General features: G+C 29.1%; 1 protein-coding gene and 1 long non-coding RNA gene across 2 annotated transcripts; one reads left to right on the top strand and one right to left on the bottom strand.

The window, feature by feature from the left end:
• Positions 1–12418: 12418 nt before the first annotated feature.
• On the bottom strand, positions 12419–24253 carry LOC129959241 (uncharacterized). Its single transcript, XM_056072065.1, has 3 exons — positions 24167–24253; positions 23023–23169; positions 12419–13180 (listed from the first exon to the last, which is right to left on the bottom strand). The coding sequence occupies exons 1-3, from the start codon at positions 24251–24253 to the stop codon at positions 12419–12421; spliced, it is 996 nt and encodes a 331-aa protein (XP_055928040.1).
• LOC129958898 (uncharacterized) lies at positions 14951–18381 on the top strand. Its single transcript, XR_008783345.1, has 4 exons — positions 14951–15224; positions 16189–16869; positions 16976–17131; positions 18115–18381. It is a non-coding gene; the product is annotated as an uncharacterized LOC129958898 (long non-coding RNA).
• Positions 24254–72089: the final 47836 nt, after the last annotated feature.

Here is a 72089-nt window from a genome sequence, read left to right as displayed (position 1 = left end):
AACTCTATTTGGAGTTAGATGACCCTGGTCCTCTAACCTCGACTTGAAAAGTTAGAAGTCATTAATTTCTTTGATTGCATTAACAAGAATAAAATATTAATAAATAGTGATTATGAAAAATGTATTGTCTAAGATAATTATAAATATTAAAAAATAACCTAAGGCCTTCTCCATTCATCAACGAGTTCTTACTTTGAAGATCTTGAAAATACACAAGCATCATCTAAAAAACAACAAAGGGGTGACAGTGGCTTCATTGTACTAATTTTTAACGCCTACTTATGTGGAGTTCTAGAAGCATTTGTATATTTTAAAGTTTGAATGAACCTCAGTTAAGTCTTCCTTTATTTTTCTCTTCTCGTCAACGCGCTCTGATCTCCTTGATATATGCTAGAAACATACTTGCTACATACCCCGTTTATGAAACCTTCCTTATCATTCTATATGTAGGCAGTTGATGAATGATGAATTTCATATTCGTATATTGTATTTGTCCCTTAGCATCTGCCTTTAAGTTGTTATGCTTACATTTCCGAACCCGTCTATGATCCCGATTCCTTTTTAAATACAATAAATCCAGAAATGTTCCCCATTGTAGCTTCTCATACTTTCAAATGAATTCCGATGCCCATTTTTCGGAACATTTTACCTTATTTGAACTTTTAAATATTTTGTTTGTAATACTTTTCTATTTTCCAAATACTATATTATTTTATATGAATATTAAAGTTAAATATTACATATTTAAAACTATTTTCGGCATAATACATAAACACATTACATTATAAGCAACAGTTTAGTTGAAAGACAAATTCTCTCAACATTTTGTGTATTCTCCAAGTTCTATTTATCAGCTCGCGCCAACCCACTCACCCAAAGGGGCTTAGAGTGTTTACTGGTCCATGGAGTGCAATTTATATTGTTGCAGCATAGTAACGGGATTAAAAGCAACTTCCAGTTTACGGAGAGAGGATGCGTTAGGCTAGAGGATGAGTTTCAGCTTTATACCCTGTGGATAGTTGATTCGAATACTTGATTTTATTTGAAATGCCGTGATGTTCGAGGCGTCTCTGGGTATTAAGTTTTAATGGATAAGTTTCTACACTTTTTAAATAGATAATACATTTCATTTTGAGAATTTGCTATTGTTTCTATTCATCTATGAGTGTATAGAGTGAGTTAAGTAAATATGAATCAAACTTGATGGATGCAGTAATTAGTTTATGACTTATGAGATCAGTTAAAATGGTGAATATATCCCTATTTTTGTGAGTGCATAGTTATGTTTTGAAAAGCTAATTAACAATGTCTCTTTTTTCTGAATTAATTTAACTAACTATACGGGAAAGCTTATAATTACCCCTTCGGGAAAATTACCCTAGAAACAATGGGGAATATGAGTTTCGGTTTCTGATCGTAGTATTCGAATTAATTTTTTGATAATATATTTCAAATGAGGAGAAACTGTTGCACATTGCCTCAGAATGTATTTTATAGCATATTTCCATTCATCCCAATGTACCAGTATTTTTTTTAATTATACAGAGCTATTGTTTATTCTATTGAATATCGCATATAAGCTGTCATAACTATTTAATCTGTTCAAATCTGAGTAATTTGTAAACATCCCATCTCCAATTTGAGTGCGAAAATTGTCAAATTAACCTTAAGAAAAAATGATGGTAGAAAGTAGAAATTTCACTTCACGTAGAACATTCAGTATAATATTCAAATAATTTTTATTTTAGATTCATTTTGATACTTAAAGAAATTTATTTCAAAGGTAAGTTTGAGGAGAAACTTTTTTTCTGACTTTCGGAAAATGTATACTGGTCACTAACCAAGAAAACAAGTTTTAATTTAGCCATAATTTTGCTCTCCAAAACATATGTTACATCAGTTCATTATCACCTTCTATGTCGATTCTATTTGAAAATAAATACTTCGCTTTTACTCTGGAAACTTGAACTTTATATATATATATATATATATATATATATATATATATATATATATATATATATATATATATATATATAAATGCATATTCGTCGAAAAATCAGCCTCTAAAATTATTCTAGCTAATTAGTTCTTCAATCTCCACAGCCGCCTCATCTTATTGTAAAATGTAAAAAAAGAAAGGCTCACCCACCGTGACCATGTTTCCTTCTACCATTTCATCAATGTCATCGTTTTCTTCTAGTATAAGTTTGTAGTTAAACAGCTTAAAAACATTATCGACAAACAACTTTCCAATAACAGAAATATATACATTCATTGCATGGTACGTTTCAAAAATATTAGAAATTAATTTAACATAAAATAATGAGCATTATTGGTGGGACGAGCACTATCACGTTCCTATATTTAATACTTCCTATTATAAGATAAATTACACCAATTACATGAAAAATGCAGGTTTTATTACATAATATTACATAGTGAGAATAGTCCGGAATAATTGAGAACATTAAACCGTTTCTCAGGCGAAAAACCCAAAAATGAATTTTCCTCATGAGCGTGACGCAGTCTATAAATTTTTCTTGCATATAAGGAGCGTAGAAAGCGAATAATGAAATTTTTAAAAATGACTCCACTTATTTTGAGCATCTACAATATTAGTAAATATATATTCTAAAGTAAATTGTAAAAAAAAGTATCTTTGTTATTCCTTTAGAGTGTCTTAACAAGGTATAAACTTCCCAGTTTGCTAAGGTCTCAGCAGTGCGTGATCCTGTCATCGTTCCCAATTACACTGTTTGGCTATATATTTATTCAAATGGTTATATATTTGGCTATATATTTATTTAAATGATTGAATATTTGGCTATATATTATTTCAAATGCTTGTATATTTGGCTATATATTTATTCAAATTAATACGTTTATGAACAACTTATATTTAGTTTACGAGCTTAACTATCTAATCAGTTAATAACTAATAAGGAATCTTTCTAAAATGCTGATTTTTTTGATCGCGTGTTTTTACAAAATATGCCAACGTATTCCGTACTAATGTTTGAAAATTCTGTCCATTGTTTTCTTCTAAATCACTTATTCTGTTAGCTTCCCTGCTCCTTGAACGAACCAATTGCTTTTTACCAATTTTGGACCATATTCTTGTAATGCGTATTGCATGTATATCAGTATCTGAAGCAGGTGGTAAAAAGGGATGTGAACACAAAAAAATAACTAGACAGCCAAATTTCAGTTCAAATTAGTCTAGTTAAAAAATATAGTCTGTTGTAGAAGAAAATACAAAACGAAAAATAAGCATTTGAAAATGATAGTTTGATCTGCTAATATCAATATTCTCAGCTGCTTGGAGGTTTAACTCTTTAACATCCAAGCACATTTCAAGCGGCACTCCCTTTAACTTCCAGACTTTCTGAGCGTCTCGCTGGGAGACATGGACTCTTCCAAGTTCGAGGCAGTTACTCTCTGTGAGCCGAAGTAATAAATCCGCCATCGTTCTACTTTGAGTAATTGGCTTGCTTTTTTCCGACAACGAGTTGCCTTTACTAACGGCCTAAGTGTTTCATTCTAATGCATTGATATTTTTTAGCGTGAAGAAAGTTTTATTTTAGATTTCCAAACCATTTAATCATTGAAATAAAAACTGGTCTTAATATCAATCTCAAAAACATCTTTATTTTTCTTCTAATTTTCAACTTTTAGAATATAAATTCAATTTTTTTTTGGAAAAATTAAATAATACTTTTATATTAGCATGTATTTTTTTTTTACATATTGCATGACATACATAGTGTATATATCAATGCAATTAAGATATATTTTACATAGTATCGATGTCAATGCAATTCAGGAATAGGCGAGATAATGTTTTAAATCTTCATTTAAAACCTAAATAAAAATATATGTTGAATAAAAAAAAAATATGAAAACATGCACCTTTTGAAAGACCTTTCGAAAATAATACGTTCCTTTAAAACTCGGGTAAGAATTATTTTTTATTATTATCTTCAGTGTTACATTTTTTTAATATAAACTGTTAAACTGCTCATTTATTAAACTTCTCATTCAGTTTTTGAATATAAAATATTATTTTTAATTTTCGATCTTAATGCAAAGATATTGTTTAGACTTTTAATTAAATTTTTAAAGAAGCTTTCACATTTTGTTTTCAAAAATTTACGCATTGTTGCTTTTATTTAAGTCATCAAGTTTTTATTTAAGTCATTATTAAGTCATTTTACAATGAAATGAGAAAAATAAAAGAAATTTGAGAAAATGTTTCAAATGATCAGCTAAAACATGTTTTCACCAACCATCTTCTTCGTTTGACAGATCTCTGTCGCTTTCACCAGTAGGGTAAAATTTTTTCAATTTCTTCAGTGAATTCAAGTTTAATTTTGCTCATAATGAAGAAATAATAAGCGTTTAAAAACAAGTTATTCTGATAATACAAAAAGATATTCACAGTACGTAAAATAAAGAGTAGAAATTTACGACTGAAGTGAAATTTTCAGAATAGCGTTCGTACAAGGAACTCGGCATTTATATAATTTATCTCACTCTACGAAGGAGGGAAAAACGAAAATGCAAAAACTTTTTGGGGTCTTTTAGTGCTATTTGAAAACCTTAGTTTGTACTCGGCATCAAAAATTCAGACGGTCCTTTGATGATAGAATAAGATGCTGGGAATATAAAACCACTTCCGTCCACAGTAACAAGAGTCTACCCATTTTATGAGCAAATTGCTATGTGAATAGGCCGCAGTATCAATGAAATAGTTTGTCTTTATCATCCCAATAGTCTTTAAATTGAATAGAGCCTCTCATGCTTATCCGAAAAATAATATCCTATATATACGACTATCCGAAAAATAAACAATCCTTATATTTATCCTTAACAAAGAACTTCAGTGGAAAATTCCTTTTATAAATAGGCATAAAATCTTTCCAATTTTGAGAAAACACATGGAAATCCTTTCAAAAATTAATTAATCCTTTCAAAAAACAAAATATGGGCAAACAACGTATTGAGTGAATCTCTCCCCAACCTTTCCGCCTTAGGCACAGGGGAATCCTCTGTGAAAAAGCCGCAATCGTTAGAGATTGCACTGACCTCCTGGAGTGCGTAACACAGTAGCCACTTTTAATACCCATCTCTCCTGTAACGGAAACAGGTGCCCGAAAGCGACCCACTTGGAAGTTAAAGGAAAATGCCCAAAGCGTCCCAAAACGCCCGGCTGGAAGCGAGAGGGTTTTAAAAAGCGTGCCAGTCCTGTATTCAATTTTGAATCCTTCGGCGTACCAAAGTCGCCGTCTCTCTATGCTGCATTGTCAAGGGAAGCCGGAGTAATGGTTGCATCGTACGATTGTATACTGGGCATGCTGCAAACTTACTCGTTTTCTGATTAATGGTCCGTAATGTGGTTGTACGGCTTTGACGGGTCTACCACACAACACGTCTGTCCTCTCAGGTGTTAATCATGGAAGGCATTGAGATCCTGAATGCCTTTCAGTATGACTCAACAACTCATTGATTCCATATTCCCATGACAATAGTTCTGAATTTCGACCAGTGTGACTGTCGGTATCATGGAGCGATAATCCATACTGTCGATAGCAAACGATCCTGCTTTTACCGAATTTCTACTTACTAGTAAGAATTTATTATTATTATTATTATTCAATGCATAACACGATATTCTGAGCAAACTCTATCCTTACAAAGCGCTTTCGAAATGAGTATTCCCCTTCACAATTTTTCTTTTATGAAGTGCTTCAGATGTCGTTTCTCCCTCGCGTCTTCTAAATGCACTGAAATGCTAATAATTCGCATATCCCAACCTCTTATTTCTTTTATATGATTTTGACGTTAGTCAGATCATTCCTTCCTGGTATTGCAATTTTAATGGTCAGCAGTGTACATAACCCTCTATTTGGAGTACTAAAGAAGCTATACCGGAGTATTTCAGCAAGAATTAGCTCAGATTCGGAGCCAAACAATGTCATGGTGTTCCTTCATTGATTCCTATGCTAATGCGTCATAATGTTTTTGATGCTCCTTAAACGAAAATCCCGCTAATAACATATAAAGTAACAACCTATAATTGCAGATTGAATGAATGATTGGGCCTCTTTGTTTCACCTTATCCTAATTTTCTACGAAAGACGACAGATTTATTTTTAAATTCATCGGGATATTGTTTTTTATTTAAATAATTTTTATATTTATTGAGTATACTTCTTTCGGGTTCGATCGAAGCACTTTTGAATCCTTTTCAAAAAATGATCAACTTTTAGGAAATATCTCGTACTCCACTTCGTACGCGCTAACTGAGCAGCCACCTCGCAGAATCTTTGGAAGAAGAGGACGCTTTATAAGAAATTTCTAGATCCCTATAAACTGATAAAAACTCAAAGAATTGATCGGTTTTCATTTTATTGTTGCGTGCGTTTTAAGGAAGAATCTGTTTAACAAATCTTATAAAATGGTTCTGTAATCCGTTAAACTGGATGCATTGTGTAAAATATTAATGCCTCTTCTGAGACTGAATAAAAGTGGCATATTCGAAGAAATAAAAAAAATATCCATTTCTTTTTCCAGAACTGCTTATTGCTCGTACTGAATTAAATAATGGGTAAGTTACTTAATTGTTTTGAGTTAGCATAAATATAAAAATGAGCTATAATTTTTTTTTTTTTTATGTATCGAAGAATTGTTCTGCTGAAATATTCGTTCATAATGTTTTTTTTGGAAATAAGTTGCTTTAATTATTTTCAAATTTTTAGAAAATCGAGTATGTAGCAAAATTTATGCAATTATTGAATAAACCATTCCTATATAAATGACGCTATCATTCACTAGATGAATGAACTAATTTTAAATGTCAAAGCTTGATTATTAGTTTTATGTAAATGGCTTGCTGTAAAATATAGTAGTATCATATAGCTCAACTTTTGTGAAATTCAGTCATCAAATTCATTTTTCGACAAATTTATTAGGAATTTCAGTTGGAAAAACCGCGATATTTTATTGTGACAAAAGCAGTCTAAAAATTCAGTTCTTGTAAGTCAGACTTCATTCCTAAGAAAATCTCGCCAAAAATGAATTGTTCATGATACATTTTACAAATATATTACGTAAAATGGCACATTTGAAAAAGCTCAACTTCGTCGTTCGACTAAGATCCTGTTAGTTTTAATGCTCGATTCAGTATTTCTGTTAGTGTTAAAAAGTACCTTTTTAGTGTTGCAGATATTCGGTAGTTTGACTTCTAAACTTCTATTACTTACTCATTTGAGCGAATGTACGTATGATTGTAGCTCAATTTAAGTGTAAAATAGGGGCATTGTAAAATCCTCCGGAACTTAGCTAAAGCTTATTTCAAGTCTTTTGAACTTCGAAAACATTTCTTTTTTTGAGAAAAAAATGCACGTTTTTCGCGCAATAAAACAATCAATAAATTCTTTTATTAGGGATTTGATTCATCCAAAAATTCAAATTTGCTTGTTAATTTCTGCATCTTTACTAATAAAGATGAATGTGTGTGTTGGCATTCTACATGATGGATAATTTGACCTAATGCTACCGAATTTAGCACATGATTTTAAGGGTGGTAATGTAACTTCTCGGGCATTTTTTGGAATGTTAACTAGAATTTTTATTAAAATGCTGAATTTCGTGAGTTTTGTGATAACTTTTTAAAATACTGTGATAAAAAAAAATTCTAATGCCAATTTAATAATCAGGGGAATTTTTTCCAAATTTTGGTAATTTTATTTCTTAATATTCAACAATAGATTATATTCAGAAACCTCTTCGTTATTTCATCAAATATTTAATCGAGTGACTCAAAACATTCTTGAAAGCTAAAGATTGTTTTCTATCGGAATAGAAATAAGTTACAGTGTAGTGTAAGTTAGAAAGACCATCCGTGAAGTTACACATGACTTTATTAGGATGTATTTTATGCGCAATGAAGAAATGGATTAAAAAATTGTTAAAAATAATAGGGCAAATTTACATCTCGTAATAGTATGGTATTTTAAGCTTGAATCGTCCGTCTACCCTCACTTCATTAGTCAACGCATTCTACTGGAAGTATTTTAGTCGTTTGATTTGCATAATAAATGGCAGTTTAATTCTGTTAGAAGTGAAAGTTAGGCCTTGGAATTAATGAAATTGAACTTTTTAAATAATATACTTACATTGGCTAAAGCATGCGACTGAAATATGTAACTAAACAAATTTTTGAATTTTTACAGCGTATAGGCAGTTACCATTTTTTAAAAATTTGTATAAATTAAATGCACACAGATAAAACTAACTGAATAGTTAATTTTTAAATTTCTGTAAAGTTAGTTTTTCATCATAATTTCTGGATTTGTCAAGGAAAATTTTCTATTGCTAGAAATGAATTTTGGTAGGAATTTAATTTTTAAAAATCAAATTTTGTAAAAGTCGAGTGATGCCATTTCTCGAAAATCGCTATTTGCCAAAGTTAACAGCTTCAGGTCCAAATCTTTGTCTAAAGAGCATTATATTTTGTGCGTAATGCCCCTCGCGATTCATGGAAAGTTTGTCTTGAAAGGACAATTTCTTAGTGGTGTCAAAGTGAGGCATATAAATTTCGACAGTTCAAGCTTCTAATAAGTCGAAATAATGAAATGAATGTCATAAGGGTTACTGAGAACAGGTGCCTGAACATGGCTTTGGCGCCGTGGGGCCACCAATGACCAGAGCTCCAAGATTTCTTGAAATGCATAATTTGAACAAATGCCAATACTTATAAATTCTTCATTCGCATTGTTACTACAAAGGGCTAAACAATGAATGCTGCATAAGAAATATAAAAGTAGGTTTATTTATACTTAAAATATAAGCTCGCAGCTTTTGCCTCCCTAGTTGATTTGAATTTTAGTAGCACATCTTGCAAAATTGTCGCACAGTTTTAATTTCATATTTTTCTTAAATCTTTCATGTCCTGAAATGTAAAATTAAATTTCATTATCATAACTCTTGTGAACACGCTTAAAGTCTCGGACATCACAGGCGATTAATTAAAATCAAAATTAAATTTAATCGATTAAATAAAATCATTAATTTATGATTATAAATGGTTTCTTAGTTGTAGGTACTACTTCAGCTTTATTTTTCTCATAATAAACTTATTGCACTACCACGGGAAAAATCCTGAAACTTGCAAGGCTTTCAGCGTTTTACGAAACATTTAAAACGTATTTGTACGGCAATCTTTATATTGTAACATTAATAAAAGCTTCATAAGGTATGTTCCTTCATTTTACCCAAAATAATAAAAGCATAAAGCTGTAATGTTAAGACAAGCTCATGTGCTATGTAATGAGGGGCTCACGTATTTTAATGATATTCTATTACGTATGTAGCTTAGATGGTGCATCACTGTTTGACGCAGTTTATCTAATTCAGGTCCTTTTGCCATAAAAAATCATTTTTGTGATTATAAAGCGACTTAAGGATAGAATTTTTGTTACTGTCAATTCTATCAATATTTTTGGCTGCCTATATTAATGAAAATTAGAACCTTGCTGAACGACCATAATTCTCTCAAATCTTATTCGGATGTGAAATATTCATTAAGCATAATTTTCCATAGAAATCGATATTGAGTAGGACAATGCATCCCATTTCGTAAAAAGAAATCTTATATTATCATAACTTCCGCCACTGTAATCACAATTTCTCTTTCAGGTCATTTCACAACAGACCATTTCGTCTACGATCCGGAAGCGACACCTGCATCTTCATACCCGACTATCCTTATGTGAAGGACTGTATTTTGAAGCTATTGCCATTGAAAGCGTCATTCTTCCAACTTTTCGACTCAAAATTTACTAGTTCTAAGGTGGTGTAAGAAACACCATTACTATAGTGTTGCGCTGTTTTTGGATGGAGAGACATTTTGTCCTGAATTTCCTGCTGTCGCATCGCATTGGACTAACCAGGTATGTCTACATAATTGTGGTACCCTAGCTACTTGGAGGTTACTTGCGTCGAATATTCGGATATTATGAATTCTTCCCTATTCCTTCAGAGTACTAGAGGTTTGGATTTTAGTGTGTTCCACGAACTTGCGAGGTGTCGAAAGCATTTCAAAGGAACACAGTGTAGAATATAGAAATCGAATACCCACTCAAAAACGAATAAATCTCAAACCAATAATAACCTGGCAATAAGTACATCCTGTCAAACTAAAAACGGAAGTTGGATATTTTTGATACAATAATTTATTAAAAAGTTTAAAATTTTCCAAATTGAATCTCTCAAACTACAGTTTGGTTTCATTAATTTTCGCGATTGTTAATTTAGAGATCAGCTCGTCCTCTAAATTTTGATTAACTTTGTCAAGTAATTCAATTAAGTTCCGGTGTTGCTTTATTTCGTGGTATTTCGAAGTTATAAGGACTACTTAATCGAACTCGTTGGCGATTCTTGAAATTTCTTTCTAATAGCGTTTACTTATTTCGGTCGGTATACTCTAAAGTAATCAAGTTTCTGATTTCAGACTGTTATTCAAACTTCTGTTTATGAATTGATATGGCAAATTTTGTATTGCGAATTACAAAACAAATTCTTGAAGTAGGGAAGTTCGTCAAAATATCTTCAACTACTCAAGAGGCGCACCTGCTTTCGAATTAAAATTAGTTTTGCAGTTAATTCTTGATGTTCGAGTTATTGAACGTAAGATGAACCAAAATAAGTAATAAACTGTTAGTTCAGGCACTAAAAATAAAAGCTTCACCTACTAATTTTTTTACACTAGATCGAGGAATTTCCTTAATATTTAGAGAAATTGTGTGCTAAATGCAAACATTTCGGAGATCGAAGTTAAAATATCAATTATATAAACGAAATTTGGATGAAGTTGGAATGACGAAATTTTTTGAAGTGATTAGTTCTTAATGATAGTGATAATGGAAAATCGAATCAAGCGAGGACAGGATATAATAAAATTAATTCTAATTTTACTATCCATTTCAAAGGATGTTAAACGTCCTTTTTTAAGCCTGAAGTACTCCTCGCTAATTCGCATTTGGAAACTATTTCATACTGAAATTGCCGATTAGGACCATAAGCATTCTCTTGCTCTTTGAAATAATTCTGTCTCTGTTTAGGTTTTTAATGTCATAAAAAAGTTTGATGTAAAAATTCTTTTGCTTTTCTATATTTGTCAGTCATTATTCTTAATCTTCGTTTATTTTAACGTCCTTCGTGTAATCTACATTAATGGAATAAATCAATTAATTGTTATTTCTATATTTTAATTGTATACTTTAAGGAGTGCCATTTAAGTAGGCATTATCTAGCTTCATTGCTTAGTATTGTTTCTTTACTTACTTAAATCGCAAATTCTTGCATAACTTATTACATAAACTATCTGAACATTTCAATCGAGATGTATTTTAACTATTTCCGGCCAGAAAAGAGGCATGTTAATTTAACATTTTAAAATTTATTAACTGGAATTTAGAAAATTAGTTTCGTATCCAACCGATATGAGCGCAAAGAAATCTGGAATGTTGACATTGAAAATTTGAAGCGGTTAATTAAATGTCAAGGAAGAAATTAGCGATATTACCGTATGCTTTTAGACAGAATTGTACATCCAAGTATCTATTCTTAAATTTGAGAATCGTATCAGTCTTGCGTTATTCGATACAAATAGCGCTTCAACCAAAACTTGATTTCTTCGCAATATATAATCGTCATGAATCGAATTGTTCAGAAACACGATAGATAATTTTTAGATGTCGGGTTTAGGCAATTTGGCACCCAACTCTGAGGAAATTTAATATTTAAATTAATAAATTGACCGAGGAAGCGGTACAGAATACTGGTAATATTTGTATGCAACTAAAAAAAATTTGAATAAATCGCATGCTATTTCTATTCTGCTTCAACTCAACGTGTTAATCATAACTAGCATAAAAACCGCTGGATTCGGTATTTTTAAATTCCGTTTTTAATTTTAGTGTAAAATATTTGGTCTTAGTGGAGCAATGAGGATACTGACATGCATTCTAGTATCGGGCTGAGATGCATTATGCGAATCAGAAAATTCCCTAGTGATGTGCATCACGAAAGACCTTATCTTATGTACGAGCATGATACACGAAATGAAATTAATGTACTTTGTTTTGGGAGTTGGAGTGGGTGTGGAGTCTAATTTGTACAAAGTTTCATTAGGCAGTGAGTGGAGTGACAGCTTTAGGAATTTGAAAATAGTCAATGTGTGATGAAGTATGCAAGCTACTTCACCATACGTTATGGACAAGACACGATAGTCTTAACTAGTCGTGATATCGGATATTGTACGTAATATTGAGTATCGAGAGTTAGTACTGGTCGGGTAGTGTTTATAGGTGTGAGAATTATGGGCTGTGGATGGGGTTGGCTGTGTGGACATCTACGAGAACCATAGATTGGAGGTAGAGCAGATGGTGTGGGTAATGAGCGCTTGAGCTGTGGTTTCGGGGGTAAGCGTTGGAGACTTGGCCAATGCCTGTGTGCGAGTTGTGGTGTTTGAGGTTGGCGTTGCAGGCGTGGGCAATGCCTGTGTGCGAGTTGTGGTGTTTGAGGTTGGCGTTGCAGGCGTGGGCAATGACTGTGTGAGAGTTGTGGTGTTTGAGGTTGGCGTTGCAGGCGTGGGCAATGACTGTGTGAGAGTTGTGGTGTTTGAGGTTGGCGTTGCAGGCGTGGGCAATGACTGTGTGAGAGTTGTGGTGTTTGAGGTTGGCGTTGCAGGCGTGGGCAATGACTGTGTGAGAGTTGTGGTGTTTGAGGTTGGCGTTGCAGGCGTGGGCAATGACTGTGTGAGAGTTGTGGTGTTTGAGGTTGGCGTTGCAGGCGTGGGCAATGACTGTGTGAGAGTTGTGGTGTTTGAGGTTGGCGTTGCAGGCGTGGGCAATGACTGTGTGAGAGTTGTGGTGTTTGAGGTTGGCGTTGCAGGCGTGGGCAATGACTGTGTGAGAGTTGTGGTGTTTGAGGTTGGCGTTGCAGGCGTGGGCAATGACTGTGTGAGAGTTGTGGTGTTTGAGGTTGGCGTTGCAGGCGTGGGCAATGACTGTGTGAGAGTTGTGGTGTTTGAGGTTGGCGTTGCAGGCGTGGGCAATGACTGTGTGAGAGTTGTGGTGTTTGAGGTTGGCGTTGCAGGCGTGGGCAATGACTGTGTGTGTGTGTGTGTGTGTGTGTGTGTGTGTGCATACATTGAGGAAATGGAAAATGGGACCACATTTGTGTGTTGTACAAGGATTTGCTCATTCTAAATATTTTCATCTCTAATTTCACGTTGACGACCATTATTTACTAGAAAAGGGGGATATATAGGCGGCAGTGAGCGTGAAACGTTGCTTTGAAGTAGGAAAACCAGGGAAGAATGCTTAACAGAATTGATTTCCAGAGTCTTTGGTTTACTGCGTTTTTTAAGACTGAGCTCGGTATTAAAAAAATAAATTGGCTCGTTAAAAAATTCAACTCCTTGAAATGCCTAATATAAACTTTAGATATTTTTCGAATAACATTTATTCGGAGAGTGCCAGTAAAAATTGTTCGTGTACTGAAAATTAAACAATTTATTTCAAAATTTCTACATCTCGTTTAAAAGCTGCCTTTTTATTTTTTAAATTTCAACTCGCGGTTCTTCCTATTTTAGACAGTATTAATTCTGTATACGTAATTTTAAATTATGAAGCATTTCGTTCTTCTAACCACCCTTCCCCTCCCCTCCTCAATCTTCAAGTTAAAATCGCCAACCTCTAATATGAACAGTAATAGTGTAAATGCCGTTCTTAGTTTCTAATATATGAATTTAATCCCCTAGTTGACGTTATAACATCGCACCTCGTACGGAACAATTCGTTCAATTCGTGCTCGCGTATCAATTAATCCTAAAGTGACTAGATATTTTTGATGTAATAAAGTATAATTTTTACTGTATAAAGTAGCCGAGTCTATTTGAACAACAGGTCCAGAGATAATTTAGTTTGTTCCATATCAAAATTCGAAAACAGAAGTTTGAATGATCTCGTGTTTTGAATGCGGATGAATTCTAATTACCTTTTGAATGGAATGAAAGGAAGTAATCAGCTAGATCAGGGATAGGAAAAGGTTTAGAAATCCAACTAAGCATTGGAGATATTAAATAATTATATATGCAGCTAATTATAATTAAATAATTATGTATATTATGCTAATATTTAAATGCAGGTATTTTGAACGTATATGAATGTAGGCAAACTTCGTATTGCATTTCTCTATTTGATGCGTACATCTTCAAGGCAAAGGAGGTTGTTCTCTTCGAGAGCAATTTTTTATTAAAAAGTAAGGGCGGGATAATCTTTGTAATTCAACATCTTCGAAAATTTAAAATTAATCGCTAAACTGCTTGCAGCCCATTCATATTTTTAAGATTTAGGAAACTTCGAAAATTCATTGAAATCGGAACATTTGGTGTTTTGATTGAATACGGAAGAAATAATCTCTGGATATTCTACAAAGTGGCTTTCAAGTGACGAAAGTGCCATAATTATGTGGATTTTACTTGGTATAGTCTAATGACATAGGAAATAGCCATACAGATTGTTTTCTTGTGCCGTTTCTGAAAATATGTAGAGTGAATATTTAATTTGATAAGTTTTGTGGGGTTAAAATAACCTTAGAGATCATTAAACTGCCTCGCTCATGCCAGGAAGTTTCTTTTGGATTCATCAGATTCTTTACTTATTTAAAAGGAATGCAATCTCGCAGAAATTATCAACGAAACAAATCCTGCAGTTATTGGAGCAGCTCTCTGTAAACTCTTGAGTTGTTTGTTGGAGCAATGAAACAACGCCTTTCCCCATATGTGGAATGACTGCCTTCTCAGCTCTTGACAAAAATTGTATCGATAGCATCAATCTGAATGCCCAGGAGACTTTCTCTCGGTTCCGTACAGAAGTAATATCGGTAAGTTATGCTGTTTATAATTGTAATATTGAAATGAAGATTGGATGCAATAATTTATCAATGGCAATTGGCTATAAAAATGTGCTTTATTTCTTTAGTTTTTCATAGGGTGGACAACATTCCGGTGCCCATGCTGCTTTGTTTGGCAAAGGCATGACGTCAATCACCAGTACTGTTTCCTCAGTTCCATGTATATGCTATCGCTCTGCGCCAATGCGGGAAAATATTCTCTTAAGATGACATCAAAGTACAAGTAATTCAAGGACACAGTAAGTTTGCAAATTATAATAATAAAACTGACAAAGCGCTATGGCGTTTAGCAACCAATTGTATTCGATTCGTATCGAAAGTAAGCTTTCTGGAAGCTGCAAACAGAAGTGAAACATAATTTGTGGGAAACATTTATTGAAATATCTAACCTTTTGAACTACCTTCAACACAAGAACTACCAGTATTGAAATCCATATTATACTATGATGGTTATTTGCATTTCATCACTTGGGTAGTACCGGGTCAGTAACTCTCATTTATTCCAACACGCACATGTAACAGGACAAAAAATGATTAAAGATAATTGTTTTGTGTCTATATGGACTGAGGAAAACTTACTTTTCTAGAATGAATAAATGTATTACTATTTAAAGGATCGAAAATCATTGTTTTTATTAGTTGTAGTTAATAAAAATGGCTCTTGGTAAGATCCTCAAATTCGTTTTTTGTTTTTCAAGCATCGAAATGACATTCCATAAAATTTGAAATGCAACCGTCCAAAATTAAAATTGACTGTTCCTTAAATTAAATTTCATATAATTTACCACTAAGCATCTTGTGGGTTGCTTTAAAGAATATTCTAGCGTTTGGTGAATAAACATATTGTTATATTAAGTATAATCAGCAATTATGCTTAACGAGCAATTAACAAATTAGATGCTTTCCTATATACGCTTATGGTTCTCGGAAAAGATTTGGAAGTATTTTTTTAAACCAAGTATTTAGATGAATATTTTAACAAATGCATTTAAAATATTGTTAATAGTTTAATTTTTTAAAAGGAACAAAATGAACTAATGTGAGCGTTACGATTCCCTACATTTCATTTCTGTCTATGAAGTTGCTAGCTAATTATCAGATTTTAGAATTTTCGATGCAGATAATTAAGCAAAAGTAAAATGCATATATTCTTGCATTTTTTTTGTATTCTTGATAATTTCATATATAATCGTTTCTTTTCAGATGTTGAAAGGTTTTGAAGCAAGTTATCACGGCACAACAGATAATATGGATCTTCAACAAGCACATATTAGAATTCGGATCCTATGGAATCCGAATAACAGACAAAAGATTTATTTAATGATTTATAAAGCCTGAAGTATTAGACTAAGCTCAATGCATCAACTTTGTACAAAAAAAATTAACGTCATTTTAAAAATGACCTTCACATTGGATTGAAAGAAATGTTTACAATTTCTGCATATTCCAGGAAAGTGGCTTCTGAGTGAGGAGTCTAAATTACGTTGATTTCTCATGGTCTAAGGTAGGGGGAAAACCACGGCCATTACTACTTACGCTGTTTTCAAGAGATGAACAGAAAAAATGAATGAGAATTTCAGTTTTTAGAGTAATAGCAAGAACTTTGGAGATAATATCAATTTAAATTACTTGTACCTGAAAGTATTCTGATAGACTTCTTCGTGTTTATTCATGATTGGACGTCTTATGAATAGAAAGAGGCAGAATCTCCTGCAATTGATATTGGAACAGCGCAATCTGCAAAGAATACATTAGTGGCAATTTAATTGAACAACGGCTTAATAAAACTCATCTATGCAATGAATAGCATTTCGGCTCCAGCCGCGAATTCTAAATATGGGAGATGTCTGGATTGGCAGATAAAATGGAACTGAAGTGATATCGGTAAGTTAGACGAATTATGATAACCGTTCAAATCGAATTGAAAATCGTATCCTAACACTTTTGATAATAAAATAATTGACCTATAAAAATTTTCTTATTTCATTAGGTATACATAGGTCAGACAACTTACGACCATTATGGATGCATTTTTTCTTGGATAAGTGTGCCGTCACCATCAGTAATACAGCTTTCTCGGTTCCATATACAAGACATCAATACTCACCAATTTCCTTAAGATGATTTGAAGAATCAAATTTTCATGGTAAGTTCTTGAATCATTATAATAACTATCAGAAAAGCATGATATTTGGAAGCTATTTTATTCGGACCCTCTAGAAAGTATCCCGAAGGCACTAAAAAAATACATAAACGATAGTTCCTGGAAACCTTGAAGCTTTAGCTGCCTCTGAACAGAATTGCCGTGTTCTACTGGGAGATCAATTTCTGTAAATAAATGTCGATGTAATTCATTGCCCAAGAATAGTTGGCCTATGTGTGCGCTTTCTTGTCAATAGAGAAATGTATGGTCAAACATTTTCAGAAATATGCCTATGAAAATAAGCAAAACTGTTTCTACGTAATATTGTCATTTCTCCTCTAAAGTTATTTTTAGGGCCAAACCAAACGTATTGCAGTTGATACTTGAAATTTTCATCCTTCATTAATCGCAGTTACCAGCATATAATAATCAGTAAGGTGAACTCATTTGATTTTCAAGGGTATAAACGACAATCTAGGAAATTCATTTGCAATCTCTACGAAAGGAATCGTGCTCATTCTCAACATCGGGCCTTTTCGTTTTTTACTAGGCAAGGATGCGTTCGTTTTCTGCGTTTTTAAGGGGTCCTGTGAAAGTTTCGAGAACCTGGCAAAATCTACCGTATACTAAAATCTAAACAATGACTATTGGAGCATTCCTTATTTGCCATTTCTGACTTTCATGGAGAATAAAAATGCATATGGAATATCTCGGAAGACATGCGTATGCGTATGTCTCGGAAGATTCTGGAATAATTAAAAATGCTTCATTATTTTAAATTTGTATTTAAATGGCTACATTTTCATAATGCGAACTGTGGGTGGTAAAATCTTAGATGTAGATTCAGCTTCTATTGCTAGCAATTAAACAATTTTTTTCAGATAATTGACTTATTGGAGTGGATTTTAAGATGAAAATTTAGTCTTTTATATTCTGTCATTTAATGGCATTCTTGATAGTTTGATTTAATCTATTAATCTTCTCAGATGTCTACATATTTTAACCCAAGTGATCACGGCACAAGATACCATCTGGAGCCTTCAACCTTGCCATTCGGAGCCTTTTCAATGGAACTATGAATGGAGATCCAATAGATGCAGTTGAGTTAGTAAAATTCATTTTGGCTTCACCTAAATTTATATTGTTACCAAAAAAAATACATAAATGGTCTGCACAATGGAAATGTGATTATATATGTAGTTAATATTATTTGAGGTTATTGATACTTATATGAAATGTTTTATTCTTTTCTACAAGATAGTAAATATTTTTTTCGCATTTCGCAAAGATTGAAGTGTGCAAAATATCCGATTCAAAACAAGTGTTTACCAATTCAACCAATGTTTCATCTTAAAATTGTCTGGAAACTTATACGAACTTAAAAATATTGGTATTCATTCCCTTCAAATGTAATGCTTGTTTTTTAAACTTTGGTGAAATAAGTATTTTAAAAACAATGTAGATAGAGAAATGTTTTTTAATATGGATAACTTAAAATTTGGTAGCGTATTTAATTTTGCTAGTAATCTAAACCAACTTTCCAACAAGACTAATGTTTAATTTAGATTTCAGATAAAATTAGTTTTAAAATTTCTCTATTGTTATTAAAATGGTTATGGTTATTGTTCTTTACGGTTATTACAAGTTGACAAGCTGAGGTCTCATCGACCCAGCAATATAGACAAGAATCGCAATTGCTATTATGAAATAAATAAAAAAAAAAAAATTTCATTTGCATAGTGCATTACCTCATCATTGTGAGGAGAAAATGAATCTACTCGTCATTGTTTTGACTTGTTAAGATTATTTTTAATCGCTGATTACCATAGCAAAATCTAAAAAAATGTAAATATTTCTTGTAAACTGATCTGTTTTTCATTTTACCTATACATTTTTCAAATGAGTCTTTTGATATCGTTTTGTATTGCATGTGAATTCTCGTGAAAACAATTTCGTGATCTGGTCCATTTCGCTTTGTGATTATAAAATGAGTTATCCAATAATTATATGTTCTTTGGCCATATGTATACGATTCTAGTGTATTAAGGAATTTTGCATTTCTTAATGATCCTGAGACTCGCCTTTCAAATATGTGTTTTCAATATTCAAAATGATTTTATGCTTGATATGATATGTATATTGTATTATGCTTAATTTCGGTTATGTTTTACAAATTTAAAGAATTTTAGTCTCGAAGTAAAATTTGAAATCTGCTATAATAACCATCATATGCATGTTCGGCTAATTTAAAATATACGAATAGTAACTCTTGTCAAGAAAAATGTCTTTTGTGTATGGAGGATAAATCAAAACGCACTGTTAGCATACATGTTCGTCTTCTTACATTGTTTGAAATTTCGAAAATATTTTCAATAAATATTAATCAATCATAAGTCGCGTATTTACACACATGAAACAGTTTTGTATCTTTGTAGAGAAGTTTTATGGTAATACTATAAATTTGATAATGCTCGACTTTTGAAACTATAAATATTCTAAAATTGTTTGCAAAATAAACTTTCAGTTTCTTTACATTACCTTTCTTATGTGAATTTCATAATGCATCGCATTAATTATTTCTGAATCAAAATTTAATCATGTCATTGGTTATTAATTTAAATCTCTAACATTTCAGATTTTTATTATCGCTGTATGTAGGTATATTAAATCTGTTCATTGCATCCATTTGCAATTATTTTTAAACACTTTATTTAACTTTAATTTTAACAAATAGTGATAGTTACAGTAAGATTAATAGTAAATTTAAAATTCTCAACATCTCGCTACTTCGACTTTTATTTATGTAAAATCTGCATCCGCGGATAAAGTATACTTTGATTGGCTCGGCCGGCCAGCCAATCAAAATATCCTTTGATTCTCTGAAAGCATTTGATCATCGTGCTTGATCACCACGGTGATCAGTATGCTTTTAGAGAAAATACGATGTTCTTTAATGATCAGAATAAAATATGCATAAAATCGTACTCGAATGTCTTTTGTTGAAGGGAAAAGTGAATGGATGCGATGAATGTTAAATAATCTAAATGTAGGGCAGGTCACTTTTTTCCAATAACACGAGAAAGTCTAGGGTTTTGAAGTAACCGCTTTTCAGTAATAAATTTGCTAACATTCTTCTCTTAATTTAATAGGATATTAAACTTTCGTATATTGTGTTACATCACGCATTGAAATAAAAATTTTATAATGAATTTTCTGCAAAATGCATTAATTTATATAAATGCGTTTTTATCCTACTTACAGCAATTCATGCTGCATAAAATATTCCAACTCAAGTATGTTAATTTAATGTTAAACGAATGCTTTACTTATGAAACTGAATTCTTAAGCCAATTTAATTTATGTAATAAGCCTTTGCTGTTTTGATATCTGTACTGGATTCTCCATACATTTATATTGTACTTTTTATGTTGTAATCTTGTAAATGACCTATTCACGTATATCGAACATGCAAATAAAATTTTATATACTTTGAATTGAATTTTGTATTTAATTTCTGAATATTATTCCTGGTAGAAAAAATATTAGATGGAAGACGTCTCACTGAAATTATAAATTCAGTTTATGAATTTGTTAGTTGAAGACGATGCATACATCTCAGTAGTTAGAAAAATGTTGAATTGATTGAAATGAAAAGTAGAAGATGGATTAAATCATTTGTTTATACCCTTTACCTAAAATCCTCTTATTAATTTTAATTATTCGAATTTGTTAGTTTATTGATAAGTGTAGATATGATAGATTAGAAAGCTGGTTATGCTTTAGAAATATAGAATTCGGTGAATTGCAGTCTTTCTCTGGTTCTTTTTAACATTGTTTATCATTGAAATTTCCATGTCTTTAATTGGGATGTAATTTCATCCGAATTTAAAGTCAAAAATTAACTTTATTCCTCCCGCTCGCAAGTGGATAAATTTGGGAGGGTCCTTATTCGGGAAATAGTTTTGTGAATAAAACAAAACATTTTGAGAAAAATGGTGAATGAATGTTGCAATAACCAAGTATTGATTGCTTTTCCGATAATGAGAATGAAACCTCTTAGCAGCTGATTATTCTAAATTCTTGGGTATTAAATTTGGAAAATTTTCTTAAATACAGTATTTAATTTCCATTCATTCTGAATTGTATTATACAACTGAAAACAATCTTTGAAATTATAATTAAAATTTCGCTATATAAGTTATTATGCAGTAATTTATTTAAATGTATGCTACTCTTGAATTCATTAATAGAATGCGGAGTTGAAGAGTCGGTTGATTTTAAAATGCAATGAATGAATTCTTGTTGAGCATTTTGCATAAAATTGCAAAACTCGATTTACTTTGATACTCGTTATGATTTATTTCAAATGCTTTCATATTCTACTTTTTATATTGTAACAATGTTGTAAACCATCCGTTTTTGTATATCAAACTTGCAAATAAAATCTATGTATTTGTAATTCAATTTTTTTTTAAATTACCAAATATTTTCTAGAAACTACATTGTTAACATATTCGTAGTCTAAATTTAAGATGGTACATACATCTACATCGTCTGAGAACTATTGAATTGATATAAAATAAAAGTGAAAATTAAGATGAATTACTAATTTCTATCCATTACTTAAATTTTTAGTTTATTTTTAGTTTCAGCTCATATAAATCAATAGCCAATGCAGCTTAAATGTAAACCAATCTTTACTTATGATTTAGATTAATAAATATTTTTTAGAATTTACTTGCTAGTTTATTGATCGAGTATATACGTGACAAATTAGAAATGTTGATTCATTTCACTGTTCTAATGATAGTATATATATGAGAAATTAGCTGAACTGTTCATGCTCTAGAAATGCAGTAAAATTTAGGGAATTCGAATTTTTCTTTATCATTTTCGAAATTTCTCTATTAAATTTTAAAATATCCAATTCGAATTCAAAGTTTATAATTTACTATTTTACCTTTCTTTCTATACTTCGTGATCGCAAGTGAGTAAATTTTTTGAGGCCGTTTACTTAAGAAAATTACTATTTTTAAAACTTTTGAATGAGTTGGATGCGAATTGTACAGTTGAAGTTTCGTTGTCCTATTTCCCCATTTTCGCTTTAAAATTTTATCTGAAAATAAGTTAATATTGTTTTTTACTACTACTTTATTAAAATGTCTTATTAAATATATACAGATGTATTGCCATTTTGATTTAAAATCGTATTGTAACTGGCTATGTTGATTTTTATACTATTTTTCTTAGATTTATATATTGCGGATGATTAGAATTTTTCAATAAAAATTAGTCTCTCTTCTCTGAGCTGCAAATTTTACTATATGAAGGTGTTCTACTCTTCATTACCAAATTTTATAATGTATTTAAATCTTAATCTAAATATTTAACAAATATTTGAATTTTCCTTCTTAAAGTAAAATATCATGACTTTAACCAGGAATCGAAATGCTATCTCCAAGTTTATATCCACATTTAAATAGCCATAAAATGTCGTCGTAAAATAAATTTATCCTCTATTTTTGAGTGTTGATTTATACTGCAAATATTGCAAAATATCAAAAGAATTTCTTTCATGCGCCAACATGCTTCAAAAATATTACTGTAAATTTAAAGAACAGGGAGGAAAGCGAAGAGCATCCAGATTCTAAATCGTGATTATATGACGTAAGCGTAACTTTACGTAAATGCGCATGCTAAAAGGCATTTTACGCATGCGCAGCTTTAACAGTGTACATAACGGGAGTTTCTATTTAAAGAGGAAAATGAACATTGATATCTAATACTAAGAATTTTCTGGTTTGTATATGTATACTTAATATCTTTCTATAAAAAAATTTTTCATTTTCATTAGTAATAATTACTAAAACGCCTTTATCTTAAAAAAAAATTACTAAAATTTTAGAAGCACTTGAAATTGTGTTAATTATTGTCATAAAGTCTAATAGAAAAAATTCGAAAAGGGAATTAGATTTCATAACCAAAATTCTGAACATGGTACCTACTTTTATAAATTCTAATTTATTCATGTTTAACAAATGCTTAAATAAGCTTTTTTAGTGTATTTAAAAATCTACAGTATCGCATTTATTTTTTCATTAATCGCAGTTGATATTTTATTAGTAAAATGGTAATCTAAAATTAATTTTAAAAACCCTGGTATTTTACTATTAAATAAACCTAATGTACAGTCGCGGAAAAAACTGCTACCTAGATTTATTTTTTAATCAATAGTTCTATGTGAAAAAGAAACGGTTTTAACGGTAGAAATGAATGGTAAAATATTCCTTGCCTAAGATTTTCGCAGGGGCTTATCTACATATTTAAAATTGTACAAGCAATCTATACATTTAAAATAGGGGAAAAAATAAACCAGTCACCCAGCCCGAACCACTGGTTCGATTTCGCCAGCTTCCATTTCACATGAAAAGTCATGATCTCTAGATAAGTAATCAATAATGCTCCTTTCCCCCAACTACTCCCATTTCAAAAGTTATCGAGTAATAAAACTAGAACGCAGCCCACCGATTATGTCAAGTTTCAACTTGATAAACCTGACCGATTAATGTCGGGTTTCATTCGACAAATAATTTCGCCACTTCGAATGCATGTATAGATAATAAATTAATATTCTCTGTTTATTGTGCAGGAATGCTTTAAAATAGTCTATTTTATCATAAATCAACAACTGACTTGGCTGAATTATTTGTTTGGTGCGTGGGAGCACTCTGTTCACTTAAGGGATAATGCAAATTACTTTGATAAAATTCTACTCTTCAAGTACCTTTATTTGAATATGGGAACTTAAAAGTGGGTGCAATTCAATCCTAAAGTTGCATGTCATTGTAGTGTGGTTGGCGATCTTTTGGTGTTCGACAGTTATAGATTCATGTCTGATGAAAAATATCTTAAACCTTTTACGCCTTCCATGCTTGGCTGCAGTGGCTCTATGGCAAGGTCTCGGCATTGGAACTGAAATGTTTTAGGTTCCAGAACCGATTCCTCCGAAGAACCGTCATGTTAGCGGGTCTGGTGCACGTTAAATCCGTCGGGGCAAAAGTCCTCTCGCTGGTGTTGTATAGAAGCTTGTAAAGGGGGTACCAGCTCGGGTGTCGTCCTCGCCATCCGACTGGTTCAAAATTACGAGGCCTGTCTCAAAATAGCCGTAATGTTGCTTTAAAAGGGGATGTTAATTAAACTAAACTAAACGAAACTTGTATGGTGTGTGAACGGCTGCCACCGAAAGCGGCTATTAACTTAAAAAAAAAAATATTGATTAGTCTTTTGTTTAACTGAAATGGATTCATTTTGAGTAGTATCATTGACATTAACTATCGAATTCTGGGGCTACAGTCCTATATATATATATTTTTTTTTATTGCTAGAATCGGAACCGCCAGTATTAAGTAGGCTGTCTTTTGTTTTTCCAAACGAGTCATCGTTGCTCAAACCGGGCACGTCCCTTTTAGTGCTGAGTACTTCCATTACGCTCATTCATTTAACGTCAGATCCCTTCAATTAGTGAGAATAAACAGAATTTTTTAATTAGGGAAACGATCTAAATGCAGTAAGATACAAATGGCAAATTTAATATTTAAGTAATAAATGTCTTTAATTGCTCCTTGTTTAGTTTCCTCCAAATTTAAATCTAGGGAAAAGCCATTTGTAGGTTTAATTTAGTTTAACTAAACTAAACTATTTGTAGGTTTAGTTTGATAACGTTCCGTTCAAAGCAACACTATGGTTATTTTGGGATGGATCTCGTAATTTTGAACCACGGTCAGATAGCGAGGACGACATCTGAACTGGCACCCCCTCTCCAAACTTCAACACCACACCAGTCTAGTTTATCGACAGTCGGTAAACTGGACAGACATAAAATAACCCCAGTAAACCGTGAGAGGGGGTCAAGGGGGGGTAAGTGTGCCCCGTGTGAAGATTCACGGGTGATTGGTACCCCGCTTATTGCATTCACATTAGTTAGAGTGAAACTTTTCGTTCATCGACTTTTTAGGGTATTTTTTTATTACTAAATATTTGAAATTTGTTTTATAATTTTAAAATAATAGTTTTAAAGTTTTACTTTAGATTTCCAAACCATTTAAATCCTTAAAATATAAACTGGCATTGATATCGGTTTTAAAACCTCTTTAGATAAAAAAAATTTTTAATAAACGTTTAGAATATTGATTCAATTTTTTTGGCAAAATTGAATAATACGTCATGTATTAGTATGTATTTTTTTTACATAGTAATATGACATACATGGTGCAATTAAGATATATTTTGCAATGCAATTAAGATATATTTTGTCTAATATAGATGTCAATTCAAATTCAGGAATAGACGAGATAATATTTTAAATCTTTAATACCGAAATAAAAATATCCGTTAAATAAAAAAAATTAAGACAGCAGACACCTTTTGAAAGACGCTTCGAAAATAATACGTTCTTTTAACACTTGGATAAGAATTTTTTTTAATTATCTTCAGTATTACTTTTTTTATATATAAACTGTTATGCTCATTGAATTTTTGAATATAAAATATAATTTTTGAATTTTTGATCATAATGCAAAGAGATTTTTTAGACATTTTAATTAAATTTTCAAAGAAGTTTTAACATTTTGTTTTCAAAAAGTTAAGATTCTTGTTTTTACATTAATTGTAAAAGAATGCAATATAAATATACATTCGAAAAATATATTTATTTTGCAACTCATTTTTTACTTATCTTTAAAAAATTTTAATATCTTTAAAGAGTCAGAGAAATATATTTCGCAAATACATTCCTTCAGTTTTCAGCCTAAACATTTTACTTTAGTTCATCATAAATATTTCATTTTTTAGTAATAAACCGTCATGCTAAATTTTTAAAGCTGAATTTCTGATTTTATTTTGTTATTTTAAGGTGTTTTTTTGTCGTGTGACTATTTTAAGCCAAATTTTTGCGCAGTAGCTTCTGAGAGTAAAGACCCCTGAGCACCCGAGGGCCGAAGTCTGACTTCAAGCTCATATGAAGATAGCACACACACTCGCACAACCCCTTTTAACAGGGGGCTCATTCACGCACCTCACACGGGACAAGAGAACCATGCCCGAACCAGGACTCGAACCTGGAACGCCTAGATCACGGTGAAGACGCACTACCTCTAGGCCAGGACGCCGGATAAGTTTTCTTTGTAATAAGATCTTGTCTTAATAATACTAAAGAAATAAACGGAAATGTTGAACTCCAGTTCCATATTAAGTTTTCACAAATTTACGCATGAGTGAATAACGCGTAAATTTTTAGTAAATAATTTTTCAACCATTGAAATAAAATGAAAGTTGGAACAAATATCTACATGAAAAAATCCTTATTTTTATTAAATTTTTAAAATGTTATTAAAACAATCGTTTGTCAATCGTAGACAATACGCCATATATTAGTGCGTAATATTGTGTACATTAAAATGATTCAGAAAGTACACGAGATGGTTTTAAAATTTAATTTTACAATGAACTAAAAAAAAAAAAAGAAATTTGAGAAAATGTTTCAATCGATCAGCTAAAACATGTCTTCACCAACCACCATCTTCGTTTGACAGATCTCTGTCGCTTTCATCAGTAGGGTAAAATTGTTTCAATTTCTTCAGTGAATTCAAGTTTACTTTTACTCATAATGAAGAACTAATAAGCGTTTAAAAACAAGTTATTCTGATAATAAAGAAACATATTCACAGTACGTAAAATAAAGAGTAGAAATTTACAACTGAGGGGAAATTTTCAGAATAGCGTCCGTACAAGGTACTCGGCATTTATATAACTTATCTCACGTTACGAAGGAGGGAAAAAGGAAAACGCCCAAACTTTTAGGGGTCTTTTAGTGCTATTTGAAAGCCTTAGTTTGTACTCGGCATCAAAAATTCAGACGGTCGTTTGATGATAGAATAAGATGCTGGGAATATAAAACCACTTTCCTCCACAGTAACAAGAGTCTACGCATTTTATGAGGAAATTGCTATGTGAATAGGTCGCAGTATCAGTGCAATAGCTTGTCTTTATCATTACAATAGTCTTTATATTGAATAGAGCCTCTCATGCTTATCCGAAAAATAATATCCTATATATACGATAATCCGAAAAATAAACAATCCTTATATTCATGTAGTAACAAGTAACTTAGTAACAAGAGTCTACCCATTTTGTGACAAAAATGCAATACGAATAGTCCGTAGTATCAGTGCAATAGTTTAACTTTATATTATTACAATAGCCTTAATATTGAATAGAGCCTCTCGTGCTTATCCTATATATATAATATATGACTATCCGAAAAATAAACAATCCTTATATTCATCCTTAAGAAAGAACTTCAGAGGAAAATTTCTTTACTGATAATGAAGATTAATAATGAATGTTTACTTTTACTCATAATGAAGAAATAATCAGCCTTTAAGTTAAAAAAAATATCACTCTGATAATACGAAAATCGATTCACAGTACGTAAAATAAAGAGTAAAAATTCACAGAAGAGAATTTTTCAGAATAGCATTCGTACAAGGAACTCGGCATTTATATAACTTATCTCACTCTGTAAAGGTGGGAAAACTCTACCATTCTTTTTGAAGTCTTTAAATGCTATTTGAAAGCCATAGTTTGTACTCGGCATAAAAAAATTCCGACTGTCCTTTTATGATAGAATAAGATGCTGGGGATATATAACAACTTCCCTCCACAGTAACAAGAGTCGCTACCCATTTTGTGAGAAAATTGCAACGTGAATCGGCCGTAGTGTCAATGCAATAATTTGTCTTTATATCATTGCAATAGTCTTAATACTGAAAAGAGCTTCTGATGCTTATCCGAAAAATAAACAACTTGTCGGTATCCTTATATATCATGCATCGTTAAAAAAGAACTTCAGTGGAAAATTTCTTTTATAAATAGTTATCGCAAATTTGGAAAGATTTTATAACAAAATGTGGAAATAGAATCGACAAATCAAAACACTAGAAATCGAAACTACAAAATAAAATCAAAACACAAAATATGTGCAATCAACCTATTTATTGAATCACCCCTCCCCAACTCTACCACCTTAAGGCACAGGGGAATCTTCTGTGAAAATGCTGCGATCGTTAGAGATAACTCTAACCTCCTGGAGTGCTTAAAACAGTAGCCGATTTTAATACCTATCTCCCCTATAACAGAATCAGGCGCCCGAAATCGACATACTTGGAAATTAAATGAAAATTCCCGAAACGCCTCAAACCACCCCGCTGGAAGTTGTTCGGTTAAAAATGCAATAATTTGAGACTCAAAAGATGCTACGGCAAATCAAGGGACTTGATACATCTTTGAGGGCTGAGATATTTTCACAAAGCTGTGTAGATTTCCTTTTAAATGTTCCAATTTAAAACTCTTTTCCTAAAATGATATGATTTGAGTATTATATAAAATTAAGTAGAAAGCAGTTAAATAAACCACAATAGAAAAGGGGTTATAACATTTAGTCAATGATCCTTTGACAAATAATGCCACTGTAATACAATATGTTAATGGAAAAATATTAATTTTTGTCAACCGCATTTTTTTTTTATTGAAAAGCAATTTTCTATAGTCTTAATCTGTTTTTCACCATGAACAATCAGTTCTTATTTCAATTCTTGTCAGAAACTAAACATCTGAAGGTCGAATTTCAACGCGCATTTAAGACGGGAACTCTAGACTTTATTTTCAAGGATACAATTGGCAATTTTTTTTTCTTCATAAAGATAATGCATAACGATGCCATTGTTTGTTAAAAGTCAAGAAATTCTAAAAATATTTTACTGAGATTTTCAACGACAAGTAAAATGTCAAAGTGACTTATATATTTTTATGTAAACAATTTTTAATAGGATATATCATTGCTTTTATCTAAAATTTCAGTTTCATTCCCAGCTTGAATGCCCGCATACTTTCGAATGTCAGATATGTCGGTCATTACAATAAGAAAACTAAGAATTGATTGCTTATGGTCAAGAACAAATTGAGACTGCAGGAAATTGCTCTCCATGTCAATAAACTACGTTCGACGTTAATTATCGTCTGTTTATTTAAACACCGTAGCTCACGGATTTGAAGGACAAATCAGAGGGGCATAATTTTAACGAACGTTATATATTCGCTTAAGAATTCAGTGCAATTTTAACTTAATTTATTTGTGTTATATAATTTCGTTGTCCCTTTCACCTAAGTAATATGTACATTTTATTTGTTTAGCTAATACATACGATTTGGTTTACTTTTTGTTAAACTATTTAAGCAATTAATTCAATTGATAATAAAGATTACATCATATATGAAATTTTATAAACAGCATATGCATGAGCATTTTTAAGACAAATAACCAATAATTGTGTTTCTACTAAATTTATTTTTGGAGATAAAGGTGAATTTGGAGTTTTCCTATTATGAAGTTAATAAGTAGTAAATAAGATTAATTTTTGTCTCTTTATTTAAGATATACCTAGAGTAAAGATTATAGTATGAATAAATTAAATATGAATTATTATTTCTTCTTCATTCTTATCAGAGGACAGTTTGTAGCAGAATAAGAGGCAAATGCACCCCTTTTGAGAATTTGTCTCTTTTTTGAATTTGCATAAGAAAAAAAAACTCTTTTGTTGGCATTTAAGTTAATTATTATCAGATTCGTTGATGTAAACTGCATGTTTTGAAATACCATTGACAAAGTACGTTAAAATTTGTATTTGAAAACATACAACACATCTTTATCTTTACTTATAATAAAATTCAATGTATGTTTGCGAGTGTGTTTGTATTGGGCTATACGGCTTGGCCGTTTAATTTAGAGCTATCAAACTTAGGTACATAATTTTAAACTCTAATACATGTACTATGTACAATTTATTTTTAAAAATTAAATGTAATTTTGACCAAAAATTAAAATAGAATTGACATTTTTTAGTTTATAGATTCTAAAAATATTACAGTAAATAAATGATTTTTGTATCATCTTAAAATTTAAAAATACTTTCAATTATATTTATTATTTTACTCTAAAATTTATTTTTAATTTTTAATTAATACTTTTAAAGTATTCTAAGCATAATTCCTAACAATATATATATAATGCAAAATAAAAGAAAAATTTAACCTGTGCGAGCACGCCATGTTTACATAAAAATATTAGCTTTTATTACCACGTTTTCATTATACGAGGAAAACTCAAATTAAAAGATTTAGAAGTTAATTCTCACTGAAAATTAAACCTAGAAAAGTTAATTTTTAGTACATATATGTATGAAATAAAATAAATACGAAACGATATTTTCTAAAAGAAAGTAAATGTAAGGAAAATGTTCCCTTGACTTTTAAAATATATACATTATAATTCAATATTATTTTAGGCAAATATAATTTAATAATACAGGATATCCACATTAAATAATGCTGGATAAATTATTTCTGAGCACTTAATAATAGGGATGCATATCAAGTAAGAAAAATGGTCTAAATGGAGAAACTAATTATAGTTTATGTAGTTTGATTCAATAAATATTTTGATGAGTTACAGAATTAAAATTTTTTATACGGACTCTCAGTCTCATGAAAATTTGTAACAAAATATTCTTGAGACTCTAATAAAAAAGTTTCATTCTTTTGTGGTAAAAACTGATTAGAATTATGGAATATCAGTATTTTATAAAAACGTGATATTTTAAACTACTCCATTAACAGTCTTGAAGACGATGCTCATAACAGTCAGATTCGATGACAGAAGATTGAAATATTTTTCTGAATTTTATTTTTGTTTATTTAAAATTTTGAGTGTCAACAGCACCTTACTGAATATGATTCGTAGAACCTACGGAATTTATAAAATTTGACCTGCATAGTTTTATAAGTTGTATATTTATTACCTGAAACAAAATAAATAATTATTATTTACGTTCATTTAAATCCTCTTTAAAGTAAAACAGAAAATCTATTTGTGCTATAATTCGGAGAAATTTATAATTAATCGCACGGAAAACATATATGTTTGAGAACATGCATATATTTTAATAAATATTCTGCAGTTCAAATAATGCTTCAGTTCTGACGATTTTATTTTCTGCACTCAAAATTAAAAAAAAAACAAAAAAACATTTCAACCAAAATAAATGTATTAGTTGAAATTTGATCACTTTTGTTTCCAATTTCAGTTAAAATTGTAGTGTAGATGACGAAAATCTAGGGAAATGTACAGTAACATGAGAGGCTTCTAAAATATCATATGAATGTCAAAATTTGAAGCTTAAAAATATATCGCTTTACTGACCAGTAATTCTGGCGAATCAGTTGGTCGTCAAATTTGGCTAGTACACAGAAAATTAGAGAACACAACAACTATTTTTATGATTATGTTTAAAGCTTGATTTCTATATGAGTTGTCAGAATTCCATTTTATGATGAAGATTTGTCTTTTAGATGATTGCATATTGAATGAAGTCGGCTTTGAAAGTTTCTGTTCATCCTGTAAACAAAAAAACATGTGTTTCTACTTATAGGGCTTAAAAATGTAGAAAAGCTTCATTATTTAATCTAATGAGATCAAATTCAAGAAATTCAAATTATGTTTAAATGCTTCTTTTTCCATCCTTTTATTAAACTTGTTTTTACTTTGTAAAGCTGGAATTTTGTAATTGCATTTTTACTCATTTCCTTACTTTGTCCAAGTTTAAAATTTCATACGCATGTATTAATTTAAAAATGTATGAAAAATTATCGATGAATCACTTAATTTAATTTAATTTTGATTTCATACACATGGCGCCACCTTGTGAATTTACGAAAATATAATTCCAAGATTCCAACATATTTGTAATGATGAATTATAAATTAAAGATTAAAAGTGGAAAATAATTAAACTAAAAATCTTCCCATTTTAGTCTCCTATAAAAATGAATTTTCGAAAATTGTTTTTATTAAATTTAATTTTAGATCGATGTTGCCCTCAAGGGTTGTGCTTATTTTTAATAATAAAATAGCCATTAGAAAAGTACCCAATCTTTTGTAGCTTTGCAGTGTAGAAAACGATGAAAATTAAACCACCTATTCAGACTAATTACTGGAAATAAACATTTTATTTAAATGCTCATTTTATCATGCGGATTTAAAATACCTAATGAGCACAATTTGTCTTTAGTGACTTTTTCTCCAACGCTGCTAATATGTTTACCACCTTGAAAGGGTTTAATCTGAATTAAGATGGTATATAAATTAACAGGAATGTTACAAAGGTAATTATATAAACGTTCAGAGAAAATTAAATATAAAGCATACAGATACCAGTTTAAAAATTGAAAGTTTTGAAACAAAAATTTTAAAACCAAATAAACAGCCTTTAAAAAGTTTTAGGACAAAGTAAATGTGTCAAAATTTTGAGTTTGTCCTAGAAAAGAAAATAGAAATGCACAAATATAAAAATTTCAAAATCTTGCTTCCATACATTCTTCGTGCATGGATATTATGCATACAGTTCAGATCCAAATGATTCATATTTTGACAACAAAACAAATTCTACTGTTGTCATTCTGTCATCAGAAGAAAACGTGAGAAAGAAAGGCATTGAATTCACGTTTGAAATAACTGAATTACTTATTGGAGAAGTCCGAACGGTGATGCGAATTTTATTGACACCCAGAACGTTGGACACGAAAGTAGAAAACCTTATTCAGATACAGGTTGGAGTCAAACTCGCATTTGATAAGGTTATATTTTAAGGAAATTTTCCAGCGAAAGAGGATTTTGTTTGCATTTTCTCTGAATTAGATTAACGTGGATTTTCTATGGTGTGAAAGTATAGAATGTGATAAAAAGGAAATCATAAATTATAATTTATATTCTGTGCATCCTGAAATGGTGATTTTATATCGAATTATTAGTATCAAGAATATGGAAGTTAAAACAAAATCATAAAAGAATGGAGCGCTGGTAGAAATGCTCTAACCAGATTGGAATTTCAATTATTTTAACATATCATTCGGAATAATAATAATTTTTTGGTAATAAATGTTGAGAATTTTTCTTTTTTTATATTCATTATGAATGATTTTTCTTTTCTCTATAGATTTTACCGTCTGAAGCGTTTTCAGTTTTGTCTTCACATGCCCATATTTCAGAAAATCATTATTTAATACCTTTTAATATGCTGATAAATGTGAAAGGTTTTTGTCTTTATTATTTTCTACTATTTATTTTTAATATATTTGACAATTCATTGTTGTTATAAACTTTGAATATTAGATTTTTCAATTTGTTTCCAGGAAATTCCATTGATAAAAAATTAAATATTAATTAAAATTTATCAAGTAGTTCTTAACCCTTAAAATAATATATTGTTTTCTAGGACACGTGAAACAATACAAAAATTCAGAACTATAGTGCATCAAGAAATGACCAAAAAAACTGGCTATAAATTTTTATTTTTAATTTGAAAGAAGTTAAGTTAAGAAAAAAAGTGTAAAGGGAAATGAGAGCTTTCCCATATGTTAGTATAGAGATGATAAGGAGAGATAAGCAATGTAGAAAGTTTTGCCTATTTTAAACTATTTTCTAGAATTATTTACAAATAAATAGAAGGAGGGGTACAAAACCCATAATTTTAGCCTTTTTGTAGTGAGAGATGCTTCTTTAATTCCAGAAGGAGGACGCATTGGTTATCCTATGTAGAACAAATAAATCATTGTCAAATTGTAAGCCTCATACTTATGTTATTCAAATAAAACATTCGATGGACGGAACATTTGGAAATGAATTAGAGCATATATTTTTAATAATAATTCTTATATGCATTTTCATTCTAACATGAATATTTATGAGGTGATCTAAATTAAATAGTGAGTGTTTAGGTACCTCCTATGCAATAAATTAGATCAAATCCGAATTGTGTACATTACTTCAGTATGTGGTTTCGATTTCAGAAGAAATATTGTTCACATTTTCTTCGATAAGGAAAATATATCTCTGTAGTATTAAATTTACATACAAATGAAAAAAAAAAAATCTGAAATTCTTCCGCCTTTGTAACGAGCGCCTGAAGCTGATTTTCATTATATTAGAATTTTACTGACAGTACTACTAAATTTAACAGATCGAACATCATTCGTCGAATTCTTTTTCCAGAAAAATAACAATGAATCTTACAAGTACAATCGCATAATGGATGTAAAGGTAGAAAATCTTTCTCTAGTTCTTCTTACTATCGTAGCAGATCTCGACGGGATCGCAAAGCAAGTGGAATTCAAAAAGCGGAAGTAATAGCTACTCCAGTTCTTGAAAACACAGAACAAAGGCGCATAATAGCAGAAGTGCCCGTGCCGCTGAATAAATTCACAGTATCAATTAAAAGAAAAGCTGCTGCAGATATTTTACCAAAAATAAACATTACATTTACACCTAAGTGGCATCCCCTTCCACTTCCATCGGTCAAATAACAGCATTTTTACTGTAATCGATACCACATACTTTAAAGAATATGTGCACAAATTTGGTTTTGATGCATCTTACAGTTTGTGCGTAGGTAGTGTCTAAGCACTTTCCTTTTAAATCGGATCACAATTCTATAAACAGTTTTTGAGTAAGAACAAGCAACATTTTAAAGTGTATGTGCCTTATACTGCTTATGAATACTGTTCACTGAATTTCAATGCAGTGATTTGGTTAAAGTTTGTCTGTTAAAATAATTTAGCATATTTCTTCGAAAACAGTAGCATTTGATTTTGAAAATAGCAGATTTAAAATAAATGTCTTACACGAAATAGATAAATAATAAACAGTTCGTGACATTTTAGAAATAGAAATATAGCATGAATTCATTTTTGTCATTGTATTCTTAAGTGACAACAAATGTTTTATAACTCTTAGTTCTCTCAATGATTTCTGCATTTTTAAATTTATATGTTTAGTAGTATAAAAAAATTGTAGTACTAATATTAATTTTAATCTTTTTTTTTTTTGTAATAATGTGCATCTATCTTTTGATACCGTGCAATAAAAGCTGCTGGTATTCGAGTACCAAATTTGACTTTAATATTTTGTGAAGAATGCTTCTGATGGTGAAAACAAGCAGCATAAAACAATTGTTTTAAACCTTTATTTTAATTTTAAATAGCTAAATTTTCAAGCGAAAGTTTGGTGATAGCTTATGGAAATAAAACCGCACAAAATTATATCTACATTTTAATCATGTTTAATCATTAATCTGAAAATCATATTTCTATAATTATCCACTCACTTAATTATAAATAATCTGCATAATGTTTTAAATAATGCTATGTAGGCTAATTTTTTGGGAAAAAAAACTTATCACGTCAAATAATGCTTTATTTAACTCTATTTTAGCATTTTGTTACTCAATAAGGTTCCCTCTTGTTGGTTAAAAGTAAAACCTTTATTTGCTGAAGTGCGAAGTGACGTTAAATCTTACTAGCAAACAAGACGACTTTTATTTTTTTTTATTTGCTAAGAAATTAAAATAGATGGCTTTCTAGGATAATTATTTTTTATTTTGGCATAGAAGAACAAGCCTCTATTTTCCAAAAATTGAGAAAACACCTGCATGTAAGAGGTCTTTCACTAACGTTTGTTCCCATGGAATGACATCTTATTGACTTAATTTTTTTTCTTAAAATTTTCCTACCATGTGTGATTATTTCCGATTGTTCATGATAACATTCAAATTAAAAGAAGTTTTAGGGGCCGATATCAACAAATAACGCATTATATAAAACTACAAAAAAAAACCTGTGCAATTATTTATTTGAAAATATTTGAAGAGATTACTTTATTTAAGGATTAGAAATGCTGCTTTGTTCTTTGAGACCGAATATAATTGGCTTTCCAGAAAGCTAACAGATGCATAGTATAGATAACATAGAAAGTTAATAGATACATAACATAAATACCTGGAAAGCTAATTATATTCTTCGCAAAATAATTGTATAACAATTATCTCATCAAAATAACAATGATTTAATGTGTCTGTCTTTTTTTTAAAGTAAGCAACAAATAAGAAATTTATATAAATTCTGCAATATATAAATAATTTAAGGATCAAATTTAAATAGTTTACCCTTCGTGCTCATGAAACAACTAAATTTTTTTCTCTTTATATGTTTTATTGTTTGCTTTATTATTGAAAAGATATAATTTTACAAACAATTTTTCTCTTACTGGAATTTTTATTTAATTTTATATACTTGTGTAATCTTGTTTATATAATTTATTTTAATAATTTTTTTGCTTAATGACCTGTAAATATAAGGATTTAATTAACTTTTACTTCTTTAGAAAATGTTCAGCCAGTATTCCGCCAGTAAATTTGAGAATTGATTTCAAAATTGCATGATATTTATAATAATAAATTGAGAGCTGAAGATTTATAAGTATAAATAAAAGTGTATACTTTGCAAAAAGATTACATATTTAAAAAATACAATATTGTGAGCAAACATTTAGATGACGAACTATTAATATAAAATAATTCTTTAACAAATTTTTATGTTTGAATCTAAAAATTAGAATTTTTTTATTTTAATTATTTTCTCATGGTTAGCTCTTTAATTATAATTTATCATTATAAATATTATGATGACATCTTAAAATTATTTTTTTTTCAAATTCATTTCCAAGTTGTCCCACACATATGAAATTATAACGCAATATTTAAACTAAATTATGATTTTATTTAGATATATTATCACCATCAATGAACTTAAATAAGTTAACTAATAATTTAGTTCTAAAAAGTTATGAATGATTTATTGTAATGCAGAATACAACAACGTAAAAAATTCAAAACTCTAGTATAAAGTGAATGAAAAATTAATTGCAAAATCCCATCTTTACAAACATGAAACAAATCATATTTAACAAAAATATAAATGCATAAAAACTCATTTCAACATTGTTTTTTGAACTGATTACCTCAAAAATTATTTAAATTTAGAATTCATAGTAGGTTTCAGGACAGGGGAGAATAAAAGGGAATTATTTCCACAACATGATCATCTGATGTCAAATGATAGACATGGAAATACGTAAAAATGATCATCAAGTTTGCAATTCTTCATGGAATTCAGAATATGTGACTGTAATAATGAAATAAATAAATATGTGATCAGAATATAATAATGAAATAAGTAAATATGTGACCTTTAATAAGGAATAATATGCTTTATTGCAATAACAAATTACTTTTAATCACCTTCACTGTTACTCATTAGTTCAAAATTAAATCTCCTTGTTCCTCCTAGTACTAAAGAGTTTTCTAAAATCTTTAAGGACCTTATTTTAGTGACTGAAAGTCTTTAAAACCACTCCAAGCTGCGTGACTTAAACGAGCAGTTATTTTATTTTTATTGTCCAATTAGCTTCATCAACGCAAGAATAATGTTGGAAAAAGGAATTGAAGTAACTTCTCTATTTTATTTAAAATAGTTCCTAGAGGAAAATATTTTTAATGATGTCTTTCAAAAATTTCGTTTAATTGTTCTTTGATTTAAGAACGGTGGAAAAGGGGCTCCTTTATTTTATGGAAATATCTCTTTAATTTTTTTTTTCTTTTTCTTGAGAGCCCTGCGTACCAAATGACCGTTAAATTTCGAAAAATGCCTAATTAAGGAACTTTTCTTGATTTTGGAATATATTCTTTTCCGGTGGTAAGTTCTGCATTTCTACTAGTGATTTCTGGAGAAATTGAGTTAAATTGCGTAAATCATTTTTAAATTACTTTGATTGAGTTATTCCTTACTGAAAATTTTCAGAGATTCAGCAAAAGGAATAAAATTCAATAAGGTAATATATTCATCTAAATGCATAACAGTAAAATCAAATTAGTAAAATAGATGAGTCAATCAAGGTTTAAATCATACTCTTTCGATGCTAATTTAATTCCGCCATCTTCCAAGACAAATGCAATTGCTTTTTAAATTAAATGAGCAGATAGGTATATTAAATGACTGCATCGCCATGTGATTTGATTTCTTATGCTAAAAATATACTTTTTAAAAATAATTCAATATTACATGGAATTTCCTTTAAGAAAGTAATTTATTTTAGCAAGTGGATAGAGATTAGTAGAGCAAGAGTCAAGTCTTTACTGAGTGAATTCTTTTCTGCGTGGAACTTGAAAATTGATATAAATAATAAATATAATTATATAATGATAAATATAAATATTGAAAAAATGTTGAAGTACATAAGATAAAAACTTCTAAACGCTTAAATAAAGGATTTTAAAACTTCGGTTCACCAATGCCTATGTTTGAATAATTTATATATACAAAGTGTACAAATTAATTTAAAAATAAGTAAAATAAATGTATTGAAAGAAATAATGATACAGGCTAAAACTTTGATGTGTGTGTGTGTGTGTGTGTGTGTGTGATTTATCTTGTAAGTAAATATTTTTTCTGCTTTGTACGGAGCCTCACTTTTTTGTTGAGGCCCATAAATCTAAAGTTTCTAAGCCACTATTAAATTGTCTATATAATATTTTTATGCATAAAAATATTAAAACCATATAGCACTTTTAAAGAATCGGGGATTTTAAAATCCTGATCCAACTATGCACATATTTAAAAAAATTGGAATCTTTAAACAATGCAGAAAATAAATTTGAATACGAGCAAAATGCATGTATTGAAAGAATTAATGGGATAGACAAAAATTTTGATACTAATTTTTATGGCTTATTCTGTAAATATTGTTTTCTATTTTATAGAAAGTTTCTTTTTTTGTCGAAATCCTTAAATCTCTTAAGCTTCAAACCCTTATTAAATTATGAATACAATATCCTGAATAATTAAATGGCGCATAAATGCTTCAATTAGTGACATCCATTTTGAGGCTTGGATTCGTTTAAGTATTAATTGTTTCTAAAAAGAAATTAATAATAATAGATATATAATAAGGTAATATAATAAAGAAATATAATATAAGTTCTGCCGAGAAATCCTTTTTTCAAAATCAATGAAATGCTAAAAGAAAATTTTCAATACATGGTTGAAAAACGTTTTTTACCTTCATTTTTTTACTTTTTTTTTTCAGGAGCAGACTACAGTGGTTCATGCATGAAATAAACTTAATAATGGAGACTGAACAAAAGGAGAAAACTACAAATCACCTATAATGGAATATTTCAACATGCATTATATTTAAATAGTCAAATATCAATTGGGTGATTTCCGTTAAACTTAATACAAAAAGCAAGGTAATAAAAAGGGAAAAATCAAATTTGTAGACTGATAAAACAGTATTGTAAGTATTACACTTATATCCTTAATCATTGTGCCCTTGTATCATACGGGTATTGAATTATCACTTCTAAAACTAATAAATTAACCCTTTCTAGGGCCGTGGGAAGTATGCTTCCCACCAAATTTATCAATCTTTGTATGAATTTATGCTGGTTGGCATAAGTTCTGACACATTTTTTTAGAAAGACAGAAACTTAGATGCTTTAGTTCTTTATTTTACACAAAATGATGTGTCTTGATTTGATACTTAATTATTAATTAACGAAATCAATTAATTAATCAAATTAAATTTATCTAATAATCTAAATGAATCCCTTTTCTTATTCTAATTTCAAGCCTAAAAATATTTTAACATAATATGACTAGAAAAAAATGGCACTCAATGGCAAATCACTCAAAGACGCTATAATTCGATACAAAAATTGTTCACAATCCACACACATTATGGAAGTGCCATATAATTGTATTAAGAAACAAATAGTTCGGAGAGTGATAAGGTTATTGCAGTTTATTGAATTCTACAGGAGACAAATGTCTCTAATTCAGGAATAGTAATCGAGGTGTTTTTTTCCTCATTGAAGTACTCTACTCGACTTTTATGATACGCCAAATTTTGTAAAGTTTTCAGCGGATTGGTAGCTGTAGTTTTCTTCCGGGAATGAAATATTGTATGTTAAATGAGAAAGATATATACTATTTATGTGCATTTGGTCCAAAGTAAAGTTGGAATCACATCTTCGTATGGATTAAATATCCATATGAAAGTGCTATTTGAATATTTCAAGACAAATAAAAACCCTATCTCCAACCTAAGGGAGTTCGAAATTATGAGGCATATTCACTGTAAACTACCTTGTTACCAGAAGGATTATAATTCCGTATGATATATTCTTAGAATTAAAATTTAGCTATCAATATGTAAATTTTGGTTTCAATACAATTGATAGCTCAAGAAATCATGCAAATCATATCCTTCCTAGTTTCTAATTTTTTTTAAATTTATGTTATTTAGCAATATGTTTTTTGTGTTTGTCATGGTTTTACAGGAGTACCAGGAAGTCTCATATGCAATGACAAACATAAGAATCATGTGACATGCATTTAAATTTTTTTTATTCATCAGCAAATAAGTTACTTATTGAATATATTAAAATTGCAAATTCCCTGAATATATTGAAATCGTAAATTCACGGATATGATTTTAAACTATTTACAGCTTAATTTAAAACCTTTCAAAGTATCTAACTTTGTTCAATTTATACAATAAAAACGATCTAATTTCCATCATAAAGGAATGGAAATCAATTTCATCCTTTTAGAATCTTCCATCAGAATTTTTAGAAAACAACTGGTAGGAAAGATTTACGCAATTTTTGAGCACTGCTTGAGCTTCTTGTTGTTTTCGAAAACAATATAGACAGCTTCCAGCTTCTTGTTTTCTTTCCACATTGGAGTTAAAATGGTGAAAAATTTTATCGAAAGAACAAGACATTATTCGGATCAAAAAACAGTTCTTTGTTTCCGTTTCACAGAATACTTGCTTAAAAACAGCAGTGAAGCCATAAATTTTCTGAGCAAAATCCCATTGCGATTTCAAGCAATTTCAACGGTCTCCTCCTAGAATACTATTGATTCCACCCTTATCCAGTATTTCTTTCCCTGGGCAATATTTTTTACAGATGATTCTCAGGAAACAAGAGATTTAATCTTTTTTTTTATTCGGAAGCCTCTACATTTCTGAAATTGTGCACAGAATTTTTGTTCGTTTACTTTATTTACTATGTCAGTTTCGGTCAAGTCTCACAATGGAACCTCTATAAATAAATGGCAAACATATCCTTTTAAAAAAAGCAAAGAATTCATAAAAATTTTGATGAAAGACGATTCTTTTAGGAAAACAAATGCCTACTGTTTTGGAAGCCCTTTACATTTAATAATTTTGTCTAGAATTAATGTCAAATCTCTGAGCTTTCTAAGACAATTTGGGTTTTTTTTTGTTTTTGTTTACAAAAAAGAAGATAATTCATTAAAAGAACTTGGCTGATTTGAATTGTAGATGTATATAGTGTTTTTTTGTTGGGTAAAAAATAATAAATTTAATAAATTTAAAATAAATTAACTTAAATAAAACTCCTTTTTACGAAAGTAAAAGGTAAATAAATAATACAACGAATTTTAATGCAAATGTTTAATAACAGTTGAACTTGTTTCTTTAATGATCTTTAAATATTAGTGAATGCTTTGAAAGATAAGCTTTAGAACAATTCATAGCACCTGCAGATTTACTTTTGAAGTCATTGTTACCAAAAGTTACCAGTTTGGGCATAATGATCATCTTCATACCTTTGGCTTTTCTTACTGGTTTTAATTTTTTAACGACTGTGCGAAAAAAGACAGATTGTATCTAAGTGCAATAATAATAAAGATGCTTATTCAGTTGTTAATAACTCCAACTTGCCATCAGATGGCGTTGTATAAATCATCAAAAAAATTACAAGCCCTTTGAAAATGTAGTTATATCGAAAGCAACAAGAACGGATTCATTTTGATTAAATGTTTCATTCTATGTAATTATTTTATTACTACAATGTCATGGTTTTAAAAATCAGCTTTCTTCTCTAGAAATAATAAAATCACAAATAAAGGCATGGAATTTACATTTCCTCAATGTTTGTCTCAAAAAAGTGCGTGTTGAATCTGATGATCTTGTACTTTTAAATATCTGCATATGGCCAGGGACATGAAAATTCAAACTTTAGAATATTTCTTGATGATAATCTGCTATAGATAATTTTTTTAGATATTTAGTTTTTGTTGCTTATAAATAAAATTAATACCTAAATTACAATATTCAGAAACACTTATTTTCAGGTTATAAGTTTATACATGAATACAATGAAAGTGCAAATTTTAAAGCATGAGAAAATTCCTTATTTGACTCTGATTCTCGTTCTATTTTCAATTTCCACCATTTGTATCATTCAAAAAATTTAAGAACAATTTATGAGTCATATTTATTTTGATAATTAAAATTCATATCGATGAGTTTTTTTTTTTTTTTAAGTCTGTCAAATCAAAAAGAATAACGTCTGAAAAAACTGGTCTGATGCTTAAATCTTTGTCACTATATAGTGTTTCCATAGACACCGACTGTTTATATTTACTAAAACGCTATTTATTTTAATGAAAAATACAAAAACATATTCTATCTATTTCGCCAATTTTATTGCAGTGAGTAAATGGGAATGAAGAATGAGTAAGGAATGGTGTGAATGGGTGAGGAAGTATAGGATGAAATTGTTTTTCTAAAGAATTCACGTAGTAAAAAAGAAACGCATACCTATCCAAGGCCTTCAAAACACAAATAAAAAGCCATAATAACACAGAGAGTGATGAAATATATAGAGTCAGTAGACTTTATAGTCAGTAGATATATAGAGACATCAGTAAATGCTTCATGTCTTGTATCAAAATTATTAAAAATATTTTATTCTATTATAGCTGATTGTTGATTAAATGAGAATCATTCAGACGGCGTCCTGGCATAGGGGTAGGGCATCTTCCCCGTGATCTGAACGTCCCGCGTTCGAGTCCCGGTTTGGGCATGGTTGTTCTATCTGTGAGATGTGTGAATGTGACCTACTGTAAAAAGGGGTTATGCAAGCGAATGAGTGATGCGTAAGTAGTCAAGGCGTACTCTTGGTCCAAGTTGGCTCTACGATAAAAACAAGAGGCGCTCCCCCTTAGGCCTAAATCGGCTATCTTTGAACAGCGGGCTTGTCCGTAGCAAGTGCCATAAGAAATAACAACGTGATAATCATTCATGATTGTTAAAATAGTTATCGAATATTGATTCAGTGCCAAATTGCATCATATCTTACCCTTAACAAATTAGTGACTGACGTGTGATTTTTCATCGCACATGATAAGTAATACCCCTGGAAAAATATTAATTCATTTCTACTTTGACTATCATCTCACGAGGGAAACTTTAAAAATGGGAATGCGGAGGTTTCCATATGGTGATTGGTTCTCACCCCCCGGTAGGTATAGTAACAGTGTGGCATGGAGTCACCTTCTGTTGATGATTGAATTGATCTCCGACAGGTGGGATTGTACGAGTGCCGGTGATGGCCATTAGGATTCAAATATAGTTCCCGCCTATTGCTGTCGCCACGCCCTGGTCATTTAATATAACCATATGCTTTCGAGTGGGGAAGGCTGGCTCAAATATGCCAGAATGCTGTTAGGAGGCGTTTTATAACAAAGTATAATAGATCATCTTTATATTTGCATATACATTTATAAAGCATTGGATAATTCAAATATGAAATATATGTAGGGAAAGGGACATTTTTTGAACTGACTTCTTGCCATCTCTGTGTACTCTGTCCTGTGGATTCTTATATTTCTGTAGTCCGTATAAAATTACTAAAAGATAAACTGAATTGAAAATATAATAATTATTCTCTGTTTTCAAAAATTTCAAGTTGAGTATCACTTGTTGAATTGGAAAATACATAAAATCTAACGTAATATTATTTTCCTATGCTTTAGTCTGATGACCAGAATATCACCAACAGAGTCTTTTAACCCATTCTAAAAAGGCGAAGTATATTATTACTTATACAGTGCTATATTGCTTCATATCGTACTAAAAAAGTTACGTTTCATTCCCTTTCATATTGTTATATTTTATAAACTGATTTTTATTTCTGAAAGGCACATGCTCTATTAAAATTCAAATTAGGTTGTATTAAATTTTCTTGATAGGATTCAGTGACAGTAGCTGAAATGCTGGTGGAGGTGAAATGCAGAAATAGCAGAAACGACACGTACTTTCATGGTATTTTTATATGTTACAAATTTTATCCTGAATTTAAGAGTTTATTTATTTTTGAGATTTATGTGAAAAATTATAATTAACTAATCATTATTATTATTTAGGTGAAAACAATTATAAAAAGGTTGTTAAAAGTAATAATAGCGGCTTTTAAAATAGAATTTAAAAAAGTGCATTTTTAATTTAATTAGTTTTTACTTTTCAGTTTTAATCTATAACTTAATGAATAATATCAAATTTTTTTTTCAAACACACCTGCAGGTGGTCCCAATAGAATGTAACAAATATTAAATAAAATTATTATCTGATTATCTGATAGGTAATTACACAAATAGTAAAATAATGTATTGCCATCTAGAACACACAAATGCACAGAATTTTAAAATTATTACATATAGGAAGTTATTTAAAAATTGATGAAACACGAAACAAAGTGAATAAAATTGTGTAATAAGAGTTAGAAAATATATTAATATTACGCCATGTAGTCGTAAAAATGTTATATGAAGATGTAAGGCATTTAATATTATATGCATCAATCAACTAAAATGTCTTAAAATTCTGTATTAAATGTTCTTGTTGTTATGTCTGTCGAAAAATGACAATTGACGAGAATATCATTGTGAAATTATCTCGTAAACTAAATGTTATTAGTAAATAAATCTTATTAGCTTATAGAACTTCACAGAACAAATGGAGGTTCTAATAGATCTAGATGCATTTTATAAACCTATCATGAGTAGAAGCGCAAAACATACCAACAATTTAATTTTATATGCGAAATGTATAGAAAATTCTTTATTTACAATATGTAAGTCAATATAATACAGAGATACGTAACTTAATGTGCCATTCATCAACATACCTATACTTAAAAAAGAAAAGGGGGAGGAAAACCCGCTTTTTTTAGATTTTTTTTTTTTTTTTTGTAGTGAGAAAAGGATTTAACACATTCCTAAATCCTTACAAATTCACTGATTTATATTTTAATTTTCGTCTTTCGTAGTAGTTTTTCTATTTTGCCTCAATATCGAATAATTAAAAATGGAGACAAATCTAAATTTTATTTATGCAAATATCATACGACTTTAGACTTTCATTTCAAAATACCGCATTTGCATTTTACTCCCTTTACTGTTTCAATTACGAATTGATCGAAATAGTTTAATTCCACTAATGAGATGTTTACACCGTTTGAAGTAGAATTTATGCTATCGCATATTGCAAAATATATTTTAGTTTTACTCATAAATATAATATTGCTTTGAATGGAAACTTGCTGCAGTGTGATATAACATTTTATGAAAAATTCTGTATTTAGCTCAGCAAGATATTCATGTTTTCATGCAGAGATTAAGAAGTCATTGTTTCTGCATGGGATAAAATATTCTATCGGAATTTCTCACTTGATTCAAACGCGAGAAATTATCGAACGCTGTTTCTGAATACATTGTTGATTATATTCTAACCACAGAAGTTTCTTATCACATGGTCTGTAAACATTCATTTGAATGAAAATACCCTTTCTAAATCTGGGAGAGGGGTATATAGGACGCATATCAAACATCTTTTTGCAAATTGAATGCTTTGTATGAGGCAGCTTCAAATCTAAATAGACTTCTTCGTTTGCGATGAAATGTCTTTTGCTGTCCCAAAAGAATATATTAGAATATTGGACTTAAGTCGAAATAGGCACTGGATGTGGAAATAAAGATGAAAATACATAGCTTTTCCGCGAAGACAAACGATTTTATCTAGCATCGATTTCTTAATGTAGTGCAAAATAAATTGTAAAAGAAGATAAGATTGCTTCTAAAGGAAGAAAAAATATGTCTAACAAAGTTTTTTTTAAGTACTTTGCTTTTAACTTTTCATGTTTGTAAAGATAAAACTTTTAGTCGATTTTTCATTCGAATTTAAAACCGCTAGAGTTGCTTGATTTTTTTGTTATTGATTAGGGTGACGATTACTTAAAGCCAAATAATTTGGTTGGATTGACAGAGACCATACTCTATTGACTAACGTTAACACTTCTTATATGGTCGGATTGTTTAACTATTGCTAATTTGCTGTGCGTTCAGTTACGAAATAGGTTCATGTAAACAAATGAGTCAATATAAACTTGATCAATAAAAATTCAGTTGCAATCAAAATAAAAAATGCGCAATAAAAATTCATTTGCAATTTTTACATTTTTATTTTTATATGTTGTATGCCAGTAGTAGATGATAGAATTTTGTAATAATATTTCATTCGAATCAAATATGACAGAGCTTAGAAATTTTATACAGTTGGTGTTTTAAATGTCAGTATTTTATTATGTTATGAATTTAATAATAAATAATTGTTTCAGTTAATTAAATTTCGATTACATGCTTGTGGCTACATCTAGCAGTGAGCATCAGAAAAGCTCATTTCCAAGGTTTGTAATATTTATAACACTAAATTATAAATAAAAAGACTAAAAGTAAGAAATAGTTTAAATAAAATAATTTTCTTTTTAGTTTACTTATAAAAGTTTGCTTTTTCTAAAATATTTTTAAATATAGTTAACCGTGTAAATATTTGTTCACAATAATACCTTTTCACATTTTTTTTTTTTTTTTTTTTTACTTTTACCATTTTCGTAATAAAGCATTATAAATGTAACAATTTTAAAGCTGCATTTTTATTAGAGTTAGTAATTTTCAACCCTTTAACTTTTTCAACTTAATCTTTTTGCATCATATATATGTTTATAATAAGTTCTTTTTTATTAAATCGTTTGAATTTGCTATTTTGCTGTCAAAATATATAAAAATTCATAGCTAACAAAAGATGTTATTTTTCTTAATGAAATGGCTTTAATTTTCAATCTCTTTGATTTCATGTATAATAACTATCAACGGAATAACGTGTTCTTCAAATCAATATCGTTGCTAAGAGCGAAGTCTGAGTAGAAACAGTAACGTTAGGTTTCCTGGGTTATGGCGGAATTTTATTCCAGAAGTTTTCTCTTACCTCCAGCCTTAAATAGATGGGAATAGGACCGAAATAATATCTTCCAGACCACAACAAAAATACCCTGTGACATTGTCAGATTACACAAATCTAGTTTGGGTGAAAAATAAATCAGTTGCGAGATTTTTCTTGCTGCTGAATTCAATTTCCTTTCAGCCGACTCCAGCCTATCTTTTTACAAGATATTATCATATTCGCCTTACTTATTTTAATACTATTGGAAACTGAGAAAACAGGAGAAAATAAGTTTAAGAGAGTTTTAACTAAAAATAAATCTTCATGCTTTGTGTGTTTCTAATACAAGCATTATAAGGTAAATATCATTTAATTTTAAATTAAATATAAATGTAAGTTAATTTTTGAAGATATTATCATATTCACCTTACTTATTTTAAAACTGTCGGAAATTCTGAGAAGAGGAAAAGATAAATTTTAAGAGAGTTTTAAATAAAAATAAATATCCACGCTTTGTGTATATTTAATACAATCATTATAAGATACACTTAAGCAAATTTTACACTAAAATTGAATTTCAATTAATTTTTAAAGATATTTTCATATTCGCCTTACTTATTTTAAAACTGTCGGAAATTCTGAAAAGAGGAGAAGATAAGGTGTAAGAGATTTTAAATTAAAAATAAATCTCCACTCTTTATGCATTTTTGATACGATCGTTATAAAGTAAATATAAGTCAAATTTAAATTAAGATTAAATTTAAATTAATTTTTACAAGATATTATCATATTCACTTTACTTATTTTAATGCTGATGGAAATTGAGAAAAGATGAAAAGATAAATTTTAAGAGAGATTTAACTAAAAATAAATTGTTATGCTTTATGTATTTTAATGCAATCTTTATAAGGTAAATAGCATTTAATTTTAAATTAAAATTAATTAATTTAGTTTTAAATAAAATATAAATTTAAATTAATTTTTACAAGATATTATCCCATTCGCCTTATTTATTTTAATGCTGTTGGAAATTGAGAAAGGAGGAGAAGATAAATTTTAAGAGAGTTTTAACTAGAAATAAATCTCTACGCCTTATGTAATCTTTATACAATCATTATAAAGTAAATATCATTTAAGTTTAAATTTAAATTAAATGGAAATTTACATTTAAAAAAAGATTTGTATTAGCCTATAAAAAGTGTTAAAATAGTAGAAATTTTATTAAAATAAAATAGCAAATGTTTATAATAATAAAGTAATCTGTTTAGATAAATAAGCATTCTATTTTGTAGCTGTGTGAAGGCTACTTTGAAACCGGCTTCAAAATTTCGAACAGATAAGGCAGACGACACCTAATCGTAATTTGATCTCAAGACAAAGATGGCACTTTGATCAGCACTCTCTCTCTAAACCTCAACACATCACCAACAATAGGATGCCTGACTCCGAAGTATTTAACTTGCCGTAAGCCCGTGTACAAGGTGAATCTTCGAGGAAATAGAATTTCGAACCAATTATGTTCAAATCACAAAAGGAAATATCTGCTAATAGATTACAGCGAACTTTGCAGAAACGAATTTAATTCCGTAGTTATATTCAACATGTCATCGTTATGAATGCCTCAGTGCGTTTGTGTTTTATTAAATAAGCCTTAAATCAAAGGGCAACATTATATATCATCACTATTATATATTTGAATTATATTTAAGGAATTTTCAATGCTTATTATATATTTGAATTATATTTAAGGAATTTTCAATGCTTATTATATATTTGAATTATATTTAAGGAATTTTCAATGCTTATTATATATTTGAATTATATTTAAGGAATTTTCAATGCTTATTATATATTTGAATTATATTTAAGGAATTTTCAATGCTCATTACATATTTGAATTATATTTAAGGAATTTTCAATGCTTATTACATATTTGAATTATATTTAAGGAATTTTCAATGCTTATTACATATTTGAATTATATTTAAGGAATTTTCAATGCTTATTAATTCAGAAAAATTAACCACAAATTTTCATTCGTGTGTACAGCATAATTTAATCAATTTTCACAGTTTAATCCTTTAGAAATATTAAACTGACATTCTAATTCATTGTAATCGCTTCCATTTACAAATGGCATTTCCTTGTGAAACAAATTCTTAATTTAGTGTATACTTTAGAAAATATAAGACTTTTTTTATATTTAATTTGAAGGAAAAAGGGATTCATCTGAAACTTGTAAAGCGTTTTATGATGTCGAAAATGCAAAACTGGAGATTTTAAACAATAACTGGATATTGACTAATTGTTTCTTTAATCAGCTGTAGGAAAAGACAGAGAAAATAAATTTGCTTTTCACATTTTGAGAAATGTTTGTTCTTGTAAATTTAAATTTCAAAATTGTTGAGACTCTTATAGAGTAGAATTCTCTATTCCATTCTCTATACAAAATTAAAAAAAAAAAACAGTGTTGATTATGGGAATGAAAATTCATGACGCACGTGTAGATAAATAACCTAATTGATTGTCTACAGTTGAAGCAGTTAGAAATATTTTATTTCCTCAGATATCTTTCTTTAACATATGTTGAAGAAAAAACCGTAAAGGAAAAAAATAACTAAAATACAATAAAAGTTATTTTATTTACAAATCAATAAAGTATTTTGTGTTTATAGGGTGGGTATCGAAACTTTATAAAAAAGTGTGAAAGAGAGTTTCCACATAACGTCTATACGCTTTATCTCTGCAATAAATGGTTGAAGTGACACTTACCTAGTGAAACTTTTCAGTCAGAGTTTACTTGAAAAGTTAAGAAACGTATACAAAATACAAGCATCCATTCAAATTTTATTTTCTGCTGTGTTTTTTTCTAGAATTATATTACCAGATACGTCAAAGAATTAATAGGATATACTACGGAAACTAACTGTAGGTTCTGATATTATTTGAACGATTTTAAATAAACTCTAATTTTTCTAAAAGCTTATATCATCCTTTATGGGGGGCATAGTAGTTTTAATGGTTGTTTTAATTAATTCGCGCCATATGAACAGTGAAGACTGTTGTTGTTTCTAATGGCACCTGGCATAGACAAGCCCACAGATTTTAGAAGTCAATGGTTTTTAGCCAAGGTTAGTTTTTACATGCCTCTTGTTTTTACAGTAGCGTCATCTAGGGTCAAGAGTATGACTTAACTAAACACACGTCACAACCCTTTTTACGGGGCGGACTTCATTCATGCATTTCATTCACTCTCTCACAGATCGTAATTTAGACCTGAATCAAAGAACGATCACCCCTAATCCAGTAACCCCAATGGTATTACTCTTGACATGGAGGACTTTGTGACCACGACAGACTTATACATGCGCCAGCCACCACGCACACGGAGAGTATTCGGCCGGCGGAGTTTGAACTCGCAACCCAAGGGACGCGAATCTTACGCCCTTCCAACCTGGTTATCCCGGCCCACAGTGAATACTTATCTTTTGTTCTTCGATTTTATTTAAGAAAATTTTTATTTAAAATTTCATTCAAAATTAAAACTTTAAAAGAATATTCATAAAGTATCCATTAGGTGACAGACGCTTTAATAAATTGGTACAATATAAATCATTAGACATATTTCAGGACCTCTTGAGTAAATTTCAAAATCTTTCCGATTCTCTATATCCTCAATCGTAAATAATCCATTAAAATAGTGGTAAAGTATTTATACGCAAGAAAAATAATTTTGAAACCAGAACTGTGTCCACAAACAGCGATAATGAATCAAAGGATTAAATCCAAGAAAAATAACTCCTCATTAAGAATACCGTCTTTGTAAACAGCGATATTAAATTAAAGGATTAAACTATATGCACACATAAAATTTAGCAAACCGCATACATTTAATGTGATAATCGAAGAATTAGGAAGCAGTTCGCCTCCAAGAGTTGTTTACTTCTCAATAAAAAGAATAAATGAATTGTGAAATCAGTGGTGAAGAACAATTACATAGTTACTGAATTTAATAAGCTGCAGATATATTTTAATTACAAATATGATTTTTCTAAGATCTGAATCTGTATATAGAAATTTTCACGTCTGTAATTCTTGCATGACTGGTAGGACATTCTTGACCTTGTGATTCTTAGGATGAGCCTTAGACTTCGGGGAGTAGAGACTAAGATTCTGAATACAGTTAAGGAATCATTCTACATTGGGCAATTCTAAAATATCTACTGACAATTTACAGTCAAAGTCAAAATAAGAAATCTAGTACCAAAGTCAAAATAAGAAAAATTTATTAGCGGTTAGAAATGGCGCACTGAAATTGTACAGGTTATTACTATAGATACGTTTGCACGTTTGGAGATATTTTACATCAATAATCTTCTTTTTTAAACTCATGAAAATTTAGTAAAATGAAATCATGTCTACAAGAAACGATTTTCTGTTATTTTTTGGATTTTACATGTTGCATAACTATTTAATATGGTATAACATTCACTAAAAAATAATTCAGAATATATAATTTTTCTTTGTATATATATATATAGTGTTGTCTTGAATTTGTATATTGTTCGAAATCTGCATGTTTTTGAAGTGAAAATTTACATTAGCAGAAGAACTCTGCAAAAATTTATAGCAGTACTCTCTACCACATCAACTTACCATTTCCCTCCATCCATTATTTTGGTTCCCTATACCAGTCTTTTAAGTTGGGCCAAGTATCTTAAAGACACCCTGCATATTGCGTTTATCATCGAAGACACTTAGAATGAGTCTAAATGGTTGGCAACAAAATTAGAATGAATGTTCAAAAACATGTAAAACATGTAAAAATACCGTCCTCCTGCCTCACATATTGTTTAAAATTACAAAATTCAACCAAATTGATCATCTTTAACTTTCAAAATGGAAGGTTAAACTGATTTATATTACTATATATGCGAATGAATACTGAGATATAAGAGAAGCACTTATAATACTTCTGACTTAAACCATTGGAGCCATAATTATATACCACAATATTAATGCCAATATCGTAAATTAGCATTTCACTTTAGAATGTATACAGCTTTCGGCTTAGAACTGGGAATGGAACTGCATGAATTTGTGCAAAGCAATGCAGTATTATGCCCTGAGGTCACCACGTGATTTGTATGGAACGATGGTTATTGGTTATCGGATGACGATCGCTTAGCGTCAACTAATTTGAATGAGTTAAGAGTGAATATGACATTGACTAACATTTACTCACCTCAGACAATTGGATTGCTTCAACTATTAATGATTTGTTGCCTCTATAAATGCAAATTGTTTCATTCCGAAAGATGGATAAATATGAATTTAATAGAAAAATAAGCAATAACTAATCATATATGTATATTTTACAGAGTTTTATTTAATTTGATCTATTTTATGTTTGTAATGATCGAATTTTGTAATTCATTCTTCTCTAGCTTCCAAATGTGCTAGAATTTTATAATTTTGCACCCAAATATAGTCTCAATGAAAGCGTAATACTTTAATATTTTTAGAATTTAGTTATCCGTTAAAATATTGATCTACTTAATTTTTTTTTATAAATGGCATCCCTGATTGAAAATTTGTGAAACATTTCAAGATTCCGTATTATTTTTAAAACTGGATTATACATTAAAGACTACAAAGTAGAAAATAATTTAAACGAAAATCTACCATTAGTGCACAAACTAACGTGTATGAAACACTGTATTTATAATTTTCTTTGACACAGTTCAAAAAGACAGCTCTTGTTTACTGATTCTTAAGATGCAGAATTTATGCACATACAGAATGAATAATAAATACTGTAAAGCAAATGAATTAAGAAAATTACTTTAGGTAATATTACAACGGAAAAATGTTCTAATTATTTAGATGGGTAAAACAATTATTGAACCGTTTGATCTCTAGTTGCTATACAAACTGGCGCAGGATATTGTTTTTTAATAGAGAAACATGTTCAAAATTCAGCGCATTCAAATTAAAATCAGCATCGTGAAGGACATTAAATAATTAGCCGGTGCTTTAGCCCCGCGTTTATGATAGTCGCGTGGCTTCTGTGATTACTAGACATTGCGATGCTACAAAATGCGTTGATAATTTACCAAATGAACCTAAATATGCAAATTTATTGATACTTTTAATCTTTTATATATCATTTATGCGTGAGTTTGCATTTTATGTACGTAAAACACATTGTTATTCATCCAATTTTGATCAAGAATTTTCTTTTTTCTTATTTATTTTAAAAGTTAACAATTAGATAAAATATTATTCTCTTTTAATGTGTTTATTATGCGAAAATGCATGTTATTAGCAATTATATTTTGTAGTGAAATAATTTTAAATCTATTTTAATTATTTTATAAAATATTTTCTAAACAATATGAAACAACGATTTCTGTAGATTTCTTTTCTTATCTCTAAAACTCTAAAGAAATATATATCTAAATTACTCCTCTTGCTTTATACTTAGATCAAATTAAAGATTTATTAATGTGTCAGAAAATTTTATATTCTTGCTGTGGAAACATCTACGTGCAGTTGATCCAATTATTTAAAAAAGACGTCAATTGTTTTGTAATTTATATAAAACGGATGCATTTTAATGAAAAGTGTTTTCCGCTGATGAAACTTATTTTAATAATTTTCTTTGTTTCGGTAGACAAAAAACTAGTACAAATTAATAAGAAAAGATTTCTTTAAAGCTTTGATTAGTTATCCAAAGTAAAACTTTTTGGCTAAAATAAAATAAATTACCCCACATTCTTTATGAATCTGTTTTAACAAATTGTATAGTTAATGCCGTTACAAAGTTTGAAGGGGATTGTCAACATTATTCTCAAAGATTATGCTTAAGCTGGCGAATTCTCTAATTCTATTTTTATATTTTCTTTTAACTAACGCAATGTTTCATTCCAGTTTTTTTTATAAATCTGGGAAGTCAAGACACATTCGAGATATAAAACCGTATTTATCTCTTTTTAGTACTTTTTGTTAAAGACAGATTAATTACATTCAGGAATAAATAAATATCCTATATAAGGACGTCAACGTTAAAATATTACTCGCCAGCTACTTTTTTAACTGAAACAATTCAGTCTGAAATAAAATAAACGTGAGCCCATCAAAGCCCACACCCAAAAGAGAATAAAAAGTTCCTAGCAATTTGTTTAGAAAATTCTGCTTTTTATTCTTGAGAGAGCAATTTAATGAGCATTCATTAAACTCGAGGGCCGCTTGTAATTCTGACCGAAGACTAAAGCTGAAGAATTATTGGAGCTTACCGGAGGAGCGACTTATGAGTATTTAAGTCAGATCGAGAAAAACAGAAAGTATTCTCACGTTCAACCTAGTTTTTCAGCCATTAAAGATTATTGAGCTGATTGCAGCGATATTTCAGGAAGTAAGATTTTTCTTCTGCATTTTTTCGGAGGCACCTGTCCTGGGGAGCTATCTGAGGAAAAATGAAGTAAGTGAGTATTCTTTATTTTTGACTTAAATATATATAAAAAAATGTAGCGAAACCAACTTCTTTTTATCAGAATAATAGTATTGATTTTTAAATGGTTTTTATTTACAAGGTTATAATAAAGTTACATGGAATTCTCATTTATTCAGAGTCAATAAACATGTATCTATTAATAAGCACTATGGATAAAGATTCTGTTATCACTGATTGTCTTGTTGAAAGGTGTTGGAACTTCATTTAAGAATATTTAGGGACTTTTTCGAAATATTCACGAGATCTTCTCGACATTGCAATTCAAGCAATCAGAATACCAAACAACATCATAGAAATACCGTATAATGTGAGTCGAACGTTCCTTGATATCTTCAGTTATCGCTCGAAGTCAGCCAACTTGTCAGGTTTAAATTCAACTGGTCATGCACTGGCTATTTCAAAATAGAGTATTTCAGCTCTTCAATAGATTTATCGAAACTTCCAAGAACAACAAAAAGTACTTTCAAACGAGCTTTATCCATTTCCGTAATACTTTGCAAAGAATATTATGATCGAAAATATACAGGAATATTTATTATTTCCCATTCTATTTCAAGGAGATATCATCTAACCATGGTTCAAAATTATGATGTTAACCTAAAACCGTTTTCGCGTTGCTTCAAAATAGGACTTAAATACAATTAAACTTATCTAAACCAAAGCCAACTATTTCAATCGTACTTGCAATCGCAGTTTGGCTTAAAATGGGTAATTAGAAAAATCTTTAAAGTCATCCTTTTAGTCTAGTTATTATAAAAGAGAGTTCTAAACTATAAAAATTAGAGAAGGTAATAAATAGCTAATTTATATTTACAATCGAATATCAAGTTAGAGAATGGAATAAATAGCTAATTTATATTTACAATCGAATATCAAGTTAGAGAATGGAATAAAGAGCTAATTTGTATTTACAATCGAATATCAAGTGAAAGAGCATCTTTGATTTTCCATATTCCATCCAATCTGGCATTATATTATATATTTTTAAAGCTCTGAATTTAGTAAGACATTATTAAAATTAACTCGATCTGAAGCGTGTTGCCTTATTGTTCACGTGGTTTAACACTTCACATATTAATAGGATTAAATGAAGTTTATTTTCTAGAATTAAATTCGAACGATATTGAAATATGCCATATATATATATATATAAACGCATAGCCTAATGTACTAAATTAATTTAATACAACTTTTCACCGGATTAAAATGCGTCCTTTTAAGCACATCGAAGTTACACACATCCATTACATAATAATAAATTAATTAATTCTTGACAATGCCTTATTGTGGAGAGGAATATTAACTTCAATGACGTATCGAGTTTCTCAAGTATTGGAAATTATTCCATTTTCAAATGATGAATTGGAGAAAAATGGAGCTCAGACGAATACTTGGCATTGATTTCTACTGAGAACAAATTACAGCAAAGCAATTAAGGAATTAGTTAGATAGCATTAAAATTGTCAGTAAATTATTTAGAAACGAAAATCTATATAAGTATTCTAATCTTTGATCTAACTGAAGGTTTGAATTTTGATCAATGTTTATTTGAAATGTTGGAAACTAGGGATGGAGATTTATGTTTCACATGTATAAGTGGATGAGTATTACGTCATGGTTTATTTTAAATTCGTAATTTTTATATTGATTCTCTTCTGAGAATGATGATAGGCACGTAAAATCGAACAGGTGCAGTGCTGAATTTTAAATTAATATTTAATTCTAATATTCCCTATAGTGTATATTAAAGTTTACCATCTTTGAAATAATATTTTACAGTTAAAATAAATGCTTTTATGTAACACAAAAAATATTTTTGAATTTCATATCCTTTTGAACGTGGAATAAAAAGCTTCAAAATTATATTTCTAATTTAAAAGTTTTGAAAACATTTTACTGGACAATAATGTTTAAAAATTAATCTTTAATTTAACTACTAATTTGTTTTAACAGAAATAACAGCTTACATTATAATTATTAGATACATACTATACCATACATGCGATTTATAAAACATGTAGTCAAAGAGTATTTCTAGTTTAAAAACTTTAGGTAAAGATAGAAATAAAAAAAAACATTTTTACTTAGTTTTTTCAATAATACTTCATAAATTTAACCTTTATGTAAAATTTCAACCGCTCTTATTCCAAAAAAAAGTGAAAGAGTTTACAGCGATTGGTCTAAAAAATGAACATTTTTATTTATTTTAATTCTTATATTTATTGAAAAATGTAACTAAGTATGTAATTAAAATACTCATTCGGGAAAATAAAAAGTTTATTCGATCTTTTTTTCCAAGTGAGCAAATAATATTTTTCTGCTGCCCTAGAACAAAATAACTTTTAAAAACAGGAATTTACCACCATTCTTTTCATATTTTGTACAAATAACGATGCCAGGTTTAGCATATTGTTTTAAAAAGTTTATATTCAAACATTTAAATTTATAATTAAATGAATATGCATTAATTCTAAAATTCATTTCTATTAGGAATATTGATAAAAAAACCCTGGAAACATCGAAACATCTCATGGATATTTTATATGAAACCTTATAAATGAAACAAATATATAAAAATAATAAAAATGAGCATTTTTGAAATGATAATCATTATTGATTTATGAGGTACTAGCCGCCTTTGGCGACCAGCCGGTTCGCCAGTATTACCGCTCGCTACAATTTTCAAGTAAATATTTTAAGTAACTGGTCTTTTAATAGATTCTCAAACAAAACATTTTTAATCTTCAAATTTTGATAGTCATACCAAACTTATACTGTTGTTTAGATCGTTTCGTTCAATTTACTATATATATTTTATTAACGTGTTGTCATTTCCGATAAAACTTCAACTTTAATTTAAAGTGGAAATGCTGAAATTGCAATTAGTATAAAGATATTTTTAATGAAACCAAGCTTTTTATTTTATTTATCTTTTTTATTGTTATTTTTTATTATTATTATTATTATTGAATATGAGTATTGCAAACAGAATCGCTCGGTATTTAAGTCTTATGTGAACTACAAAATATTTTTCATAATTTATTTAATATCTCAAACAATAATTCAACAAAAATTTCTCACATTCAGCATAAAATTCAGTTTTTAGTTTAGCTTTCAAAAGGATTGAAATGAAATCAATAAAAATATTTTGCTCTGGCCTATAAATATATTTCAAAAATTATGAAGTGTAAATTTAATGCAGTAAGGTATCAGATTCTGAGAAATATTCTGGACACTCCAAATTTTAAATAAATGAATGAATGTTTCTATTTTCAACGATCAACTAAGACTTATTTATGAAGTTTTGAATGTTAAAAATTTAGAAAAACTCAACATTTTCATAATCTTAGGCCAATTAATCTTGAGAAACCTTTGAGCTGATTGGTGTGTTTTCTTTGAAACGATCGATGGAAAATCTAAAATTATCCTTTTTTTATTGAATAGTGATATTCAAATTTTCATAAATCAGTCAGTTTAAGTGATTGATTTAGTTGATTGGAAATTAACTCTTTTTATTTAAAATATTAGTGTTTCAAGAACATTTTGTTATTCGCGATTTCCACTGCAGAAGCTTTATATAAAATCAAAAATGCGTTATTTATTAGAGCATTTATTGAATCAAGTTACATAAAATATAATCATTTTCCATTTAGACCATTTTAGCATATCTGTGTCTTATTAAAGGTTTGCAAATTAGCTGTGTGACCCTGATTTGAATGGATATCCTGTTCATATTAAACAAAACTTGCCTTAAAATAAAACTGATTTATTGGATTAATAATATAGAGAGTGTAAAAGATCATGAAATAATTTTTCTTGAATTTATTTAAAAAAAATAATATTTAATATTTGTTTCCTTTCCTACAAACACGTGCCGAAAATTATATTTTTGCAGATTTCTTTTCCAAAAAGATTTAATTTATTTTTAGTTGGAGCTTTAATCAATGTGATGGCAACACTTTGAAAAAAGCTAATTTTTTCCCATGAATGCGAAACGTGCTCGTGCAGCTTAAATTTTATTTTTATTTTGTACGAAAAAAATTGTTGAAAAATATAGTTAAAATATTTATTTAAAAATTCATTAAAAATAGAAATTTAATTTTAAGGTTAAAACATTGGTATCGTTTAAAAGATAAATTTTTGATCTTTAACTTCATGTAAAAATCTTTTTTATGCGGTAATATTTTCAGAAGTTATAGCAGAAACACGCCAAAATTTCGCTTATTTTTTAAATAAATAAAATTCTAATTAAAAATTCGAAAAAAATAACACCTAGGTGCACATTCCCGGCCTCCAAGGTATACAGGTGCCAAATTTGGTAGCTGTCGGTTGAATGGTCTGGCCTGTAGAGCACCAACACACACACACACACACACACATTGAGCTTTATTATAAGTATAGGTTATTTCTGAATTGCATAGTTAAGTCTTATTTTGTTATAGTGTTAATAATTTGATAACGTTAAAAAGAATACACTATTATTTTATAAGTTTAACATAAACTGATAATTTCATTTTAAAGTTAAAACAAAAATTATTTTTCTGACATTAACCAAAAGATTAAAACATTCAGATGTCGATGATATGAAAAAAAATTATACAAATCTTGTAATTAAAATATAGCATCCCTTTCAAAAGTTTGAAAGGAGTTATTGTATCTTCAATGAATATAAATATTTTAGATTTATGAAGGTTTAAAGAAGGGTATGTTTTCTTAATCATAATTATATTATAGCTATTTGAAAAGACTTATATAAATTCAGAATATTTTATTATAGGTAAAAATCATATTAGTTTTTCTGCATACTACTGGTTAGTTTATTTCGTAGAAAGCATTAATTAACGTATGTTTTCTTTCAAAATTGGAAATTTTCCCTTTTTAATTAATATTATTAATTATAAAATATATGGTGATTGGTTCCATAAAAATTAAGCTACGAAAAATGGCTAGAAAACTAACTATTAATTATTGTTCTCAAAGAAATGGAATTTTATTTATTCGCCATTTTCTTTTATATATTATTAAAATCTCAAGGATATAAATTGGAAATCAGTTTTGTTTTTTATTGAATATTATAAAAGGCTTTTAATTAATTTTAATTAGCGAATCATATATTCTATTGTTTTTTTAGAATTTTAATTTTCATCTAAATACATCATTTTCCACTGAGATAATTGTCTTAAGACATATTTTAATCCCTTTATGTGCAGCATCAATTATACCGAGAATGAATTAATTTTAACTTCCTTTATTTATTAACTAATTGATAAAACTGAATGCAATTTTTTTATCTGCTTTCTTTGCGTCAGTATAATCTTCGTAAAAATTTCTCGTGTTGTAGAATATACCATTTCATATATTTATTTTGTTTTAAATGTGGATGCTCTGCTGCCGAATTTTGAGATATTATTTGTATAATTGCCATTCGCATATCTTACCATTTAAAATGCTTGCATAATGTTTCATTACCCTTTCATAATCATTTTATTATACCTTTTAACGATTTTTCATGTTTTATTTTTTAAATATTTTATCCAAATTATAAATCTGCTATATTGTTCAATCGAATTCTATTTTCTTACCTTTCTAAATTTTAAAATTTAGTCTGATTTAAGCTCAATTTATTTTCTAATGGGGAAAAATTGTTTTAAATCTGAAATATTTTCTAAAATTCTGTCTTTTCGATATGTTCTAAAATTTTGCCTTTCCTAGCTATTGTGAGGAAATTTGTGAAATACCGGCCATTTTATACCATTTCTTTTTAATTTTATTCTTTTCAGAAATGTAAAATCTTTTATAACATATTCTTTGCAGTAATTTGGGGTCTAGAAATTAAAAAAAGCATAACTTAAAAGTTTTCTTATTCCAATGAAATGGAGGACAATTTGATATATTCGTGCACTGACGCACAGAAATTTGAATACACAAAAATCCATATTGCATATTTTTCATCATTTTCTTTCTAAAAGCAGTTATGCATAATGAATTTTTTAAATTAAGGAAAAATTAAAAGAAGTAGATGAAATTTATTTTAGCTAATATCTAAACAAGACGCTTTGTCGAAATTGTTGATACTGTTCCTGTTGCAATTTCATCATTTTTTTTTCGTGCCTTTATTTTTCATTTCAAAGTCTACGCTTTTAATTAAGTTCGGTCTCTTTTATTTAAGGATTCACGTTCAGAGGCTATACTCAGTAAATAAAAATGTAAAGCTAAACAGATTTTAAGGTAAAAATCACGCTCCAAGTAAAAGCGATAAAAATTTGTTGAACTGAAAATAAGGATTGCAAATGACTCACAGGTAAATGTTCATCACTTTATGATATGAATTCCTGTTTCAGAGAGATTTTATTTCAGTTAGATTAGGTGAAATAGTTTGCTCTATTATTTTAATTTATTTTTTTGTGGTTTGAAGAAATTAAATAATAGCTTTTTGAAAACAAAAGGTATAAATGAATTTTTATGTGAAGATGTGTGTTCGATTTATAAAAAAGTTTCCACGCATTAAGAAACATGAAATTCCACTTCATTCCTTTCGATTGCTTTAGTGATTCATATCTTTTTTATGTGAACAAATTAACTAAATAAGCAATTATAAAAACAATAATTTATAAATGATTATATGTAAAATACGCCCCGTCTCTTCCTAATGCAATTTATATCATGTTCATATTAAATATGGAGTTTGAATTATTATGAATACTATAGGAAATAAATATTTCTTGTATATTCATAACAAATGACAAAGAATTAATTCATTCATTGTGTTCGATGTTGATAAAAAAAGGTTTGTTTAAAACTTTTCCCAAATGGTTTGGAAATGGTATGTGTTTTATTTTATATTCTTTAGATGGAATTACTAAGACATGGATATGTATGAAATTCACTAAAGTTTATATTTTAAGGCACACAGATGTCTGTTTACGAATTCAAACGTTTAATTGTATAGATTATCGTTTAATTGTATAGATTATCTAGCCGTTTTAATTGTATAGATTATCTAGCCGTTTTAATTGTATAGATTATCGTTTAATTGTATAGATTATCTAGCCGTTTTAATTGTATAGATTATCATATTTGCAAATTTTTAAGATTAAATTAATTTTTAAAACGAAGAGCATATATTAGAAAAAGGAGACACGTAAGAATCCGAACAATTTTACGCAAGTACACTCATTTCAAAGCAAGTACAATTAAAAAGATTAGGTATAAAAATTTTACTTTTGCTAGCTATTCATCTTTCAGGGTTTGATAAAAATAAGCAAAACTCTTCTGCGGTAATTTTAATTATACATTAATTCCCAAGGTTAAAGCTACATTTATAGTTTTTATGAATATTTATCATGAATATAAATTACACAAATAAATATTTTGAAAAGAAGGTAAATTTGATTGATTTGCAATAAAAACGCAACAACTGAATACTAAATTTCGCTAATGTTTTTTTTTTATAAAATATATCAAAATTAATGTAGTACCCTTATACTGAGCAGCATCTTAATACCACATTTCACCATCGCCTTTAATTTCATGTGGATCCTATCTGATTTAGCACAAATGTAGATGGACTTTATTAAAATGAAGAAGAAAAGTACACCATAAACAATTGAAAAGAAACCGACAAATTATAAAGAATATGATTGCATACAAAATCGGCAACAATGAAAAAGGAAAATGCACAGTGAGTGCAAGAATACTGTAAGAATGAAAATGAGAATGCACTATATGAAGAAATTTTTGACAATGCGCAATATATTTAAAAAAGAATTAAAGATGGAAAAATGTTGCATCATTTCTAGAACTCCAGGATTAGGGAGAAAATCTCTAATATTAAAAATGCAATAATATTGATAGATTAAGGGAGCATTAGGGTAAATTACAAGAAATATTTTGAAAATTCTCAAAAAAAAGTTATTTTAATTATTTGAGTTAAAATAACTCAAATAATTAAAATAACTGAAAATTAAAAAAAAAATTTTTACTCTTAATCCAGATTTTTTTTACAGAAGTTTAATATTTTCAGGCCAAACCACATATATTCTTGTGAAACACAGAATGTTACATTAAATAAAAATCGTATTCTATTTGATACGATTCTGAGAATTTTTACCAATTTTTTGATAAAAAGCACTATATATGAGTAATGATAAAATTGTTCATACTGTTGTATTTTGAGAACTAATTTTTCTTTAGTTTGTTCTTCAATTTAAAAAAAAAAGAGAAATAAATTGCTTGTTGTCGGATTAAATAAAAAATAATCAAAATCAATCAATGTAGAATTATAATCAAATATGAGATTTGATTATTACTCTAAAGTTAAATTATCCTTACATATTATTTCTTATACTTCGGGGATAAAAATATACAAAATTTTCAAAGTTTACATTAATTTATTATAATCGGGTAAACGAATCAGAATTCATGTTAATTTATTTTATACAGTTAGCATGAAATTTGATTTTAAAAACAACATTTATCAGGGCTGTAACAATATTTTCATAATTTTAAAACTACAGCTACGAGCCATAATAATTACTCTTCACAACTGTCATCACATTCTTATGAAAAGATTTAATTTTTTTTCCAGTGCGATTCTACATTATGCATTTTACAATAAATATATTATAAAATCTAAATTTCTACATACTTCAGTTCTTAAATTTAATTTAAAAATCATATATTTGGAATCTTTGAGCAGACGATAATGTATGCTTTAACAATTTAGAACTAAAACAAACATTTTTCAAATCTCCAATCTATGGATGTTTAGTTAAGCTAGATCCATTAAAGTAATGTAATTAAAATAAATATAAACTGAAAAAGAATTTTAATAAATATATTATAAAATATACAATGAGTATAGTTAATTTTACGTACAAGTTGATTCAAACGGTTCGAAGCAACTTTAAAAAATCAAGGGAAATGGTTTCCTCTAAACCTTCTTCCATATATTTTAATAATTGCACTTCTATATTATTAACCGCGGGACACTGTTGAATAATAATTACAAAAAGTTTAAAATTGTGCCTTTTTAATGATTATTAAATTCTTAGATTCTTCATCCCATTAATAAAAACATTACCATATATTTACATTTTTAAATAATTTATGCTCTATCTTCCCATTTTTAGTTTAACAAAAGTCAACGCTTTTAAAGAAACCCTTATAAATACTAAAACAGCATTTCCAGACAAAATCTTACTTGAAATGCCGCAAATGTAAAATAATAAAAGGATCCACCAATCTGCCAACACTATGCATTGTTATTTTCAATACTAATGGCCAATTAGAAAGACTTGAGTTCTAAATGAGAATCCAACTTTTCGATGTAAAAAATCTTTAAGTACACCGTGATATGGATATATACATCTACTTTAAAAATTTCAAAAAGTTTCTAGAAACACAGGTAAAACTTTATTCATGAAGTTCAAAGTTCTTGTTTGTGTTGGAGCATGTAGTTTAAAATGAGAGTTTATGTGCTTTTAAGCTAATGTAGTCATATTTGTCTTAAGAGATTTCAAAGAGATTATTCGAAAAAATTATGACTTACTTCACTTTTCTAATAATGAGAGAAGGAAACAATTCACCGAGGATCCAAGAAAGGTAGCTTTTAGCAGTAATTGCCTTCTAAAGCTAAGATCGTCGGTTTACTTCCTGAAAAAAAGAACAAAAGGAATACGTTTTTCTCATTTCGGAGCTCTGTCCTTCTTCTTCCTCAAGCTATGAAACTGGGGTTGCCTTTTAGTTAAGGTTGCAGTACAAATAAATCTATCTTGAATGAGTTTCCCAAGTATCTTTTCAAATACAAACATTGTCAAGGCGTTAAATTGTCCAGGTTTCAAGGAGTGAGCTTTTAAAGGGTTTTAAGTTACAGCCAACTAAGCTACAAAAAAGAAATGAAAATTGCGAACAAAAGTCATTTTCTTTCTTTTTTTTCCTTCTTTTTTGTGATGGTGTTCTTCTTGGATTACAAAATCTTGTTTGACATGGTCAAAAAATAATTTATCTTCAATTTTTAAAAGAAATTTTTCCAAGATATTCATTTTACTTATCATTAAAAAAAAGGGTGATTTTTTTTGTTCAAGTAATTTAAAAGTATTCGGTATTGTAGGATGAAAGAAACTGATATCCTTAATTTTTATCCAAAAGTTGATTTTAAGAAGCAGTTGATTTGTAATGGAAATTAAATGAGTTGAAGTATCTGCAGCAAATAAAGATTATCTACAGTTTTAGTATTTTTTGCCATTTTATTCTTCTTCGAAATAAGGATTTTTTTTTTTGCTGATTGATTAGAATGCATTCTATTTCATAGGATGGTAGAAATTGATATCATTAATTTTATCCAAAATCATATTTTATAAAATTAGTCGATTTCTCATAAAAATTGAATTGATTGAAATATCGGCCGTGGTAGGATATTTCTGTGCAAACATCTTTTATTAGTAATCTTTTTATTTTTATAAACATAGCAAGTTGTAGTTGTATTTGTAATGGAAATGAATTAAGTATGTGGAGCAACTGGGAACATCTAAGTAGAGTTTTAGTAATGTTGCTATTTTATTTATATTTCAAATAATGATTATTTTACTAAATGATTAGAATGTATTTCATTTTATAGGATAATAGAAACTGATATCATTAATTTGATCTAAAATCAGATTTTATAAAAATAGTTGATTTCTGATGAAAATAAATTTGGCTGAAATATCTGCAACAATAGGAGAATTATGTGCAAAAACCTTTTTTATTAGCATACTTTTTATTTCTAATAAACATATCAATACGCATTTTATCTTATAATGCTAATTAAATTTGAGTTTTGGAAATGAGAATTTACTATCTTTTCATCAATGATAAAATAATCGCATGGTCAAAATATTTAAAAGCGTTCTTTTACATTTAATATTTAAACTTAAAGAAAATCTTTACTTCCGAATTTATGATAGCATAGTATGGAAACACATTCTCAAATATAAAGATTTCTATAATTTAAAATTAGAAAGTTTTAAGAAATGAAAGGTTAAATTTTTCATTTGAAAAATGAGTTCTAAATATGTGTATAATAATTAATTATTTGTTGTTTCATTATTGTTATTTTTTATTTTGAATTTTTAATAATATTCAGCAGAAGTCTTCATACGAAGTCGTTAGGAAAAGCAATTTGTATTTGGTAGAAAAACATTAGAGCTCACTAAACATAACGGTATAATCAAGAATCTTATTACGATGAAACATTAATTAAGTTTTTTCCCTTGTAATAATTAACTATAAATATATATTATAACAAAATGATTTTTACTTCTCATTAGGTTACCCCTTGTTTAATATCAGCTAATTAATATGCATGCCTATTATTTTCAAAGCAAATAGAGAACTACTGTCGTTTAGTTCTTATTTTTAAAATTCTACAGATGTGAATGTGAACTTCGGTATTTCTAATAATGGAAAAAAAACCCTGCGTCGATTGCAAACATGAATTCTGAAATAAATTAATCATTTTAAAAAGTTGGTTTCGATCCTCACATATTTATATAATTAATTTTGGTCGAATTTCAGTATTTTTATTTTTATGGTTGTAGCAAAAATTTCAATGGCATTAAACTACTCATTAATGAATGGCAACATTCTATTTTGGGAAATATATCAATTAAAATTATCATATTCTTAGATTGGCATTTTCCGCTATTCGATTTTGTAATACTAACATTCTCTACAGATAAAATAAATGAACGTTATTATTTATATTACACATATTTTATTATAAGCTCATTATCATTGAAAAAAGGAAAAAAATAAAAGTCCATCAACTAACTTCAATTGCTTCATTTGTTCAATTTTGTAATAAATTGGTCAAGTGCAGCAAATTACATAACTAATTTTTTTTTTTCATTTTCTATGTCTATAATAATGAAATAAATTTATCAAAAGCAAGTTTAAAAATAAATTTCATTAATAAACTGAATAGTAGAGTTATTTTCTAATTCTTTTCCATTTTTTAATCATTTATTTATAAATAATTATGATAAATATAATAGAATCCTAACATTATTTTTTTTTTCTGAAATTTACTATTTGCTGTAGCCACAAGTATGGAATCAAAATTTAAGTTCGTCTATTAACTGAAAATTATGCTCTGAAAAATATTAAAAATGTGTATTGTCATCAAAAATCTATAAGCACTTAAGGAAGTTAGTGAAGAATGGATTACAAAATTTCAGTGTTACAAATATAAAACGAGATTACAAAATTGTGAAGTTGTATTAAAATATGTAAAATCAAAATACACATCTAAAATGAGAGAAATAAGAATTTAAATATCGCAGAAGGTAGCGAAATTCTCATTTCAGTATAAAACGCAGCGTAAAATAATGTTAGAAAGCATGTTTGCCGATCTACCCAATCAATACCAGTGTCGAAATTCGTAATTAGGTTCGAAAAATTTAATGAACTTTATCAATTATTCGTAAACCGAGACAGTAATACATCCAACGTATATTTGTCCTAATTAATTTATTAAATCCATAATTTAATGATGCAAAGTTTATATTAGCTTCCTCGTTTTCATGGCGGATGAACACAGGATAGAATCCCGATAAATCCGTATGAAAGCTTTCGTTCTGAGTACTCGAATATTGATTCTGTTGATCAGGCAACTTCAAGCCGCTGCTCCTCTGAAACGACGGAGTTCAATCAAAACTATGTGCAGTCATGGGCAGGTTCAACGTCTGGTCGTATCTTCGATGCCTCAGCAGTAAATCAAATGAAAGGTATTTAACCGTCGAGCGCGTTTATTATCGCGATTGCAGTTTCGCTTCAAAAGCTATTCAGCTGGGTCACATCAAAACAAAGCTGACTTGAACAAGGCACAAGCTCTATACGCTCTAGTTATCGCTATCGTTTATCAATAGATACTCTTCGAACGCTCCATGAATCGCGAGCGTTGAATGGAATAAATTAGAATAAGGAATCGTAGAAATAGGCCGATCATAATCCTTTGTCTACCACTTCAGAGAAGGAAAAAAGAAAATTTTGATTAATTAATAGAATATAATTTTTTGATATCTCTACTAATAATAAAAGAGAATGTGTCTGTGTATGCGTTTTAGTACTTTACAGACTAAACTCTTTGACCTTGGCTACCAAATTTGGATCTATATATTTTGGCGGGTAGAAACTAGTATCTGAGAGTGATTTGTTTTAAATTTTTAATTAATCAATTGAAAACTAAGTGAGCTTTTTTCGTTTTTCAATAGTAATATCCGAAAATATTATTGAACAAAAATTATTTCTGCATTGTGTTAAAATTAAAATAATTATATTTTTACTGGCCCGCATATAATTGCCGTGCAATGCTTTCCTGAAATTTGCTAATTAAGAATAGTATGAATAACTTTTATCAATAGTTTAATGTTTTAAAATTTTTATTAATCAGTTAAAAAACAAGTTAGATATTTTCGTTTTTCAGCAATAATTTCAGAAAATGTTATTGAACAAAAATGATTTTTGCATTGTTTTAAAATTAAAATAATTGCCTTTTTTCTGGTTCGAATTTAACTGCGGTGCATTTGATCTCCTGAATTTTGATATTTTAAATCTTTTTAATAACTTTTGGTAATAGTTTTCATTGTTTCAATGAAATCCAAGTAGTTTGCATTGCTTCTTTTATTCTTTTGTTGCATAATTTTCTTCGGTTTTTAAAAGAAGTTTAGTTTAGTTATATTAACTTCCCGTTTTAAAGCAACACTAGGGCTATTTTGGGACGGACCTCGTAATTTTGAACCTCGGTCAGATGATAAGGACGACATCTGATCTGGCATCCCCTTCTCCAGACCACACCCCACCAGGGGAGGATGTTTGGCCTAGACGGATTTAACGTGCAGTATAGCCCCTTACACGACGGTTCTTTGGTGGAATTAGGTACCGAACCTGAAACCCTGCGGCTCATGAACTGAAACCTTACCACCAGGCAACCATGGCCAGTTAAAAAAAAAAGTCCTGCTAATTATTTGTGCAGTTTGCTTTAAGAATAAGAAAGTGGAATACTGCAAAAGAGAATATGAATTTAGAAAATAGTTATAAATGCTTTTAATGACAAATGACGTCATGGTAATTAACTCCATTAGGAAGGTTTGCGTGCAAAATAAACAGAAAAGTTACAGGACTACTAAAGTAATTCCACTTTATGTCTGTCTGAGTTTAAAAATACTTTGTCAAGGGAACCAAGGACAATTATGCACAAGAGTTTCTTCTAAATAAAACATTACCAATTTTCCTGTCTACCCAAATGTTAATTAATAGTTAGTTAATAAATAGTTCAGATTTTATATCTGATGACATTTCATATTCATTAGCGAGAATTTAGAATTTTCAATTCAATTAAATTCGATAAAAATTAAGGTTAAATTAGGCGGATTAAAGTAAATTAAGTCAAATTGATTTACAATTAAATTTTAGTTTGATAAATTAACATTAACTTAATTGATTGTAGAGGTGCTATACTATTAAAAAATTTCTGTATACGAATCGCCGTACGTCCTATAAACAATTACAATTTCATTTTCCTAAAGAAATTAAGCTGCCTAACCCCTATGGTGGCCTGATAGTAAGCTTTCGGCCGGCGAAGTGGGGAGGTTTCAGGTTTGAAACTCGGTTTCTAGTAATACACTGCTTTGTAAGCAGGCCATTAGCACGCAGTAGCTTGAAGAAGGGATATACCGGCTGAGACACTGTTATTATCGATAATAAAATGATCATGATACCAGGATACGAAGTTATGAACCCATTCCAAAATAGCTTTTCTATTGCTACAAAAAGGGTCGAAAGTTAAACTAAATACTGTATCTCGAATACCTGTGAAAACAATTTTACTATAAAGTTATATCGGATAGATACCCATCATTATATGAGGATTAGATTTATTACTACTTAGGAGAGAACAGAATAATTAGCATTGTGGACTGTCAAAAGGGATAATATATCTTTTACCAATTATATACAAGAAAAAACTTATTTCTTTTTCTCCCCTTTTGAAATTTCTTAATACGATATTTTGAGTTTTCCTGTTCGGTGTTCAAAATTGTTTGGACTTAATTTTGAAGCAAATTGAGATAAATTGAGACTTATAAGGAATGAAGGGGAAAATGGATTCCGTCAGATGGAATCCTGGATCTGAAAAAGTGCGGTATGTTCAATATTTTAAGAAATAGGAGTCTGCCACTGTGTAAACTGATGCAATGTAGACATTAGTCAGCAGATTTTAAAGGAACGCGAAATTGTAAGAATGAAAATAAAAATGATAAGCATTAGAGACCCCGAATCATCTAAAGAGAACATTGAAGTTAACTTTTTAGGAGCTTTTATGATTCGATCCTGTGATTCATACATCTTATTTAATTAAATGATCTCATCTTAACGGATTTTTAATAATAAAGGAGTGTGGGACATCTAATTAGATATCCAGGTAGCATTGAAAGTTGAATAAAATGTTGAATATTTTGCGATATTATATTATATTATTAACATTGCAATACAATTTTTCGAATATTATTTAATATCATACAATATTGTACAATATATGTGTACAGTTTAGATAGTAGAAGTGGTTTTCAGGTATGAGTAAATGGCGCGAACGGCAATCACAAGTGTTAGAGTAATTACAGTTTTTTTTAATGTTATGCGCGGTTTAAATATTTATTCTTTAAACATTATTCAGTATTATAGCTTAATTGTATATGTTTTAGATAGCATACAGTAGAACATAATAGTAGTCAAATAGTAAAACTGTTTTGTCATATTTAATTCATATTAATTTTTTTTAATGTTGTAATATTATTACCAAAAAGTACATTTGGATACAGAACAATGTATACTAAATAAAATGACCCAGAAAGAATTTGAATTTGAAAATACTCACGTAAACTTCCTTTTCAGAAGCTGGTTTATTAATTGAAGTTGTCTTTCGATATTTGAAATTATGATGCCTGATCAAATTGATAAATATAACCCCGTGCAGAACTCCGCAGCTATTTTCCAAAGTTTAGATATTAAATAATGACATCATTTCCCTTAACATTAAGCACAGACTTCAGATTATTGGAAATTCAGATTATTTGTGGGGAAAATTTCTGAAATACTTTTTAAGGCGTCGATTATGTAGACGAAGAAAAAATAAGTGAGTGCTTTCTCTTATTTCATTCATAAAGAGAAAAATCTATACGGTCGGACAATCATTCTTGAAGTTATTTATTCTTGTACAGAATGATCTAAATTAAGCACTTAACTATTAGATATCTCCTGAGAAAATTTTGATTATCTGAATCACAATCAAATTTTGTATTCATATACTTTTGAGTACGCTTTTCGATGTCAGAAAATATTCATATATTGACCTGTAGGTATAAAAGGACGTTACAAAGAAAGCAATTTGCAGAAAATCGAAAACATTTGAAATTCTCCTACCATGTAACAATAGAAGGATACACTTTTTCTTTAAACTATGATTTTAGTGCCTATGACAAGGATTTTATAAGACCATACATTTTTCGTCAAACACTTCTTTTATAAAAGAATGTATCTGTTACGTTTAAGCATTTCTACAAATGAAAGGTTTCAAGCAAAGTCCTTTTACTTGTCTAAACCTTCAGAGATTGATTTTACATTTTTGGAAGAGTAGAACTTTTGTAGTAAAACCTGTATAGTTCCGGATATCAAATGGAATACAAAAAGACATTGAGATTACAGTTAGTGGAGAAACAATAACAAATGAATATGATAGCATTATTGCATGCGAATTTCCGATTTCGTATGAAAAAAGAGTTGTAGGTACTTTTTAAAAAATAAATAGCTTTACGTGCAGAGCCGCGTCATCTTCTCCCTACCGATCAAAATACAAACTAGTCTTTTTTTCCGTTTAGAATCGAAATCGCATACGCGGCAAAGTATGTGTATAAAATTTGTTTCTGATTCTGCCAATGGTTTTTACACAGGAGGTACTTAAACACTTTTTGCTTCATTTGGATCTCTTATATCTCCTCAATAACAATCTAATCATCAATTTGTAGTCTCAAATGTATGAGGGAACGAAACATTATAAAGTTTGATTACAATATTCCACAAATAAGATTTGTGGAGGGAATAGAGAAGAAAATTTAAATACAATAGTTGTATAGACCTTCAAGCAAAGGTGAACAATTTTCTAATTCGGAAACTTTAATCTGTAAGGGAAATGTTTCCTTAAAGTAGAGAATTCACAAGAAATATTCTACAAATAAGTTTGTGAGAGGAGCAGGGAAGAAAATTTAACTAAAATACTTATATAGACCTTCAAGCACAGTTGAACAATTTTCTAATTCG

Source organism: Argiope bruennichi, chromosome X1, assembly GCF_947563725.1.
Source record: "Argiope bruennichi chromosome X1, qqArgBrue1.1, whole genome shotgun sequence".
In the NCBI taxonomy this organism is placed as follows: Eukaryota; Metazoa; Arthropoda; class Arachnida; order Araneae; family Araneidae; genus Argiope; species Argiope bruennichi.
This window is presented reverse-complemented; position numbering and strand designations above follow the sequence as displayed.

Excerpts from the sequence above, each read along its gene's own strand:
- LOC129959241 (XM_056072065.1), bottom strand. The coding sequence starts at position 24,253 with ATGGCGAGGACGACACCCGAGCTGGTACCCCCTTTACAAGCTTCTATA. Across the intron at positions 23,170-24,166 it reads TTTGCCCCGACGGATTTAAC|CATTTGTTAAACATGAATAA; the intron begins GTGCACCAGACC and ends AGCTTATTTAAG. Across the intron at positions 13,181-23,022 it reads CAAGTGCTTCTAAAATTTTA|CAGTCATTGCCCACGCCTGC; the intron begins GTAATTTTTTTT and ends CACACACACACA.